The 72,089-nt window shown below is 42.0% G+C and overlaps 1 protein-coding gene across 1 annotated transcript; it reads left to right on the top strand.

Moving 5' to 3' along the window:
• The first annotated feature begins 20,917 nt into the window (after nucleotides 1–20,917).
• On the top strand, nucleotides 20,918–62,531 carry LOC139158849 (perilipin-3-like). The gene is made up of 6 exons (XM_070736190.1): nucleotides 20,918–21,094; nucleotides 23,085–23,167; nucleotides 25,214–25,466; nucleotides 57,516–57,703; nucleotides 60,567–60,695; nucleotides 61,824–62,531. Exons 1-6 carry the CDS (start codon nucleotides 21,025–21,027, stop codon nucleotides 62,175–62,177), a joined length of 1,077 nt encoding a protein of 358 aa, XP_070592291.1. The 5' UTR covers nucleotides 20,918–21,024; the 3' UTR covers nucleotides 62,178–62,531.
• Nucleotides 62,532–72,089: the final 9,558 nt, after the last annotated feature.

Here is a 72,089-nt window from a genome sequence, read left to right as displayed (position 1 = left end):
CCCAACTGATATGATGAGCCAGTATTTGTGGCTTATTCAACAAACCATATTCAATCATCCATGACTTAACCTAAGCCCATTTCTTCCAAATCCCTCTATCGATCCTCTTTCCAGCTGATCCTCCTTGCTACAGCTGATTTTAAGACCTATGCAAAGGTTAGGTTGAAGACTTAAGTGAAAAGAGTATCTGTTTTTTCTCCTCTGTTATGGAGACTTTGGAAAACTTATTGTCACCTAACCTAAATGAAAGGCATGGGCATTTCTAACCCCCAGTCTAAAAAGTTCAAGGCCATAACAAGTCATCACTATCACTCATTGCCCATTCAATTTTGGTGTAAGGTCACCAAAAATGAAATGCTTTACTTTTTAAAAAATTGGGTCACATTTTAGCAAACAAAAGTACACGCTTATCGGGCTTATGAAATTAATTCTCTGACTTTACGAAAAACATTCTAAAGCAGTGTTTCTTAATCTCAGCAATTTTTCCGATTGTGGACTACATTTCCCAGAATTCCCTAGCCAGCATCCCACAGAATTCTGGGAGTTAGAGACCACACATCTTAAAAATTCTGAGGTTGAGCAACACTGTCCTAAAGTGTGGCAGATGATTGATAGGGAGCCTGGTACAGATCAGTTTATTGATCAAATGTACATACCTGCCCATCTCCACCAAAAGGGTTGTATTTTACCATCTTGCCCTCTTTCACAAAATCTAACTGAACAGTTTCACAAAGCCTATGGATCTTATTTTTACACGGCAGGAAGGTTAAGTTCACTACACTAAAATGTAATAATAGTGTAGTGCTGGGGAAGGGAGGGCTGTGAAAAGGAGTCTGGGCCAAAGCTGATCTCTTTTTGTGGTTCCTCACCAAATTGTAGCACATGTGCTAAAATAATCCCCTCACTTCCTCAATTAAATATTATTAACAATGAGGGAGAGGAATTGAAATGTGGTTTTTTTTAGTTATTCGAAGTACAGTATAGCTCAGATTTCCCCAAAGCTTAATCAAGGGGGATTTATTTGAGGACTAAAGTGACTACTAGCTAAAATTTCTCGGAAACCTAGTTGTGGGGAATGTTATTTGTGAAATGAACGGACTGATAATATTAGCTCAGGGATTGTGAATGGGGATCTCTTTTGATCTAATTGTTGTTTGTTTAGTTGCCATTGCATTTTCGGACCGCTCTGGAGCAGCCTCTCTTGAAAATCAGGAAGGAGAGCCAAGTTACTACAGGCGCCTCCTGGTCTGTTTTTTTGCCATCTCCAGGCTTCAGGAGGCTTTTCTGAACCCTGGGCAAGGGCAAAAAAAGGCCCTAAAAGCCTATTGGAAATCCGGAGGCTTCAGTGAGGCCTGTCCGCATATGTGGAAGGGCAGCGCAGGGGGGGTTGTGTGCATGCGGGGGGGTGAGAGAGCATTGCATTACAGGTGTGGGTACACATACGCGCCCTATCACCCGCAAGCGCATCCTTTTGGCACCCGGATCAAAAAAGTTTCGCCAACACTGGACTAAATCTTTACCCCCATTAGGTTTTAACTCTAGGTGTCAGCCTTCCAGAACCCAATTTCCATTAAAAACCAAGAGCAGCTGTGAGCCACTCTGATCATTGCATGATGCATTTTCTATCTGCTTACAAAGATTTAAAGCCACAAAACCAACAATTAAATCAGTAAAGACTGGAATTGAACAGGCAAAGTTAAAGCTACAGGCTTGCTTTGACTGCACAGACTAGAATATTTTTCACCTGCCCAGAAGAGCCGGGTAGCTGTCGGCCGGTCAAGAGGCGCAAACGGAGGTGGGAAATCCCAATAGGGGATTCCAGGGGCAGAGCTTTGACGTCACGGAGACGTCCTTTCTGGCCGGCCGAAACGGGGACTCCAGGAAGGATGTCTCCGTGACGTCAAACCTCCACCCCTGGAATCCCCTATTGGGATTCCCCACCTCCGTTTGCACCTCCTGACTGGCCGACAGCTCCCCGGCTCTTCTGGGAAGGTGACAGCTGGCTAGTAGAGCTTCTTGGCATTCTCCTGAACCTGAACCCGAACTTTTGCCGAACTTCCGGGCTTGGCATTCGGGAGAATGGCGAGAAGCGCCCCTGCTGTTTTGGAAGGTGACAGCCAGGCGGCGGCGTTTCTCGGCATGCTCCTGAACCCAAACTTTTGCCGAACCTTTGGAAAAGTTCGGGTTTGGGTTCAGCATACCGAATTTCACAAAGTTTGGTACGAACCCAAACTTTGCGATTTCGGTTCGCCCAACACTAATTATGGCCCTTAACTCACAGAGCTTGTTGCTCAAGCTTCGAGCATTCGTGCACATTACCCTAAGAACATTATTATCATTATTAGTTTTCCCCTTATCATCAACAACTACATCTATTTTATTTACAGCTCTCTTTTCATAAACTTCAAGCAACTGATTTATCATCATTGATCGGGGACAGAAATCATCCACGTCAGTTACATCTCTGTCCCCTTTACCTAGTTTAAATGCCTGTCCAAAAAAGTTCTGAACTCCTCACTGAGCACCTGGGTCCCTCTGTATGAACCTAGAACTTTCAATTAGTAAGAATAAGATGGAGCAGCCAAATCTACGTTAAACCCCTAATGAAATGTATGGTCTTTAAATGTATGGTCTTTTAAGCCCATCAAATTTTCACAGAAACTGGTTTTGAAAAGATTTTGACTACTAAGCCCATATAATATGAAAAATCAAAATTAAGTTAAGAAAGCCCATAACTTTGTATTGAGAATCTAGATTTGCATGTCCAGCTGGTCTAACTCTAATCTAGTATCGTGTGATGCTACAGGTGAAACTTAAAAAATTAGAATGTCCATGTATATGCCATGTATATGATATAGACCAGTCTAAATAAATAAATAAATAAACGTATATGACACAGAGCAGGCTAAATAAATAACATTTGCTCCCAAATAGAAATATCCGGTGTAACCATTTCTTCCTGTTGCCTTGCCTTGTTTTGCCTTGGTATTTTATCGCCAACTGGGTTTCTCCCACTTCGGACTAGTTCACAAGAACCGGTAGCCACTCGCTGGTGCCATTACAATAATGTCACAAAACCGGATTGGTCAGTGCTGGTCCGTGGGCTATAAAGATGGTTCTCGACTTATGACCAGGATTGATCCCAAACTTTCAGCTGTTAAGTGAGACATTTGTTAAGTGAGTTTTGACACATTTTACTACCTTTTTTTGGCCATTGTTGTTAACTGTATGTGATAAGTTATTAACATGGTCGTTAAATGAATTTGGCTTCAGCATTGATTTTGCTTTTCAAACGGTTGCAGTAGATGATCAGATTTATTTATTTATTTATTTAATTGGATTTGTATGCCGCCCCTCTCCGAGGACTCGAGGCAGCTCACAGCATTTACAAAAACCAGAACAATCATATAAATCCAATTAATACTACATTAAAAACAACCATTAAATTCTATTAAAAGAAAGTAAAACCTATCAAACCAATTATTCAACACTCATACTTGAAACATTCATTGATCAGGGGGAAGATGTAAATGTCCCAAGCCTGGCGGCAAAGATGAGTTTTTAAGCTCTTTTGGAAGGCAAGGAGGGTGGAGGCAGTGAGAATCTCTGGGGGGAGCTGATTCTAGAGGGTCGGGGCTCCCACAGAGAAGACTCTTCCCCTAGGTCCCACCAGCCGACATGGTTTGGTTAACGGGATCCTAAGGAGGCCAACTCTGTGGGATCTCACCGGTCGCTGGGATTCGTGCGGCAGAAGGCGGTCTCGGAGATAATCTGGTCCTATGCCATGAAGGGCTTTATATGAACTTGGGAGACAGCAGTGGTCATAAATATGAACCAATTGCCAAACATCTCAATTTGATTACATGATCAAGGGATTGATACAAAGGTCATAAGTTTGAAAAGTGGTCATAAGTTCCTATTTTCAGTGCCATTGTAACTTTCAACAGTCACTAAATGAACTCTAAATGAAGCCTAATGACTACTTGTCCTATGTCTACCTAATCCTGTTTCCAATATTTTGAATTCTCCCATTACAGGAAGAATAAAAACTATAGCGATATGATACAATGGATATTTTAGAACCAAAAATGCAAAATTGGATTTAAAAGAAAGTCAGAAATTGTTCAGTTTCCGTGAAGCGTGTGCTTTCATATTTCATTGTATCTGATTTTGTACAAGTTGGGAAACTGGTTACTTTAAACTGGGTGTCTATTTTTATTTTTATTTTGTTCCTAGTGTATATTTGGAAATTTAAAATAGAATATATTTGCTACTACCAAGTCCATTCCTGAGGAAAGAAGAACTGTCTCTCTCTATATATTAGGGCAGTGAATGTATTTCAGTACAGAATCTCTCTAATGTGAAGTCCCATTATCAATAACAGTAATCCTCAACTTAAGACTGCAATTGAACATTTGTAAGTTGTTGCAGTCCTAAATCGAGGCATCACATGGATTCCAGAAGGATGCAAACAGTGACAAATGTAAGGCAATTGCCGAGCATCTAATTGCAATTATGTAACCATAGATGTAGGGATACGCAGCCCCCATAACTCATAATATAAGTGGAGAGAGAGAGTTGGACTAAAAGTCGATTCCGCCCTAGGATGCCATGATGCCCTCTGTGCTTTGTGCCACAATGATGGTACTTCCCTGTTGTTCACGAACAGACAACTACCCACAGGAAATGCAGAGGCCAAAGGTCACCAAAAGAGTCAGCCACTGGCCTCCCCTAGACCCAGGTGAGCTGCCCTACTTGTGTAGACATAGACAATGGCTATTGTTTACCTGTTGCCAAGGGAACCAGATTGTCAGGGGGGTCACAATTTTAGAGATGCTTAGGTGGGGTATGGTCAAAGACAGGTTGGGAACCACTGTCCTAAGGACATTGCGTGAGGATGGTCAGGATGAAGCCAGAGTCAGCACCCAGTTAAGGGTTTTTCAGTTGTTAGGAATCTTTGAATTATACTTTTTTCCATCTGTTTGCCAATCAGATATTTAAGAATTGCTACTAATCCATTTGAACACTTTTAATTATTCAATTTTTTCTAGTTTTTTTCTTACAATGCTTATAAACTCTTAGTTCTCATTATAAACCGTAGAACTATTTCTTTTTTTAATGGTAATTTCATTTAAGATTACAATTTGCAACAAAGTAACAATTTACAAAGTAGTGTATCTGTAGAGGAAGAAACTCTTAAAGTTAATTTCTAGGTTCATTGTTCAAAATATTTTTAGTATGTGCAATGTTAAAATATTTTGCTTCATTCTATATTTATAATTTGAGGGTGAGTGATTTTTTTATAATTGTAATATTTCATCTATTTTCCTTTAATGCCCAAATTTTAGACTTTTTTATTTTTTTATTTTTTAAATAATTCAAAATTATATTTTCCTATGAGAATGGGTCTTTATAATTAACTCCAAAATGTTATTTCAAATTTATCTGAACCCATAGCCATTTGAAACTTTTTAAAATCAAAAATTCAATACTCTTTCGCTATTTATTCCTTAAAGTTTGTCCTTAGTAACTTCTTTCAGTAAGGATTGAAGGAAACTTCTTCAGTTCTGTAAAACATATTGATTTGTTACTTTGTTGTAAAATTGTAATCTTAAATGAAATTACCATTAAAAAAAGAAATAGTTCTATGGATTATAACGAGAACTAAGAGTTTATAAGCATTGTAACAAAAAACTAGAAAAAATTGAATAATTAAAAGTGTTCAAATGGATTAGTAGCAGCGGGAGAAGAATCCTCCTCCCAGCACCCTGAGAAGCGAAATGTTTTATTCACTCTGGGCAGTCGAGAGAAAGGAAAATCAGGATTTTATTTACTTTATTTAAAAGGTGCCACCAAATCCCTGGTGTTTCCAAATCCCCAGCGGATCGCCGAGCGCAGTTGTCCATGAGCGGCTGTAGGAGAGCGGCGGTGGCAGGCGAGGGTCAGGAGGGAAATAAACTTGGACAATGGCAGCATCTCCGTTTGGATGGGCCTGTGAGGGGGATGGCTGTTGCTTTGCAATTCTCTGCCTCTCATGGATAACTGTGGAAAAAAAGCAATCACCTCCAGCGCTCCCACTCCAGCCTGTACTTTATTTATAAGGCAGTAAACCTGGACAATGAGGGAGTTTTCCAGCTGAAAGTGGTTGCTGCCCATCCCTAGGCACCGCTGAAGGTCTGCAGAGTCTGTAAGATCCTCTCCCCAAAATGACTTTCTGTGCAGAGGGGCCATCAGGGGCAAAAAGATGGGCAGGCTGACAGGCCAGGATGAGAAAGGAGAGGCTCAGCTAGAGATGGATGTTTTTGACATGCCACCTTCTTCTTTTGGGCATGACTGAAGGAGGAGGAAGAGGAGGAGAAGAGACACCTCCTGGGGTAAGTACGCTTCTGTAACGTGGCCAGTGGGTGGCCACTCCTCAAATCTGGGTGGGGGAAGGGTGCAAATCCCACTGGGGGGAACTTGGCCAGCCTAGAAAACTGAAGAAGAGCTCTTTGGATTTTTTTTTACTTGCAGGTATCGATGGCTGGGGCTGCCAGGACCCCAAATACATCGAAGTCTGGCAGGGACCTGGCCTTCGTGGGGTGAGTGTCCTCTCATCCGAGGGACTCTGAAGCCCCCAAGAAGGTGGCTAGGACTAAGGTTTACAAGAGGGGAGGCATCTCTACCCTCTGCCTCTACTTTGGCTAACAGAAGAATGACTCAGGCCCTTCGTTCTCTCCCCAGGATGGAGATCCCCAGAAGGTGGACTCCAGGGCTCTCCTCTATTAAGGAACTGGTAAGGCCACTGGTAAGACCCCCTCCCAGACATCCTGCCAAGAAATTATGCCAATAGATATAATATTTGCCTTCTTATTTCAGGAGCCACAAGATGGACAAAACAGCCAGGGTTCAGGGTAGGTAAAAAAACGTGCAGAGGGGAGGCGTCTCTGCTTCTGCTGCTGCTGCTTGTGTCAAAGGACAGATGACACAGGGCAGTCCCACTGGCAGGCCAAACCCCTTGGCAGGCCAGCTGGAAGGGCTCTGGGAGCCTCCACATGGTCACTTTTGCAAAATGGGCCATGGCTGCTTTTGATCTTTGTCCCCTTTGTTTTCTTCCCCCGGAGAGACGACCTGTACCATCTGGCGTCGAGAGCCCTTGGAGGTAAGAAACCTTTGGTAGGGGGGCAGAGGGTTAGCGTTAGGGTTTCAGCGATGCCTTGACTCCTGATGGGAGGGGGAGTAATTATGGTAGATATCCTTCTAAGCTTAAGGCTTGCAAAAGCTTTCTCCCCCTCCCATCAGGACTGAAGGCATCGCCCTAACCTTAAGGCTTGCTGTTGGCCCATAGGGCCTGATGCACCCTGTCCTTTCTCAATCTTACTGGGACGCAGAAAGCTTAGGATTTAGCCTCCGTATCTTCATTTGCTGGATTCGATGACAGCTCAAATGGGGTCAGGGAGCAGCCTGGACCTGGCCTCATTTTTGGGATCCTCCAGCCCTTGGGTAAGTAAGACAAAGTCTTCTCAGTTGGGGAGGGGTGGAGTCCCCCTAGTTAGTTCTCCTAACCTGACCGAGCTGTGCTGGAGCGCTCTGGACAGCGGAGCAGAGGGACACCCGGCCCTTGGGAGAAGGGACTTAGGTTAGACACATGCCCCCAAGCTCTGGTGCCAATGGCTCCTTTGCCACAAATCAGCAGGGACTGGTGTCCTTAATGGAGAATGGGATTATTGTCGTCCACAGGATTCTCAGGACAGTTTGGCCGATTTGGGCAGCCTGGAGGAAGACACCCCGGACAGCTTGGAGCGCCTCATCCAGGAATTAGAGGTATGTATTCGTTTTTTTATTTTTTAAAATAATTTTGATTTACATACAGTGGTACCTCGGTACTCGAACGCTTTGGTTCTCGTACATATCGGATAACAAACAAAATTTTCGGCAAAAATTTGCTTCAGTATCTGAACAAAAATTCGGATACCAAACAGCCAGAGAAAATTTTGTTCATTGGGATTGCAGCAGCCCCCACCCTTCCTGCAGCTTGGAGTACCGAATTTATTTATCCCATTGGAAATAAAGAAAATAGATTTAATTGGTTCTCAGAGAGTTAACAGGGGCTGGGAACCAATTAAATCCATTTCCATTATTTCCTATGGGATAAATAAATTCGGTACTCGACCAAATCGGTTCTCGACCACACTTTTGGAATGAATTGTGGTCGAGTACTGAGGTACCACTGTATATATAATAAGACAATAACGACAAACAGTGCATTTACATAAAATACAGAGAACAGAAAAAACAAGCAAGAGATATATTTCTTCTCTTCTCCTGTAGTAGAGACTGTTGACAGCGTCCTCTCTTTTTAAAAAAAAAAAATTCTTGGCGGTGTTAAGACCAGTGGTTTGAGTTGTATGTTGTTATAGTTGAATTCTTATGTCGTAAGTTCTTATCAAATAAACCAATCAAAAAACTATATTGACTTTTAAAAAAAAGATTGTTCTTTAAGTTGTTACTTTATCTCGCAGCAATATAAAGGGGTGTTCTTTTATTTAACCAAATGTAAAATTCTTCCCATATTTGGTAGTATTTTGTTTTTTCTTTTTCTTTTAGTTCCATTGTTAGTTTATCTGCTTCAGCACAATCTAACATTTTTTTTTATTAAATTCCTTTCATTTGACATGTTTTCATTCTTCCAAAATTGTGCGATAGCTATTCTCGTTGATGTTATTAGATGTTGTATTAGGTAATAATGTTATTTATTCATCTGATTTTCAATAATGCCAAGCAAAAATATGTCAGGTTTCATTTCTAGTTCAATCTTAGTTATTTCCTTTATCCATTTCTGAAGTTTGTGCCAGATTCCTTTAACTTGTCTGCAGGTCCACCACATATGAAAATATGAACCTTGTTTCTCACCACACTTCCAACAGTTAGGCTTGAGGTTGGTGTACATTTTTGCTAGCCTTTCAGGGGGCATATGCCACCTATAAAACATTTTTATTGCATTTTCTTTGTATGCGGTGGATTTTGTGATTTTGTAATTGGTATGCCATATTTTTTCCCATTGGTCCAATTGTATTGTGTGACCTATATTCTTTGCCCAAGCAATCATATTCCCTTTTACTATTTCTTCCACGTTTTGGTGTTCTTGGAGTATTTTGTAAATGTTTGCAATTGATTTCTTGTGGGGCCCTAATAAGATTTTATCTAATGGAGTGTAGTTTTTCTGTATTCCATATTTCTTTATGTCTACATGGAATCTGGATGATATTTGGTGATAACACCACCAATCCACTTTTATTCCTTCTTCATTTAGCTGTGTTCGTGTTTTTAATTTTTAGTCTTTATCTAATAAGTGTGAATAGTTTAATAGTTTTTGTCGACTTATAGTGTTTGGGTAAATTATTGCTTCTATGCTTGAGAACCATAGTGGTATTTTAAAATAATGTTGCTTCCTAATTAAGTTCCAGTTGTCTATTAATGACTTCCTTATCAGATGGTGTTTAAAATATGAGTGTGTAATAGATTTGCTGTCCCAAATGAAACTGTGCCATCCGGACTGGATATCATGTCCTTCCAAAGCTAGTAGTCTCGTATTTTGAAGTTGCATCCACTCTTTAACCCATGTTAGGGCTGCTGCTCGGTAATAGAGTTTGAAGTCGGGTAAGCCAAGTCCGCCTTGCATAGGGCTATCTTGTGTCCATTTAAGTCTAATTCTGGTCTCTTTTTTTGCCATATAAATTTGGATATTAATTTGTCTAATTTTTTTTAAAAAGGTTCCTTCTAATTTAATTGGGATTGTTTGGAAGTAATATATAAATTTGGGTAATATGGTCATTTTTATTGTGGCAATTCTTCCTAGTAATGAGATTGGTAAATTAGAATGCGATCATTGTCGTCCACAGGATTCTCCAGAGAACAGTCCGGCGAATTTGGGCAGCCTGGAGGGAAACACCCCGGACAGCTTGGAGCGCCTCCTCCAGGAATTAGAGATATGTATTCTACCCTCTTCAGGGATCAATGCCTTGCCTTGCGAAGCTCAATGAAGCAATGAGGTATGCTGTGCGGGGCCACCCAATCAGACAGGTCCTAGTGGGGGATGCTGGCACAATGTGGTCTACTGGAGAAGGAAATGGCAGCCTCCTCCAGTATCCTTAGTAAGAAAACCCCAAGAAAAGCATCAAAACAATGCCAGAAGACGAGCCCCTCAGATAGGAAGGACTCCAATATGCTACGTGGGAAGAGCAGAGGGCAAGTACAGAAAGAGCAAACTGGTACTAATAACAGCCTTTCCTTCCTTCCCCAGGAGCTGCAACAGAAGGAGGAAGAACCAGCTCCAGGCACCTCCAGAGGTGAGTTGGTAGTTGGCTGTGAAAAGCCTGCAGGGAATGCAGAACTCCAGGAGACTGCGCTACGTAGTGATGGGCAGGACCCAGAATGGTTGGAAACTCTATTCCGGCAGCGGCAAAGGAGTGCGTAGTCTCGCTTCACTGCCGCCGGTCTTGCAGGCGCAATGCACGCACAACCTAAGCAATTCTGGCAGCTAAAATCACTGGGGTTTTGATTCCATGCGTGCACAGAATTTTTGCTGCTGGAAGAACGTCTGCGCACGAGATTACGGTTGCTCCACATGCGCAGCATCCGGAATCTCACAGCAAGAAGATACAGCAATGATAAATAGCTAAGCTGCATAACACTAAAGAAAGATACAGCAATGATAAAGAGCTAAGCTGCATAACACTAAAGAAACAAAGGCACAAAGAAATCTAATAGGATAATGAAATACAGTGTTCCCAGTGTTCAAAGATTGCCCTTTTTAATAAAGGACAGATATGGTTACTATAAATTTATAGCTACCTTTTCTAGCATCGGCTCCTCTGGATGTTTTTAATTCTAGTTAACATAATTCTTAATCAACCTGATTGTGGGTTGTTAAAACCATTGTCTTTCCTAACACAATTTTCCTTATCTCCCATTCAGCAGTGGAAGAAGCTTTTGATTGCTTTTCGGAACTGTCAGTCAATGATAGCCCGCCTCTGCCTTTTCATGCTTTTATAGGTATATAAAGACCACTGAGGCCAGAAGTGGCTTTATCGTTGGCTTTGAGGTATGTATGACTAACCTGAGTTGCTTTCCACCCCCCACCCCCCCGAAATGTGGTTTAAAGTTGGTCTTTCTGTTTTCTTTTTAAGTGACTCTGCAAAGCAAAACGAATAATTTAAGGGCAATCCGGAAGGGACCTCCGCATTGCGGCAATTGGAGCGAACACCCGCCCACCCTCCGCTATCAACAGTGTGTCATAAGGAGGTCGCCTTTGGGGCCGAATAGGAATTTTTTGCGGCCTCCCCTTTAGAGGCGGCCGTTTTTTCGCCTATTCCACACTGACGGTACGGACTGGATTGGTTAGGGGGTGTGGCGCATTTAGTTATTTAGGAATTTCCGCCCCGTTAGTTTGGCTCTGCAGGTCCTTAGTTTGTTTTGAATTAAATATTCAAAGTTACGTATTGAAATTTATTTAAAGTTATTTAAATTTATGCTAATTAATAAATGACCCTTAATTAATCCACAATATATGTCTCAGCGTCTTTACTCCGCCTGCGGGGGGCAATTATATATAAGACAGCCCTAAACATGTCTTTTTCAAAGCCTGCAGTGAAGAAAAAAGGTTGGTGATGAGCACGTGTCTTATTTGCACAAAGAATACAATTTGAAATGTCATTACACAACTAAACATGCTGAGGAGTATCAGATCCAGGGGCTTAAAGCACAGGTTTCAGGCTTCTTTAGAGGAAATGGAATCAGAATATGGGGATGTGCTCTACTTCACCGAGGTACGTTGGCTCAGCAGGGGAAACATATTGAAGAGATTTTTTGAGTTGAGAGCGGAAGTGGAGAAAGATGGGATTGCTATTCCTGCGCTAATTGATACAAAATGGCTTATGGACATAGCTTTTTTTGCTGATATCAATACATGAGCTTACTGTACTGAACAAAAAGTTACAAGGCCAGGGGCAACTTGTCAGTGCTGCCTATGACAATGTGAGAGCATTCTCTACAAAACGTATGTTATGGAAAGCCCAGCTTTCTCAGACAAACATTTGCCATTTCCCAGCATGCAAGGCACTCATAGATGCAGGCACACCATTCAGTGGTGAGGAGTATGTGGATGTCATTTTGAAGCTACAGGAGGAATTTGATCACAGATTTGCAGACTTCACGACGCACAGAGCAACATTTCAAATTTTTGGGAACCCCTTCTCCTTTGATGTGCAGGATACCCCTCCTGTGCTTCAAATGGTGCTCATTGACCTGCAGTGCAACTCTGAACTCAAAGCCAAGTTCAGGGAGGTGAGTGGAAAAGCAGACAAGCTTGGGCAATTTTTGACAGAATTGCCCCCCCAGCTTCCCTGAGCTTTCCCGAATGTTCAAGTGGACCATGTGTCTTTTTGGGAGCACATACTTGTGCGAAAAGCTCTTCTCTACCTTGAACTTCAATAAATCCTGTTATGTTTGTACTTTTAAATAAAGGTAACCGCTGATTGGCTTAAGCCGCGGCCAAGGGAAACCTTGTTGCGAAAGTTTAAAAAAGAGGAACTCGCGGCTGTTTTCCCCGCGCAGATGCCCCATTTGCGTTTTATTCTAAAACCCTTTCACCTGCAGAAAGGAATTACTCTCAATTAGATAAGGAGGCATTAGCTTTAGTTGCAGGCGTTAAACGCTTCCATGGATATTTGTTTGGCCACCCTTTTACATTGATTACGGACCACAAGCCATTGTTAGGCATTTTAGCAGGAGATAAGCAGACCCCCACATTTCCATCTCCGAGAATAACCCGTTGGACGATCTTTTTAGCTGCTTATAATTATGTACTTAAGCACAGGGAGGGGGAAGGAAATTGGGCACGCAGACGTGTTAAGTAGGTGTCCTCAGGCAGAATTAGTACACGACCCAGCCCCAGCGTCCAATGTGTTGCTGATAGAAATGCAAGAAAACCCATTAATAACGGCAGCGGAAATAGCCAGAGAGACAGAAATAGACCCCTTGTTATCCCGAGTAAAACAATGGGTACTTAAAGAGTGGCCGGGGAAAATTCCAAAAGAGACATGTCAGGTATTCAAGAACAGACAAACTGAATTAAGTGTATTAAGAGATTGCATATTGTGGGGTGACAGGGTGGTAATTCCTAAACAGCTGCAGAAGAAAGCATTGAAATTGTTACACCAGGGTCACCCAGGCATGGTAAGGATGAAAGCCTGGCCAGGAGCCACCGTTGGTGGCCAGGTTTAGACCAGGACATAGAAACCTGGGTAGCCACATGTCACCCATGCCAACAAACTCGCCCAGACCCACCAAAGACCAAACCAACGGAGTGGGAGACACTAAAGGGACCACGGTCCCGCATACACATAGACTTCGCAGGACCTCTAGCGGGACAATCATTCCTTATTGTGGTCGATGCATACTCCAAGCGTCTGGAGATTGTCTTAATGACCTCAACTACAACAGCAGCTAAAATAAAGGGGCTGCGGAGACTTTTCTTAACACATGGACTGCCGGATGTGCTCGTCTCAGACAACGGTCCACAACTAACCTCCAGGCAAATGGAGGTCTTCCTGGCCGAAAGAGGGATCCGACATGCATTAATATTTCCCCATTTCCCGGCCGCTAGTGGCCGGTTTGAACGCATGGTGAGGTTCACAAAAGAAGCCCTGCCCCGGTCAGCACCTGGAGAATGGCAACAGCAGCTGGACGAATTCCTATTAGTCCAGGACATCACCCCACAATTAACCTCCAGGCAAATGGAGGTCTTTCTGGCCAAAAGAGGGATCCGACATGGATTAATATCTCCCCATTTCCCGGCCGCTAGTGGCCGGTTTGAACGCATGTTGAGGTTCACAAAAGAAGCCCTGTATCGGTCAGCACCTGGAGAATGGCAACAGGAGCTGGGCGAATTCCTATTAGTCCAGGACATCACCCCGTCGGCTAGCACAAACAAAAGTCCAGTTCTCATGGGGAGGAAACTCCGTTCCCAGCTGGACAGAATTCACCCAGAGTATTCCGAAAGGAAAGATAAGCATACAACGGAACCAGAACGGACTTTTAAAATGGGCGACCCAGTCTATGCAAAAGACTTTGACTCAAATCTCCACTGGAGAGAGGGGACAATTGAATCCAAAACCGGCCCCAAATCATACACGATCCAACCAGCCAATGGGAAAATCTGGCGCAGACACATAGACCAAATCAGAAAACGACATCCAAGTGAGTTAACGCAAAGTAACAATGACATTTTTCCCGTAGATCAAACGCATGGGAATTAGCAAAACCAACCAGACTACTCAGCGCATCCTCTTCTGGCATCCAGCGGCGGCTGCCCTGGAACCCTGGCGGCTGGCGTTGGAAAGGCCACTTCTACGTCCATAGGGCAAGACAATCTTTACCAGGACGGAGCAGCACAGGAGCCAGCCGACCAGGAGGACAACCCCCTGCAAACTGAACTGCGCAGGTCTGGGCGAGTCGGCAAGCCACCAATCAGGCTACCAGACTACGTCACATATCTAAATGATTGACAGTTTGTTCAAGCTATGGGGGGAAGGGTGTTATGTTTGTACTTTTAAATAAAGGTAACCGCTGATTGGCTTAAGTCGCGGCTAAGGGAAACCTTGGCGCGAAAGTTTAAAAAAGAGGAACTCACGGCTGTTTTCCCCGTGCCAGCAAGGTATATAAGGCGCAGCTTTAGCCGGTAGCCAGCAGTCACTTCCTACCTGCGAGCTGGTCACTTCAACTGTTCCTGATTGCCAATAAAGAGCTGTTAACCTTCCTCGGCCTCCAGCTTCTGATTTAACAAATCCAAGTACAGGTCCAGACTTACTGATGAGCATCTCCAAGCCCTATGGAGGATCTCAACTGCTTCCTCCCTTAAACCAAATGTGGCTTGGCTATGCAAGAGTAAGAGCTGCCAGATCTCTAGCAGCAAGAAGTAGGGAGAAGAAGCCACGTTCAAAACAGTTCATGTTCAATGTTCCATTCATGTTCAGAAAGTTAAATGTTAAAGAACTATTAATACAGACATTTGAATCTCAATAATACTAATTACATTTCTCTAGTCAGCAACTACAGTATATGTGGTTTCTTCAGTCTTCTATATCTGCTGTATTATTATTATTGTTGTTGTTGTTATTATTATCATTTTCATTTTTTTTATTTATTACTGATTTATTTTTATTTTTCTTATGAATTTGTTAATTTATTTTTATTTTTAAACATAAAATAAGATGAAAAAATAAAGACATTTGATAACATTGGAATGTTTTTGTAAGAGCTTTTTGGGGGGAAAACCTGATGTGACCCAGCCTCACCCAGACTCTACCTCCAGCGGCCCCCAGGTAAATTGAGTTTGAGACCCCTGGTTTAAAACAATGCCTTGAGGTAGGACCAAATGTCTATACATCTATAATAATTTAAAACAAATATTAACCTAGAACTTTCAGATAAATAAGAATAAGATGGAGCAGCCACATCTATGTTAAACCCCTAATGAAATGTATGGTCTTTTAAGCCCATCAAATTTTCAGACAAACTGATTTTTAAAAGATTTTGACTTCTAAGCCCATATAATACGAAAAATCAAAATTAAGTTAAGAAAGTCCATAACTTTGTATTGAGAATCTGGATTTGCATGTCCAGCTGGTCTAACTAATCTAGCATCATGTGATGCTGCAGGTGAAACTTGAAAAATTAGAATATCCATGTATATGCCACGTATATGATATAGAGCAGTCTAAATAAATAAAATTTGCTCCCAAATGGAAATATCCGGTGTAATAATTCCTTCCTGTTGCCTTGCTTTGTTTTGCCTTGGTATTTTATCGCCATCATAAACCTACTCATAGTTAATTATGGGCTTTTGTGTTTGTGTGTCTCTCTTCACTGCAAAAAGTGTACAAACCAGAGGTGGGTTTCTCCCAGTTCGTACTGGTTCACAAGAACTGGTAGCCACCCGCTGGTGCCGTCATGATAATGTCACAAAACCGGATTGGTCCATGGGCACCACCATCTTTAAAAATAAAAAAAAATTCCCACCACATTTTAAAAATGTTTTTCCTCCTGAGCATGTGCAGAAGCCAAGTTCCTGTACTGTGCATATGGAGGCCACATTTTTGTTTTTTTGGCTTTGGGGTTTTTGGGGGGGAGGGGATTTTTTTCTTACTGTGCATGTGTGGCCACGAAGAACTGGCCCTCCCACGAAGCGCACCCATGCGAACCAGCAGCGAGGGAAGTTGGAACCTACCCCTGATGCAAACCATTGAAAACACTGGCTGTCTCATCCTGGGGGGAATTACAGGAGGACAAACAGCATGGACCACATCTCAACATCTCTCATCTCAGGCCTGATTTGGAGGCCTTGTGTTGGGAAAGGCCATTTCCTATTACCCACAAATTCAGTGAATGCTGATTGGCTCTTATAACCATCAATCAATAACACAGGGGTCCTCCTTCCTGTTTATATTCTTGGAGGGAAGAGAAGTTGGAAATTTGGGAGCTGGGAGTGGATGGACAGATGGGAGGGAAAGCCTGGAATCTTAGCCCTAGGAAAGCTACTATGAGTTATAGAGGTGGTTCTCAACCTATGACCAGAATTGAACCCAAACTTTCAGCTGTTAAGTGAGACATTTGTTAAGTGAGTTTTGCCCCATTTTACTATCTTTTTTTTTGCCATTGTTGTTAACTGTAGGTGATAAGTTAGGGGCTTGAGCAAGTTTGCTAGCTCAAGAGCTACATTGAAATGCTTCTTGTCAAAAGTTGGAGGTATTGAGTCTGCCACAGGAACAGTGAACTGCTTCTGAATGTTATCAATGAACAGCTGAGGAGCTGGAATAAGGGCCACTGCCTGGACTTGTTCAGCAATATATGGAATGGAAGTAGAAGCTTTGTTTCCAGTTCCTGTGATAGGAGGCGTGGCCAGGCCAGAAGCAGTCGTAGCCTTCTGGAGAAGTGATTTAAATAAGGCTGGTGGAAAAAGGCCTGCAGGAGTAGGCTGCTCTATTGGTAAAGCTTCATCAGCAGAGAGGGCCTCATCCTGACACTCTGCCTCTTCCATTGCTGAGGCTTGGCTCTCATTACCTGAGGTATCTGAATAATTATGATCCTCTAATCCTCCAAAGATTTGTGTTGCAAAGAAGGCTGGTTCAGCAGAGGCTGGGCCTGGTTTTGTGGGTGACTAGAGCAAGCTCAGGTAATCACCATGTAGAGTGGAAAAACAGCCATTTGCTGAAAAGCAGCCATACACTGTTATATAGTATTGGGCAATAATATTTTGAATGTTGTTAGGATCCAATATTGGTGGCTGGGCTGTTTGGACAGTCCTTGGTTGTTGCCCTACCTGAATGCCAGGCCCTTCGTTCTCTCCCCAGGATGGTGATCCCAACCAAATGGACTCCAGGGCTCTCCCCTATTGTGGAGTCCATTAAGGAAATGGTAAGGCCACTGGTAAGACCCCCTCCCTACTATAATGGCAGACATCCTGCCAAGAAATCATGGCAATAGATATAATATTTGCATTCTCATTTCAGGAGCCACAAGATGGAGAAAGCAGCCAGTGTTCAGGGTAGGTAAAAAAACGTGCAGAGGGGAGGCGTCTCTCCTTCTGCTGCTGCTGCTTGTGTCATAGGACAGGTGACACAGGGCAGTCCCACTGGCAGGCCAAACCCCTTGGCAGGCCAGCTGGAAGGGCTCTTGGAGCCTCCACATGGCCACTTTTGCAAAATGGGCCATGGCTGCTTTTGATCTTTGTCCCCTTTGTTTTCTTCCCCCAGAGAGACGACCTATACCATCTGGCAGCGAGAGCCCTCTAAGGTAAGAAACCTTTGGCCAGGGGGGCAGAGGGTGAGCGTTAGGGTCTCGGCGATGCCTTGACTCTTGCTCGGAGGGGGAGAAATTATGGTAGATATCCTTCTAAGCTTAAGGCTTGCAAAAGCTTTCTCCCCCTCCCATCAGGAATGAAGGCATCGCCCTAACCTTAAGGGTTGCTGTTGGCCCATAGGGCCTGATGCACCCTGTCCTTTCTCAATCTTACTGGGATGCAGAAAGCTTAGGATTTAGCATACGTATCTTCATTTGCAGGATTAGATGTCAGCTCAAATGGGGTCAGGGAGCAGCAGCAGCCGCAAGTCAGCAGGGACTGGTGTCCTTAATGGAGAATGGGATCATTGTTGTTCACAGGATTCTCCAGAGGACAGTTTGGCCTTTCCTTCCTTCCCCAGGAGCTGCAACGGAATGACGAAGAATCAGTTCCAGACACCTCCAGAGGTGAGTTGGTAGGTGGCTGTGAAAAGCCTGCAGGGAATGCGGAACTCCAGGAGACTGCGCTACGTAGGGATGGGCAGGACCCAGAATGGGTGGAAGCACTATTCCGGCAGCAGCAATGGAGCGCGTAGTCTCGCTCCATTGCCACCGGTCTTGCACGCTCCCCCCCTTGGAAAAAAATAAAGTATAATCCCCAAAAGGGATAAATCTGAAAGAGGTTCATAAGAATACAAACATTAATTAATACAAGGATTAATTTTTTAAAAAATCTAAAGGACAGGTTTTTTTTAAAAAAGTAAAAGATTGCCCTTTTTAATAAAGGACAGATATGGTCACTGTAAATTTATAGCTACTTTTTCTAGCATGGGCTCCTCTGGATGGTTTTAATTCTAGTTAACATAATTCTTAGTCAACCTGATTGTGGGTTTTTAAAGGAATACAGTATAGAATTGCAGCCATTGTCTTTCCCAACACAATTTACCTTATCTCCCATTCAGCAGTGGAAGAAGCTTTTGATTGCTTTTTGGAACTGTCAGTCAATGATAGCCCAACTCTTCCTTTTCATGTTTTATAAGTATATAAAGACCACTGAGGCCGGAAATGGCTTTATCGTTGGCTTTGAGGTATGTATGACCAACCTGAGTTGCTTTCCTCCCCACCTGAAATGTGGTTTAAAGTTGGTCTTTCTGTTTTCTTTTTAAATGACTCTGCAAAGCAAAACTAATAAATTTTTTGCAAAGTGTTGGTCTCCCAGGCTTGATAGTTGAATGGAAATTGCTCATTCAGAGATAAGTCGATTGCATTGTGTCCTTTTGAATAACACATGTTGGGCATCGGTGGAAGAGATGATTTATCCTTATAATTTGGGTTTAGGTTTTAGTAAAATATTTGACTTTTGTCAGATATAGCATCTTGGCCTTCTGCAGTGTGGATGTTACATTGTGCAACAATGCCACCAAAATGCTCCGGAGCCAACATAACTTTGCTATATTTTAAGAGAGGAGGTATTTCCCAGAAACTTAGTTTCATTGAGTTTTTTAAAGGGGGCCATATTTGGCTGTATCCTGGTGGGGTTTTTTCCCCCTTTAGCTTGTTTTGCAGAATTATTTGGTTTCTCTTTAAAATCCTGTGTCTGAAATTCTGTGGCTATATTGCTTTAGTTGCAAGAAATTAGCAGTCTTTGCCTTACAACAGTTTGCGATCTGAAAAACAAAGTCAGCTGGGAAACCAGGTTCACTTAACTGTGTTGCTAATTTAAGAAATGAAGTGATTTGCTTAACAAAATGGGTGAGGAAAGTAATACAATGAGGCAAAACTCATGTAACAAATTTCTCATTTAACAACATAAAGTTTGGGTTCAATTGTGGTAAGTTGAGACCTACCTGTAATGCTCAGAAATGCCAACAATTTCTGATTACTTTGAAAGAAAGTTATGCTGATAACTGTAGAATCAGGGTTAAAACATTTGCTTTGTTGAGGGTGTAAGTCTTTGGTCGAAAACACCCGAGCTATTGACTTGTAAATAATAAGAATCAAAACCTGAATAATTTGTACAAACACAGCTAGTTGGCAAAAGTGCAAGAATAAAGATCAGCCCAAAGCAAACAAATCACATTACAGTAAGCAAACAAATCACATACAGTAAGTATGGAATCAAATATTAGTGGTGAGGAATCTTTTGACCTCACCGCTAAAGCTGAAGCTAAATCTGAGATCTCCAGATGTTCTTGTGGTGAAAATAGATCAGGTTTGGAATAAATACTGCTTAATTAGAGGTATAGAGATAGAGTAGGGTTTATTTGTTTGCTTATTTAATTGGCCTTCCTCCTCCTGCAAAAGCTGCTAAAATTGTGTGTAATGTAATTTGATATATTACTGTGGTGACTGCATGGGATCTTGTCTCTCTATAGTGCTGCCCGCTTGTTCTCATTATTATCATCATCATGTCTTCTCCTGGAGCAGAGTTAATCCCTACAAGAATTGTAGATGATCACCAGGTAAGTGACCAATACTGGAAGAAGCCAGGATACCATTTAAGGATCAAACTGTAACAAGGATAGAACCCAGCATGGATTTTCTAATCTATTTCATAGATTTATAAAGATCTGCAGGCCCATAGGCTCCTAGTTTTATCACAGTAAAACTATCAAAGGACTTAACATGCTGAGGAAAACTTTTGTACTCCTTAAATACACTGCTCAAAAAAAATAAAGGGAACGCTTAAATAACACAATATAACTCCAAGTAAAGCAAACTTCTGTGAAATCAAACTGTCCACTTAGGAAGCAACACTGATTGACAATCCATTTCACATGCTGTTGTGCACATTCAACTTTGTACACAGCAAAGTGTTCAGTGAGAATTTTTCATTCATTCAGATCTCGGGTGTTTTGTTTGAGTGTTCCCTTTATTTTTTTGAGCAGTGTACATTCTTACACTGTACTGTTTTTAAGCTCACAATAATGTGCTGAGAAACTAAAGTTCAACAGTATCGGTTTACTATTTATTCAGTTTTACATACCAGCATGAATTGTAACTTCATTGAAAATATGATCTAACTGCAGTTCAGCAAGGTAGAGCTGTTCTGCAATCCAGCAAGATGGTGACTCTATGGTATCTTATTTCTTAGTGTCCATCCAAAGGTTTGGTGATGTGCCATTAATCGGTTCTACTTATGAGTGGGTTTTGTCTCCCTATACTTTTGCCAAGCAGTCTCATCCAGCTATCCAAGCAGTCTTTGAGATGGCAGAGACGGATATGAAGAGTATTGCAAGAAGCACAGAGCCTCTTCTCCACATATTTGAACCTCAACGTAAGTAATTGGTCATAGCTGGTAGGCTCACTCCAAACTATTCTTTGCCATGTCATTCTTCATCTTTTTGGCTTGGTTTTCCAATGTATGGTTTTTGAGATTGTCAGTAGGGATGCGGTGGCTCAGTGGCTAAGACACTGAGCTTGTCGATCGAAAGGTCAGCAGTTAAGCGGTTCGAATCCCTAGTACCGCATAATAGGATGAGCTCCTGTTACTTGTCCCAGCTTCTGCCAACCTAGCACTTTGAAAGCATATAAAAAATGCAAGTAGAAAAATAGGGACCACTTTTCGTGGGAAGGTAACAGTGTGCCTCTGGTGTTTAGTCATGCCAGCCACATGACCACGGAGACATCTTTGAATAGTGCCTGGTCTTTGTTTGCAATATACCGTATACAGTATACTCGAGTATACTCAGGTCATTGACAAAGTCACCACACGAGGGCGCCATTGCTTGAGCCAGAGCGAGGAGGCACCAGCTTTTGTCCACTCTCGCACGCCGTAGTTCCTCTCCCTGGCTCAAGCAAACGAGGCAGCCATTTGCTCCAACCGAGAGAGGGGAAAAGCAATGGGAAGCCGGTGAGGTCGTGTGTGTGTGTGTGTGTGTGTGTGTGTGTTTGTGTGTGTGTGTGTATCTGTATCTATCTGTAACTATTTCTATCTATCTATCTATCTATCTATCTATTTTTCTATCTGTCTGTCTGTCTGTCTGTCTGTCTGTCTGTCTTTCTGTCTGTCTGTCTATCTATCTTTCTATCTATCTATCTATCTATCTATCTATCTATCTATCTATCTATTTGGTTTTCTATGCTGATAACCTCACAGCAGCTAATGCTGAAGCTCTTCTTTGGATACACTTATTAATTTGTTTGTTTGTTTGTTTATTTATTTAATTGGATTTGTATGCAATCCCTCTCCAAGGACTCAGGGTGGCTCACAGCATATATAAAAACAGAACAATAATGTAAATCCAATTAATGATGAGAAGGAATCCAGTTTTGAAGGATTTTAACTCTTAGGTTTTAGCTTTGTTGCTGATCGAGCTACTTTTTTTACTTTTTAATTTATTGTTAATATTGTTAATTTGTTTACCCTCTTTTAAATTTACAGAGCTAGTTTACTGGTTTTCTTTAAAATAAATATTCTAAAACATGTCTCAATTAATGTAATTTTATTGTTTTCCATTTTTATAAGTTACCAGTAGCCACTGCATTTTCTAACTTCGGCTTATACTCGGGTCAATACGTTTTCCCAGTTTTTGTGGCAAAAATTGGTGCCTCGGCTTATACTCGGGTCGGCTTATACTCGAGTATATACGGTAGTTTCTGATCTTTATTAATTGAGAGTGGGCGGGAGAGGGGAGAGAATCTTCTATTACTGATTAACAAAATTCTCCCCTTTCATGTGTATCTTGCAATTTACGGTATCTCAAAATCCAAGAGGAACCAGAACTTTTCCGAGACTGAGTTCCCTACTTTCTACTCCCTGGGATTAAAGTTCCGGGGTGGGTGGGTGGGTGTGAAGAACAATACAGACCTATTACAAGACCATGGACAAAACAGATGAATTACTGTAGCTTAGTACAATTTTTAAAAATTAAAACGTTCCAGAGATTGTGATGTCTATTGCTTTCCGCAGAAGCCAAGTTTCCGGCACTGCGCATGAGCCGCCATCTTGTTTTTGGTTTTTTATAAAAAATATTTTGCAAATTTTGGGCCCCTGCGCTTTGCGCGCACACGCCCACATGGCGCAGGAGGAAGCGAATGGCAACGAGGTAAGTTAGAACCCACCCTTTACCTAAATGAGTGCATAGCATTGCAATCCCACCTTTATGTGATTACTTTCCTTTATCATTACACTGCAGCATAAAACAATATCGCATTTTGTAAATTCTAAGTAGCATAAAAACCAAATGCAACTAGAATCCAGTTGTTGAACATAACTGGGAATCTTTTAAGTAATCAAATCTTTTTTTCATCTTTACTGTTTACAGTTTCTTTTGCAAATATGTTTGCCTGTAGGAATCTTTACAGGCTACAACACAAATATCCTATTATGCAACAGACGGTGGACCAGGTAATCACTTGACCTTCCATAATATTAGATTGACTGCAGTGTATGCATGGTTCTTTTAGGATATTGTTTTATTAAATTATTGATTTTAATCTGATTGTTCTATTTCCCTATTTTACTATTGTTGTATTTATCTTACGTGTTAGCAGCTTTGACTCCGTTTTGGAATAAGTAAGTAAGTAAATAAATATAAATATCATAAATATAAATATCATATCTATCTGTGTAGATTCATGTAACCAAAATGTGACATTTTACATTTCATTGAATTTCAAACTCCCAACGTCCTTAGGACAGGGAATGTGAAGGATGCAGGGCACTGTAATTCAGCAAGACTTAGAAGACCACAAATTCTCTTTCTCTCTCTACTATAGTCAGTACAAGAGATAAGTGATCAACTTCATGAGAATGGATTTCAGACATAGCTGTTATCAGCAGGTGCTGAACCAACCAGGTCATGCTGAAATGCCAACCAGCCTTTTCTTCCTATGGGTGGGAAAAAAAGACATTTTATTTTCTCCTTTAAATATTTCACCTTCCAAATTTTTGGACTAGTAGGATTCCTCCAGCAAACATTTTAAAATGCTTTTTTTGCCTTTTTTATAAAAAATGTAAAACAGCCCCTTATGTTTAGTAGGGTCTATGTGAGGGTAAAACGTTTGGGCTTGGCATGTCAAAATTTTGGGAAACAGTTAACGTTTTTATTTTATTTATTCACATTTCTGAATTGCCTATCTCCCTCAGAGGGGGACTCTTACGTGTGTGTGTCACACAAAAACACACGAGAAAGAATTTTTTACATATTTTGAAAAGTATCAAACAATTGTGCGATTCCTCAGAATCTGCCATGTCATTTACCTTCAGGTGGTGTTTTTTCTGCAGCCTATCTGAGGCAGCTCCAGATCACACGAGGCCTCACATTCTTTTTTTGTGTAGGTTCTGTGGCTTCTGAAAACTATCTGATACTTGCCTGATTTTTAGAGCCTCCAGAGGTTGTGCAAGAGCGTGGCCCCCTCGCACAACCTCCAGAGGCTACATGGCAACGCACACATACCCCCATTCTCATGCAGCTCCCAAGATGTCAGATAATTGCATGAGAACAGCATGTGCTTTTGAGAATAATTGTTAGGTGTTGGTAAACACTGGTGTGTTACCCAAAACATGCCATATTTGACATGCGCTCCCTAGGTTCAGCATCATCATTATTCCTATTAGCAGGGTAATTGAGTTCCAGATTTATAAACCATTTGACTGGCTTTGCGGGTATTTTCATAAATAAAAGTTTTTTCTTGGGAATCTTTGTTTCATTTCTTACCCTGACCCATTGCTCAGTATTCCTAGAACATACTAATCAATTTGGTTTGTGCACATATAGTCCTCTACTTAACAACCATTCATTTAGTGCCCATTCCAAGTTAATAACGGCACTGAAAAAGTAGCTTAAGAGGTTTTCACAATTAATGACCATTACAACATCCCCATGGTTGCATGATCAAAATTTGGGTGCTTGGCAATTGGCATGTATAGATGACAGTTGCACTGTCTGTGTCTTGTGTGATCACAATTTCTAATCTTACCAGCTGACATATGACAATGTCATTGTCAGTTTCACTTAACAACTACATAATTTGCTTAACTTTTATGGCAAAAGATGTAAAATGGGATAAAACTCGCTTAACTGCCTTGCTTAGATGATGGAAATTTGGGCTCAATTGTGGTTGTAGGTTGAGGACTATCTGTATATTTGTTGTTGTTGTTTTTTAAACGTAATTGCTGCACTAAAAGCAAACTGAAATAAAATTCAAATTGGATGCAAAAATGACACATACCCTGTTTCCCCCAAAATAAGACATCCCCTGATAGTCGGGCTTTTAAGCCATTGGCAATAAGGCCAAACGCTTATTTCAGGGTTCAAAACAATATAAGACAGGGTCTTACTTTGGGGGAACACAGTAACCCAAATTTAGAGAGGAAGATACAGTATATATGCGCTGGTGCTTAATTCTGTCAATTTTCTTCATTCTTCTCTTTTTGGATTCTCACTGCCAGATCATGACAAATGCCATTGAATCTATTTATACCAAATTAACTGAAGTAAAGGACATTATGGATACCATGCTAGATATAAGCATCGAAGCTGCCGCGGAGAGCGTGGAAGTAACGTTGTGTTCAGCGAGGAGTGCTGTGGACACCATTATGGATATCGACATGGCACAGATGATGGCCAGTAGTGTTGACAAGATTATCTTCAAATCGGATGACTTATTAGAGCACTTTCTGCCAATCACGGATGAGGAATTTTGTAAGACTATGCGGTTCCCTCTCTTGATTATCCACATTTTTAATAAGTTTAACCTGTAAATTTATTTACTTCTTTTATTTCTACAGCTATCTATCTCTGCCAAGTGACTCTGGATGGCATATAATTCTAAAATTATAAAACAGTTAATTTTTTAATCCAAATGTATACAATAGCTGAGATAGTTAACCAACTAACAGTATTTCTTCTTTCATTCATTCAGTTTTAAAAACTTATTCATTTGAGTAAAGTTTAAAACATCTGAAAGTCATTAGCTAGAAAAAGTAGACCAAGAATGCATTTGCTGGCCTAGTAAAGATATACAATATTGAAAATATGTCAGAAGTAAGCATTGGGAGGTATTATTATTGTTATTGTTATGATTATTTATTAGACTTGTATGCCGCCCTTCTCCAAGGACTTAGGTATGCTAAACAGATTAGATTAGTTATTTTTAAAAACCACGGAATCTAATATTTTATAGTTCATTTTTGTTAAAATTGAGTGCTGTTAATTCTGAAAATCTCTTGCCTAGAGAGCTCTTGCTGGTCAGTGAGTGATGTGAAATCTGAAAGACCCAACTGATATGATGAGCCAGTATTTGTGGCTTATTCAACAAACCATATTCAATCATCCATGACTTAACCTAAGCCCATTTCTTCCAAATCCCTCTATCGATCCTCTTTCCAGCTGATCCTCCTTGCTACAGCTGATTTTAAGACCTATGCAAAGGTTAGGTTGAAGACTTAAGTGAAAAGAGTATCTGTTTTTTCTCCTCTGTTATGGAGACTTTGGAAAACTTATTGTCACCTAACCTAAATGAAAGGCATGGGCATTTCTAACCCCCAGTCTAAAAAGTTCAAGGCCATAACAAGTCATCACTATCACTCATTGCCCATTCAATTTTGGTGTAAGGTCACCAAAAATGAAATGCTTTACTTTTTAAAAAATTGGGTCACATTTTAGCAAACAAAAGTACACGCTTATCGGGCTTATGAAATTAATTCTCTGACTTTACGAAAAACATTCTAAAGCAGTGTTTCTTAATCTCAGCAATTTTTCCGATTGTGGACTACATTTCCCAGAATTCCCTAGCCAGCATCCCACAGAATTCTGGGAGTTAGAGACCACACATCTTAAAAATTCTGAGGTTGAGCAACACTGTCCTAAAGTGTGGCAGATGATTGATAGGGAGCCTGGTACAGATCAGTTTATTGATCAAATGTACATACCTGCCCATCTCCACCAAAAGGGTTGTATTTTACCATCTTGCCCTCTTTCACAAAATCTAACTGAACAGTTTCACAAAGCCTATGGATCTTATTTTTACACGGCAGGAAGGTTAAGTTCACTACACTAAAATGTAATAATAGTGTAGTGCTGGGGAAGGGAGGGCTGTGAAAAGGAGTCTGGGCCAAAGCTGATCTCTTTTTGTGGTTCCTCACCAAATTGTAGCACATGTGCTAAAATAATCCCCTCACTTCCTCAATTAAATATTATTAACAATGAGGGAGAGGAATTGAAATGTGGTTTTTTTTAGTTATTCGAAGTACAGTATAGCTCAGATTTCCCCAAAGCTTAATCAAGGGGGATTTATTTGAGGACTAAAGTGACTACTAGCTAAAATTTCTCGGAAACCTAGTTGTGGGGAATGTTATTTGTGAAATGAACGGACTGATAATATTAGCTCAGGGATTGTGAATGGGGATCTCTTTTGATCTAATTGTTGTTTGTTTAGTTGCCATTGCATTTTCGGACCGCTCTGGAGCAGCCTCTCTTGAAAATCAGGAAGGAGAGCCAAGTTACTACAGGCGCCTCCTGGTCTGTTTTTTTGCCATCTCCAGGCTTCAGGAGGCTTTTCTGAACCCTGGGCAAGGGCAAAAAAAGGCCCTAAAAGCCTATTGGAAATCCGGAGGCTTCAGTGAGGCCTGTCCGCATATGTGGAAGGGCAGCGCAGGGGGGGTTGTGTGCATGCGGGGGGGTGAGAGAGCATTGCATTACAGGTGTGGGTACACATACGCGCCCTATCACCCGCAAGCGCATCCTTTTGGCACCCGGATCAAAAAAGTTTCGCCAACACTGGACTAAATCTTTACCCCCATTAGGTTTTAACTCTAGGTGTCAGCCTTCCAGAACCCAATTTCCATTAAAAACCAAGAGCAGCTGTGAGCCACTCTGATCATTGCATGATGCATTTTCTATCTGCTTACAAAGATTTAAAGCCACAAAACCAACAATTAAATCAGTAAAGACTGGAATTGAACAGGCAAAGTTAAAGCTACAGGCTTGCTTTGACTGCACAGACTAGAATATTTTTCACCTGCCCAGAAGAGCCGGGTAGCTGTCGGCCGGTCAAGAGGCGCAAACGGAGGTGGGAAATCCCAATAGGGGATTCCAGGGGCAGAGCTTTGACGTCACGGAGACGTCCTTTCTGGCCGGCCGAAACGGGGACTCCAGGAAGGATGTCTCCGTGACGTCAAACCTCCACCCCTGGAATCCCCTATTGGGATTCCCCACCTCCGTTTGCACCTCCTGACTGGCCGACAGCTCCCCGGCTCTTCTGGGAAGGTGACAGCTGGCTAGTAGAGCTTCTTGGCATTCTCCTGAACCTGAACCCGAACTTTTGCCGAACTTCCGGGCTTGGCATTCGGGAGAATGGCGAGAAGCGCCCCTGCTGTTTTGGAAGGTGACAGCCAGGCGGCGGCGTTTCTCGGCATGCTCCTGAACCCAAACTTTTGCCGAACCTTTGGAAAAGTTCGGGTTTGGGTTCAGCATACCGAATTTCACAAAGTTTGGTACGAACCCAAACTTTGCGATTTCGGTTCGCCCAACACTAATTATGGCCCTTAACTCACAGAGCTTGTTGCTCAAGCTTCGAGCATTCGTGCACATTACCCTAAGAACATTATTATCATTATTAGTTTTCCCCTTATCATCAACAACTACATCTATTTTATTTACAGCTCTCTTTTCATAAACTTCAAGCAACTGATTTATCATCATTGATCGGGGACAGAAATCATCCACGTCAGTTACATCTCTGTCCCCTTTACCTAGTTTAAATGCCTGTCCAAAAAAGTTCTGAACTCCTCACTGAGCACCTGGGTCCCTCTGTATGAACCTAGAACTTTCAATTAGTAAGAATAAGATGGAGCAGCCAAATCTACGTTAAACCCCTAATGAAATGTATGGTCTTTAAATGTATGGTCTTTTAAGCCCATCAAATTTTCACAGAAACTGGTTTTGAAAAGATTTTGACTACTAAGCCCATATAATATGAAAAATCAAAATTAAGTTAAGAAAGCCCATAACTTTGTATTGAGAATCTAGATTTGCATGTCCAGCTGGTCTAACTCTAATCTAGTATCGTGTGATGCTACAGGTGAAACTTAAAAAATTAGAATGTCCATGTATATGCCATGTATATGATATAGACCAGTCTAAATAAATAAATAAATAAACGTATATGACACAGAGCAGGCTAAATAAATAACATTTGCTCCCAAATAGAAATATCCGGTGTAACCATTTCTTCCTGTTGCCTTGCCTTGTTTTGCCTTGGTATTTTATCGCCAACTGGGTTTCTCCCACTTCGGACTAGTTCACAAGAACCGGTAGCCACTCGCTGGTGCCATTACAATAATGTCACAAAACCGGATTGGTCAGTGCTGGTCCGTGGGCTATAAAGATGGTTCTCGACTTATGACCAGGATTGATCCCAAACTTTCAGCTGTTAAGTGAGACATTTGTTAAGTGAGTTTTGACACATTTTACTACCTTTTTTTGGCCATTGTTGTTAACTGTATGTGATAAGTTATTAACATGGTCGTTAAATGAATTTGGCTTCAGCATTGATTTTGCTTTTCAAACGGTTGCAGTAGATGATCAGATTTATTTATTTATTTATTTAATTGGATTTGTATGCCGCCCCTCTCCGAGGACTCGAGGCAGCTCACAGCATTTACAAAAACCAGAACAATCATATAAATCCAATTAATACTACATTAAAAACAACCATTAAATTCTATTAAAAGAAAGTAAAACCTATCAAACCAATTATTCAACACTCATACTTGAAACATTCATTGATCAGGGGGAAGATGTAAATGTCCCAAGCCTGGCGGCAAAGATGAGTTTTTAAGCTCTTTTGGAAGGCAAGGAGGGTGGAGGCAGTGAGAATCTCTGGGGGGAGCTGATTCTAGAGGGTCGGGGCTCCCACAGAGAAGACTCTTCCCCTAGGTCCCACCAGCCGACATGGTTTGGTTAACGGGATCCTAAGGAGGCCAACTCTGTGGGATCTCACCGGTCGCTGGGATTCGTGCGGCAGAAGGCGGTCTCGGAGATAATCTGGTCCTATGCCATGAAGGGCTTTATATGAACTTGGGAGACAGCAGTGGTCATAAATATGAACCAATTGCCAAACATCTCAATTTGATTACATGATCAAGGGATTGATACAAAGGTCATAAGTTTGAAAAGTGGTCATAAGTTCCTATTTTCAGTGCCATTGTAACTTTCAACAGTCACTAAATGAACTCTAAATGAAGCCTAATGACTACTTGTCCTATGTCTACCTAATCCTGTTTCCAATATTTTGAATTCTCCCATTACAGGAAGAATAAAAACTATAGCGATATGATACAATGGATATTTTAGAACCAAAAATGCAAAATTGGATTTAAAAGAAAGTCAGAAATTGTTCAGTTTCCGTGAAGCGTGTGCTTTCATATTTCATTGTATCTGATTTTGTACAAGTTGGGAAACTGGTTACTTTAAACTGGGTGTCTATTTTTATTTTTATTTTGTTCCTAGTGTATATTTGGAAATTTAAAATAGAATATATTTGCTACTACCAAGTCCATTCCTGAGGAAAGAAGAACTGTCTCTCTCTATATATTAGGGCAGTGAATGTATTTCAGTACAGAATCTCTCTAATGTGAAGTCCCATTATCAATAACAGTAATCCTCAACTTAAGACTGCAATTGAACATTTGTAAGTTGTTGCAGTCCTAAATCGAGGCATCACATGGATTCCAGAAGGATGCAAACAGTGACAAATGTAAGGCAATTGCCGAGCATCTAATTGCAATTATGTAACCATAGATGTAGGGATACGCAGCCCCCATAACTCATAATATAAGTGGAGAGAGAGAGTTGGACTAAAAGTCGATTCCGCCCTAGGATGCCATGATGCCCTCTGTGCTTTGTGCCACAATGATGGTACTTCCCTGTTGTTCACGAACAGACAACTACCCACAGGAAATGCAGAGGCCAAAGGTCACCAAAAGAGTCAGCCACTGGCCTCCCCTAGACCCAGGTGAGCTGCCCTACTTGTGTAGACATAGACAATGGCTATTGTTTACCTGTTGCCAAGGGAACCAGATTGTCAGGGGGGTCACAATTTTAGAGATGCTTAGGTGGGGTATGGTCAAAGACAGGTTGGGAACCACTGTCCTAAGGACATTGCGTGAGGGTGCAGTTGGTCAGGATGAAGCCAGAGTCAGCACCCAGTTAAGGGTTTTTCAGTTGTTAGGAATCTTTGAATTATACTTTTTTCCATCTGTTTGCCAATCAGATATTTAAGAATTGCTACTAATCCATTTGAACACTTTTAATTATTCAATTTTTTCTAGTTTTTTTCTTACAATGCTTATAAACTCTTAGTTCTCATTATAAACCGTAGAACTATTTCTTTTTTTAATGGTAATTTCATTTAAGATTATAATTTGCAACAAAGTAACAATTTACAAAGTAGTGTATCTGTAGAGGAAGAAACTCTTAAAGTTAATTTCTAGGTTCATTGTTCAAAATATTTTTAGTATGTGCAATGTTAAAATATTTTGCTTCATTCTATATTTATAATTTGAGGGTGAGTGATTTTTTATAATTGTAATATTTCATCTATTTTCCTTTAATGCCCAAAGTTTAGACTTTTTTATTTTTTTATTTTTTAAATAATTCAAAATTATATTTTCCTATGAGAATGGGTCTTTATAATTAACTCCAAAATGTTATTTCAAATTTATCTGAACCCATAGCCATTTGAAACTTTTTAAAATCAAAAATTCAATACTCTTTCGCTATTTATTCCTTAAAGTTTGTCCTTAGTAACTTCTTTCAGTAAGGATTGAAGGAAACTTCTTCAGTTCTGTAAAACATATTGATTTGTTACTTTGTTGTAAAATTGTAACCTTAAATGAAATTACCATTAAAAAAAGAAATAGTTCTATGGATTATAACGAGAACTAAGAGTTTATAAGCATTGTAACAAAAAACTAGAAAAAATTGAATAATTAAAAGTGTTCAAATGGATTAGTAGCAGCGGGAGAAGAATCCTCGTCCCAGCACCCTGAGAAGCGAAATGTTTTATTCACTCTGGGCAGTCGAGAGAAAGGAAAATCAGGATTTTATTTACTTTATTTAAAAGGTGCCACCAAATCCCTGGTGTTTCCAAATCCCCAGCGGCTCGCCGAGCGCAGTTGTCCATGAGCGGCTGTAGGAGAGCGGCGGTGGCAGGCGAGGGTCAGGAGGGAAATAAACTTGGACAATGGCAGCATCTCCGTTTGGATGGGCCTGTGAGGGGGATGGCTGTTGCTTTGCAATTCTCTGCCTCTCATGGACAACTGCGGAAAAAAAGCAATCACCTCCAGCGCTCCCACTCCAGCCTGTACTTTATTTATAAGGCAGTAAACCTGGACAATGAGGGAGTTTTCCAGCTGAAAGTGGTTGCTGCCCATCCCTAGGCACCGCTGAAGGTCTGCAGAGTCTGTAAGATCCTCTCCCCAAAATGACTTTCTGTGCAGAGGGGCTATCAGGGGCAAAAAGATGGGCAGGCTGACAGGCCAGGCTGAGAAAGGAGAGGCTCAGCTAGAGATGGATGTTTTTGACATGCCACCTTCTTCTTTTGGGCGGGACTGAAGGGGGAGGAAGAGGAGGAGAAGAGACACCTCCTGGGGTAAGTACGCTTCTGTAACGTGGCCAGTGGGTGGCCACTCCTCAAATCTGGGTGGGGGAAGGGTGCAAATCCCACTGGGGGGAACTTGGCCAGCCTAGAAAACTGAAGAAGAGCTCTTTGGATTTTTTTTTACTTGCAGGTATCGATGGCTGGGGCTGCCAAGACCCCAAATACATTGAAGTCTGGCAGGGACCTGGCCTTCGTGGGGTGAGTGTCCTCTCATCCGAGGGACTCTGAAGCCCCCAAGAAGGTGGCTAGGAGTAAGGTTTACAAGAGGGGAGGCATCTCTACCCTCTGCCTCTACTTTGGCTAACAGAAGAATGACTCAGGCCCTTTGTTCTCTCCCCAGGATGGAGATCCCCAGAAGGTGGACTCCAGGGCTCTCCTCTATTAAGGAACTGGTAAGGCCACTGGTAAGACCCCCTCCCCACTGTAATGGCAGACATCCTGCCAAGAAATTATGGCAATAGATATAATATTTGCCTTCTTATTTCAGGAGCCACAAGGTGGACAAAAGAGCCAGGGTTCAGGGTAGGTAAAAAAAACGTGCAGAGGGGAGGTGTCTCTGCTTCTGCTGCTGCTGCTTGTGTCAAAGGACAGATGACACAGGGCAGTCCCACTGGCAGGCCAAATCCCTTGGCAGGCCAGCTGGAAGGGCTCTGGGAGCCTCCACATGGTCACTTTTGCAAAATGGGCCATGGCTGCTTTTGATCTTTCTCCCGTTTGTTTTCTTCCCCCAGAGAGACGACCTGTACCATCTGGCGTCGAGAGCCCTCGGAGATAAGAAACCTTTGGCAGGGGGGCAGAGGGTTAGCGTTAGGGTTTCAGCGATGCCTTGACTCCTGATGGGAGGGGGAGTAATTATGGTAGATATCCTTCTAAGCTTAAGGCTTGCAAAAGCTTTCTCCCCCTCCCATCAGGACTGAAGGCATCGCCCTAACCTTAAGGCTTGCTGTTGGCCCATAGGGCCTGATGCACCCTGTCCTTTCTCAATCTTACTGGGACGCAGAAAGCTTAGGATTTAGCCTCCGTATCTTCATTTGCAGGATTCGATGACAGCTCAAATGGGGTCAGGGAGCAGCCTGGACCTGGCCTCATTTTTGGGATCCTCCAGCCCTTGGGTAAGTAAGACAAAGTCTTCTCAGTTGGGGAGCGGTGGAGTCCCCCTAGTTAGTTCTCCTAACCTGACCGAGCTGTGCTGGAGCGCTCTGGGCAGCGGAGCAGGGGGACACCCGGCCCTTGGGAGAAGGGACTTAGGTTAGACACATGCCCCCAAGCTCTGGTGCCAATGGCTCCTTTGCCACAAATCAGCAGGGACTGGTGTCCTTAATGGGGAATGGGATTATTGTCGTCCACAGGATTCTCAGGACAGTTTGGCCAATTTGGGCAGCCTGGAGGAAGACACCCCGGACAGCTTGGAGCGCCTCATCCAGGAATTAGAGGTATGTATTCGTTTTTTTCTTTTTAAAAATAATTTTGATTTACATACAGTGGTACCTCGGTACTCGAACGCTTTGGTTCTCGTACATATCGGATAACAAACAAAATTTTCGGCAAAAATTTGCTTCAGTATCTGAACAAAAATTCGGATACCAAACAGCCAGAGAAAATTTTGTTCATTGGGATTGCAGCAGCCCCCACCCTTCCTGCAGCTTGGAGTACCGAATTTATTTATCCCATTGGAAATAAAGAAAATAGATTTAATTGGTTCTCAGAGAGTTAACAGGGGCTGGGAACCAATTAAATCCATTTCCATTATTTCCTATGGGATAAATAAATTCGGTACTCGACCAAATCGGTTCTCGACCACACTTTTGGAATGAATTGTGGTCGAGTACTGAGGTACCACTGTATATATAATAAGACAATAACGACAAACAGTGCATTTACATAAAATACAGAGAACAGAAAAAACAAGCAAGAGATATATTTCTTCTCTTCTCCTGTAGTAGAGACTGTTGACAGCGTCCTCTCTTTTTTTAAAAAAAAAAATTCTTGGCGGTGTTAAGACCAGTGGTTTGAGTTGTATGTTGTTATAGTTGAATTCTTATGTCGTAAGTTCTTATCAAATAAACCAAGCAAAAAACTATATTGACTTTTTAAAAAAAGATTGTTCTTTAAGTTGTTACTTTATCTCGCAGCACTATAAAGGGGTGTTCTTTTATTTAACCAAATGTAAAATTCTTCCCATATTTGGTAGTATTTTGTTTTTTCTTTTTCTTTTAGTTCCATTGTTAGTTTATCTGCTTCAGCACAATCTAACATTTTTTTTTATTAAATTCCTTTCATTTGGCATGTTTTCATTCTTCCAAAATTGTGCGATAGCTATTCTCCTTGATGTTATTAGATGTTGTATTAGGTAATAATGTTCTTTATTCATCTGATTTTCAATAATGCCAAGCAAAAATATGTCAGGTTTCATTTCTAGTTCAATCTTAGTTATTTCCTTTATCCATTTCTGAAGTTTGTGCCAGATTCCTTTAACTTGTCTGCAGGTCCACCACATATGAAAATATGAACCTTGTTTCTCACCACACTTCCAACAGTTAGGCTTGAGGTTGGTGTACATTTTTGCTAGCCTTTCAGGGGGCATATGCCACCTATAAAACATTTTTATTGCATTTTCTTTGTATGCGGTGGATTTTGTGATTTTGTAATTGGTATGCCATATTTTTTCCCATTGGTCCAATTGTATTGTGTGACCTATATTCTTTGCCCAAGCAATCATATTCCCTTTTACTATTTCTTCCACGTTTTGGTGTTCTTGGAGTATTTTGTAAATGTTTGCAATTGATTTCTTGTGGGGCCCTAATAAGATTTTATCTAATGGAGTGTAGTTTTTCTGTATTCCATATTTCTTTATGTCTACATGGAATCTAGATGATATTTGGTGATAACACCACCAATCCACTTTTATTCCTTCTTCATTTAGCTGTGTTCGTGTTTTTAATTTTGAGTCTTTATCTAATAAGTGTGAATAGTTTAATAGTTTTTGTCGACTTATAGTGTTTGGGTAAATTATTGCTTCTATGCTTGAGAACCATAGTGGTATTTTAAAATAATGTTGCTTCCTAATTAAGTTCCAGTTGTCTATTAATGACTTCCTTATCAGATGGTGTTTAAAATTTGAGTGTGTAGTAGATTTGCTGTCCCAAATGAAACTGTGCCATCCGGACTGGATATCATGTCCTTCCAAAGCTAGTAGTCTCGTATTTTGAAGTTGTATCCACTCTTTAACCCATGTTAGGGCTGCTGCTCGGTAATAGAGTTTGAAGTCGGGTAAGCCAAGTCCGCCTTGCATAGGGCTATCTTGTGTCCATTTAAGTCTAATTCTGGTCTCTTTTTTTGCCATATAAATTTGGATATTAATTTGTCTAATTTTTTTTTAAAAAGGTTCCTTCTAATTTAATTGGGATTGTTTGGAAGTAATATAGAAATTTGGGTAATATGGTCATTTTTATTGTGGCAATTCTTCCTAGTAATGAGATTGGTAATTTAGAATGCGATCATTGTCGTCCACAGGATTCTCCAGAGAACAGTCCGGCGAATTTGGGCAGCCTGGAGGGAAACACCCCGGACAGCTTGGAGCGCCTCTTCCAGGAATTAGAGATATGTATTCTACCCTCTTCAGGGATCAATGCCTTGAGTTGCTTTCCTACCCCCCCCCCCCCCCGAAATGTGGTTTAAAGTTGGTCTTTCTGTTTTGTTTTTAAGTGACTCTGCAAAGCAAAACTAATAAGTTAAGGGCGATCCGGAAGGGACCTCCGCATTGCGGCAATCGGAGCGAACACCCGCCCACCCTCCGCTATCAACAGTGTGTCATAAGGAGGTCGCCTTTGGGGCCGAATAGGAATTTTTTGCGGCCTCCCCTTTAGAGGCGGCCGTTTTTTCGCCTATTCCACACTGACGGTGCGGACTGGATTGGTTAGGGGGTGCGGCACATTTAGTTATTTAGGAATTTCCGCCCCGTTAGTTTGGCTCTGCAGGTCCTTAGTTTGTTTTGAATTAAATATTCAAAGTTACGTATTTACATTTATTTAAAGTTATTTAAATTTATGCTAATTAATAAATGACCCTTAATTAATCCACAATATTTGTCTCAGCGTCTTTACTCCGCCTGCGGGGGGCAATTATATATAAGACAGCCCTAAACATGTCTTTTTCAAAGCCTGCAGTGAAGAAAAAAGGTTGGTGATGAGCACGTGTCTTATTTGCACAAAGAATACAATTTGAAATGTCATTACACAACTAAACATGCTGAGGAGTATCAGATCCAGGGGCTTAAAGCACAGGTTTCAGGCTTCTTTAGAGGAAATGGAGTCAGAATATGGGGATGTGCTCTACTTCACCGAGGTACGTTGGCTCAGCAGGGGAAACATATTGAAGAGATTTTTTGAGTTGAGAGCGGAAGTGGAGAAAGATGGGATTGCTATTCCTGCGCCAAGTGATACAAAATGGCTTATGGACTTAGCTTTTTTTGTTGATATCAATACATGAGCTTACTGTACTGAACAAAAAGTTACAAGGCCAGGGGCAACTGGTCAGTGCTGCCTATGACAATGTGAGAGCATTCTCTACAAAACGTATGTTATGGAAAGCCCAGCTTTCTCAGACAAACATTTGCCATTTCCCAGCATGCAAGGCACTCATAGATGCAGGCACACCATTCAGTGGTGAGGAGTATGTGGATGTCATTTTGAAGCTACAGGAGGAATTTGATCACAGATTTGCAGACTTCACGACGCACAGAGCAACATTTCAAATTTTGGGGAACCCCTTCTCCTTTGATGTGCAGGATACCCCTCCTGTGCTTCAAATGGTGCTCATTGACCTGCAGTGCAACTCTGAACTCAAAGCCAAGTTCAGGGAGGTGAGTGGAAAAGCAGACAAGCTTGGGCAATTTTTGACAGAATTGCCCCCCCAGCTTCCCTGAGCTTTCCCGAATGTTCAAGTGGACCATGTGTCTTTTTGGGAGCACATACTTGTGCGAAAAGCTCTTCTCTACCTTGAACTTCAATAAATCCTGTTATGTTTGTACTTTTAAATAAAGGTAACCGCTGATTGGCTTAAGCCGCGGCCAAGGGAAACCTTGTTGCGAAAGTTTAAAAAAGAGGAACTCGCGGCTGTTTTCCCCGCGCAGATGCCCCATTTGCGTTTTATTCTAAAACCCTTTCACCTGCAGAAAGGAATTACTCTCATTTAGATAAGGAGGCATTAGCTTTAGTTGCAGGCGTTAAACGCTTCCATGGATATTTGTTTGGCCACCTTTTTACATTGATTACGGACCACAAGCCATTGTTAGGCATTTTAGCAGGAGATAAGCAGACCCCCACATTTCTGTCTCCGAGAATGACCCGTTGGACGATCTTTTTAGCTGCTTATAATTATGTACTTAAGCACAGGGAGGGGGAAGGAAATTGGGCACGCAGACGTGTTAAGTAGGTGTCCTCAGGCAGAATTAGTACACGACCCAGCCCCAGCGTCCAATGTATTGCTGATAGAAATGCAAGAAAACCCATTAATAACGGCAGCGGAAATAGCCAGAGAGACAGAAATAGACCCCTTGTTATCCCGAGTAAAACAATGGGTACTTAAAGGGTGGCCGGGGAAAATTCCAAAAGAGACATGTCAGGTATTCAAGAACAGACAAACTGAATTAAGCGTATTAAGAGATTGCATATTGTGGGGTGACAGGGTGGTAATTCCTAAACAGCTGCAGAAGAAAGCATTGAAATTGTTACACCAGGATCACCCAGGCATGGTAAAGATGAAAGCCTGGCCAGGAGCCACCTTTGGTGGCCAGGTTTAGACCAGGACATAGAAACCTGGGTAGCCACATGTCACCCATGCCAACAAACTCACCCAGACCCACCAAAGACCAAACCAACGGAGTGGGAGACACCAAAGGGACCATGGTCCCGCATACACATAGACTTCGCAGGACCTCTAGCGGGACAATCATTCCTCATTGTGGTCGATGCATACTCCAAGCGGCTGGAGATTGTCTTAATGACCTCAACTACAACAGCAGCTACAATAAAGGGGCTGCGGAGACTTTTCTTAACACATGGACTGCCGGATGTGCTCGTCTCAGACAACGGTCCACAACTAACCTCCAGGCAAATGGAGGTCTTCCTGGCCGAAAGGGGGATCCGACATGCATTAATATCTCCCCATTTCCCGGCCGCTAGTGGCCGGTTTGAACGCATGGTGAGGTTCACAAAAGAAGCCCTGCACCGGTCAGCACCTGGAGAATGGCAACAGCAGCTGGACGAATTCCTATTAGTCCAGGACATCACCCCACAACTAACCTCCAGGCAAATGGAGGTCTTCCTGGCCGAAAGAGGGATCCGACATGCATTAATATCTCCCCATTTCCCGGCCGCTAGTGGCCGGTTTGAACGCATGTTGAGGTTCACAAAAGAAGCCCTGCATCGGTCAGCACCTGAAGAATGGCAACAGCAGCTGGGCGAATTCCTATTAGTCCAGGACATCACCCCGTCGGCCAGCACAAACAAAAGTCCAGTTCTCATGGGGAGGAAACTCCGTTCCCAGCTGGACAGAATTCACCCAGAGTATTCCGAAAGGAAAGATAAGCATACAACGGAACCAGAACGGACTTTTAAAATGGGCGACCCAGTCTATGCAAAAGACTTTGACTCAAATCTCCACTGGAGAGAGGGGACAATTGAATCCAAAACCGGCCCCAAATCATACACGATCCAACCAGCCAATGGGAAAATCTGGCGCAGACACATAGACCAAATCAGAAAACGACATCCAAGTGTGTTAACACAAAGTAACAATGACATTTTTCCCGTAGATCAAACGCATGGGAATTACCAAAACCAACCAGACTACTCAGCGCATCCTCTTCTGGCATCCAGCGGCGGCTGCCCTGGAAGCCTGGCGGCTGGCGTTGGAAAGGCCACTTCTACGTCCATAGGGCAAGACAATCTTTACCAGGACGGAGCAGCACAGCAGCCAGCCGACCAGGAGGACAACTCCCTGCAAACTGAACTGCGCAGGTCTGGGCGAGTCGGCAAGCCACCAATCAGGCTACAAGACTACGTCACATATCTAAATGATTGACAGTTTGTTCAAGCTATGGGGGGAAGGGTGTTATGTTTGTACTTTTAAATAAAGGTAACCGCTGATTGGCTTAAGTCGCGGCCAAGGGAAACCTTGGCGCGAAAGTTTAAAAAAGAGTAACTCACGGCTGTTTTCCCCGCGCCAGCAAGGTATATAAGGCGCAGCTTTAGCCGGTAGCCAGCAGTCACTTCCTACCTGCGAGCTGGTCACTTCAACTGTTCCTGATTGCCAATAAAGAGCTGTTAACCTTCCTCGGCCTCCAGCTTCTGATTTAACAAATCCAAGTACAGGTCCAGACTTACTGATGAGCATCTTCAAGCCCTATGGAGGATCTCAACTGCTTCCTCCCTTAAACCAAATGTGGCTTGGCTATGCAAGAGTAAGAGCTGCCAGATCTCTAGCAGTAAGAAGTAGGGAGAAGAAGCCACGTTCAAAACAGTTCATGTTCAATGTTCCATTCATGTTCAGAAAGTTAAATGTTAAAGAACTATTAATACAGACATTTGAATCTCAATAATACTAATTACATTTCTCTAGTCAGCAACTACAGTATATGTGGTTTCTTCAGTCTTCTATATCTGCTGTATTATTATTGTTGTTGTTGTTGTTATTATTATTATTATCATTTTCATTTTTTTTTTATTACTGATTTATTTTTATTTTTCTTATGAATTTGTTAATTTATTTTTATTTTTAAACATAAAATAAGATGAAAAAATAAAGACATTTGATAACATTGGAATGTTTTTGTAAGAGCTTTTTTGGGGGGAAACCTGATGTGGCCCAGCCTCACCCAGACTCTACCTCCAGCGGCCCCCAGGTAAATTGAGTTTGAGACCCCTGGTTTAAAACAATGCCTTGAGGTAGGACCAAATGTCTATACATCTATAATAATTTAAAACAAATGTTAACCTAGAACTTTCAGATAAATAAGAATAAGATGGAGCAGCCACATGTATGTTAAACCCCTAATGAAATGTATGGTCTTTTAAGCCCATCAAATTTTCAGAGAAACTGATTTTTAAAAGATTTTGACTTCTAAGCCCATATAATATGAAAAATCAAAATTAAGTTAAGAAAGTCCATAACTTTGTATTGAGAATCTGGATTTGCATGTCCAGCTGGTCTAACTAATCTAGCATCATGTGATGCTGCAGGTGAAACTTGAAAAATTAGAATATCCATGTATATGCCACGTATATGATATAGACCAGTCTAAATAAATAAAATTTGCTCCCAAATGGAAATATCCGGTGTAATAATTCCTTCCTTTTGCCTTGCTTTGTTTTGCCTTGGTATTTTATCGCCATCATAAACCTACTCATAGTTAATTATGGGCTTTTGTGTTTGTGTGTCTCTCTTCACTGCAAAAAGTGTACAAACCAGAGGTGGGTTTCTCCCAGTTCGTACTGGTTCACAAGAACCGGTAGCCACCCGCTGGTGCCGTCATGATAATGTCACAAAACCGGATTGGTCAGTGCCGTTCCATGGGCACCACCATCTTTAAAAATAAAAAAAAATTCCCACCACATTTTAAAAATGTTTTTCCTCCTGATCAGGTGCAGAAGCCAAGTTCCTGTACTGTGCATATGGAGGCCACATATTTTTTTTTTGGCTTTGGGGTTTTTTGGGGGGGGGGATTTTTTTTCTTAATGTGCATGTGTGGCCACGAAGAACTGGCCCTCCCACGAAGCGCACCCATGCGAACCAGCAGCGAGGGAAGTTGGAACCTACCCCTGATGCAAACCATTGAAAACACTGGCTGTCTCATCCTGGGGGGAATTACAGGAGGACAAACAGCATGGACCACATCTCAACATCTCTCATCTCAGGCCTGATTTGGAGGCCTTGTGTTGGGAAAGGCCATTTCCTATTACCCACAAATTCAGTGAATGCTGATTGGCTCTTATAACCATCAATCAATAACACAGGGGTCCTCCTTCCTGCTTATATTCTTGGAGGGAAGAGAAGTTGGAAATTTGGGAGCTGGGAGTGGAAGGACAGATGGGAGGGAAAGCCTGGAATCTTAGCCCTAGGAAAGCTACTATGAGTTATAGAGGTGGTTCTCAACCTATGACCAGAATTGAACCCAAACTTTCAGCTGTTAAGTGAGACATTTGTTAAGTGAGTTTTGCCCCATTTTAATATCTTTTTTTTTGGCCATTGTTGTTAACTGTAGGTGATAAGTTAGGGGCTTGAGCAAGTTTGCTAGCTCAAGAGCTACATTGAAATGCTTCTTGTCAAAAGTTGGAGGTATTGAGTCTGCCACAGGAACAGTGAACTGCTTCTGAATGTTATCAATGAACAGCTGAGGAGCTGGAATAAGGGCCACTGCCTGGACTTGTTCAGCAATATATGGAATGGAAGTAGAAGCTTTGTTTCCAGTTCCTGTGATAGGAGGCCTGGTCAGGCCAGAAGCAGTCGTAGCCTTCTGGAGAAGTGATTTAAATAAGGCTGGTGGAAAAAGGCCTGCAGGAGTAGGCTGCTCTATTGGTAAAGCTTCATCAGCAGAGAGGGCCTCATCCTGACACTCTGCCTCTTCCATTGCTGAGGCTTGGCTCTCATTATCTGAGGTATCTGAATAATTATGATCCTCTAATCCTCCAAAGATTTGTGTTGCAAAGAAGGCTGGTTCAGCAGAGGCTGGGCCTGGTTTTGTGGGTGACTAGAGCAAGCTCAGGTAATCACCATGTAGAGTGGAAAAACAGCCATTTGCTGAAAAGCATCCATACACTGTTATATAGTACTGGGCAATAATATTTTGAATGTTGTTAGGATCCAATATTGGTGGCTGGGCTGTTTGGACAGTCCTTGGTTGTTGCCCTACCTGAATGCCAGGCCCTTCGTTCTCTCCCCAGGATGGTGATCCCAACCAAATGGACTCCAGGGCTCTCCCCTATTGTGGAGTCCATTAAGGAAATGGTAAGGCCACTGGTAAGACCCCCTCCCTACTATAATGGCAGACATCCTGCCAAGAAATTATGGCAATAGATATAATATTTGCATTCTCATTTCAGGAGCCACAAGATGGAGAAAGCAGCCAGTGTTCAGAGTAGGTAAAAAAACGTGCAGAGGGGAGGCGTCTCTGCTTCTGCTGCTTGTGTCAAAGGACAGGTGACACAGGGCAGTCCCACTGGCAGGCCAAACCCCTTGGCAGGCCAGCTGGAAGGGCCCTTGGAGCCTCCACATGGCCACTTTTGCAAAATGGGCCATGGCTGCTTTTGATCTTTGTCCCCTTTGTTTTCTTCCCCCAGAGAGACGACCTATACCATCTGGCGGCGAGAGCCCTCGGAGGTAAGAAACCTTTGGCCAGGGGGGCAGAGGGTGAGCGTTAGGGTCTCGGCGATGCCTTGACTCCTGATCGGAGGGGGAGAAATTATGGTAGATATCCTTCTAAGCTTAAGGCTTGCAAAAGCTTTCTCCCCCTCCCATCAGGAATGAAGGCATCGCCCTAACCTTAAGGGTTGCTGTTGGCCCATAGGGCCTGATGCACACTGTCCTTTCTCAATCTTACTGGGACACAGAAAGCTTAGGATTTAGCCTCCGTATCTTCATTTGCAGGATTCGATGTCAGCTCAAATGGGGTCAGGGAGCAGCAGCAGCCGCAAGTCAGCAGGGACTGGTGTCCTTAACCCTGCTGTTCTGTTTAAGAAAAATAACAAATCTTATGTTCCCGGGTCACCCTGACCCGGACCGAAAACTCTTCATTTGCAGTGCTTATGTTTGGTCTTTTTGAAAGCTTTTTTCACTTGGAAAGTAGTCTGAACATTTCTGCACACAATGATATGAAAATTGAAATGAAAAAAGTAAATCTTATTGGTTTATTTTGCGGATATAATGCACGCCCCCCCTGTTTTTGTGAAATTTTTTTCAATTTATGGATAGTTTTGCTTGCAAAATGCATTCTATTTTACTAAAGTTGCTATGGGATTGGTAGCTTGAACATTTCTGAACATAATGATATGAAAATTGAACTGGAAAAATTGATGCATATTGGTTTATTTTGTTGATGAAATGCACGCCCCCCCCCGTTTTTTTTAAATAGTCTTCACTTTATGGATAGTTTTGCTAGCAAAATACATTCTATTTTACTAAAGTTGGTGTGGGATTGGTAGCTTGAACATTTCTGAACATAATGATATGAAAATTGAACTGGAAAAATTGATGCATATTGGTTTATTTTGCACATAAAGTATGCCTCAATTATTTCAATTTATATAAAAATTATGCTGTTAATTTCAAACTTACATACTTTTTTTTAGTAAAATGGATTTCTTTCATAAAATTAGTTCTCTGGCTACAATGTGGTTGATTTTCAAAAGGATATTCCAAATATTTCTAGACAAATATGTATAAACAGTGACAATAATGGCACACAGCTAGGCCGAGGGGGGTGGTGGCCCTTTTGTGGCAAAAATAAACCAATAAGAACCATTTTTTTCAGTTCATTTATATTTTTCTTATATTCAGAAATGTTCAATTTAGTATATCAAACCTTTTGGGGGAAAATTCCTTAGGGATTTGTAGCCTTAAAAAATAGAAATTGACACGAAATTAAAAAAGGATGGGGGGAGGGGCTTTTTGATCAAAATAAAAATATAAGTCTCAATTTTTCCAGTTCAATTTTCATATCATTATGTTCATAAATGTTCAAACTAGTTTTCCAGTTGAAAAAGTTTTCAAAAAGATCAAATTCAAGTACCTAAAAAAATTATTTTTGGTCCGGTCACATACGAACAGAAACAGATTCAAAGTTATGATTTTTTTTTTGCCCAGAAAACAATTAGCCACCACCCCAAAAATATTTTTTGATGATCAGCATTGTTAAATTGAGTAAATGAATGCCTAAGATTTTAAAGAATATTTCGGATTTGGAGCATAAAAAAATAAAAAGTGAAAATGGTTGCAAGCAGCCAAGGGGGGGGGGGAGGCCTTATTTCTGATGTTAAAAAACCAATAAGAATCATTTTTTTCAGTTCCTTTATATTTTTCTTATATTCAGAAATGTTCAAGCTACCAATCTCACACCAACTTTAGTAAAATAGAATGCATTTTGCAAGCAAAACTATCCATAAATTGAAAAAAATTTCACAAAAACGGGGGGGGCGTGCATTATATCCGCAAAATAAACCAATAAGATTTACTTTTTTCATTTCAATTTTCATATCATTGTGTGCAGAAATGTTCAGACTACTTTCCAAGTGAAAAAAGCTTTCAAAAAGACCAAACATAAGCACTGCAAATGAAGAGTTTTCGGTCCGGGTCAGGGTGACCCGGGAACATAAGATTTGTAACTTTTTTTGCCCAGCAAAAACTAAGCCCCCCACCCCCCCAAAAAAATTCTCATAGAGAGAACCCCTGAAATGATAAATAGTCATGAAATTTCAAGTTTCAGATATGCAGGGAAAATTTTTTACAGGGACTCAAACTTGGCTTCGGGTCACATACGACCCGAACAGAACAGCATGGGATCATTGTCGTCCACAGGATTCTCCAGAGGACAGTTTGGCCTTTCCTTCCTTCCCCAGGAGCTGCAACGGAATGACGAAGAACCAGTTCCAGACACCTCCAGAGGTGAGTTGGTAGGTGGCTGTGAAAAGCCTGCAGGGAATGCGGAACTCCAGGAGATTGCGCTACGTAGGGATGGGCAGGACCCAGAATGGGTGGAAGCACTATTCCGGCAGCAGCAATGGAGCGCGTAGTCTCGCTCCATTGCCGCCGGCCTTGCACGCTCCCCCCCCTTGGAAAAAAATAAAGTATAATCCCCAAAAGGGATAAATCTGAAAGAGGTTCATAAGAATACAAACATTTAATTCTTTGTGTTTATAACTCTGTAGTATAAAGAAAAATGAAATAGCAAGACCCAAAATAAGGATTAATTTTTTAAAAAATCTAAAGGACAGGTTTTTTTAAAAAAAGTAAAAGATTGCCCTTTTTAATAAAGGACAGATATGGTCACTGTAAATTTATAGCTACCTTTTCTAGCATGGGCTCCTCTGGATGGTTTTAATTCTAGTTAACATAATTCTTAGTCAACCTGATTGTGGGTTTTTAAAGGAATACAGTATAGAATTGCAGCCATTGCCTTTCCCAACACAATTTACCTTATCTCCCATTCAGCAGTGGAAGAAGCTTTTGATTGCTTTTCGGAACTGTCAGTCAATGATAGCCCGACTCTTCCTTTTCATGTTTTTATAAGTATATAAAGACCACTGAGGCCGGAAATTGCTTTATCGTTGGCTTTGAGGCATGTATGACCAACCTGAGTTGCTTTCCTGCCCACCTGAAATGTGGTTTAAAGTTGGTATTTCTGTTTTCTTTTTAAATGACTCTGCAAAGCAAAACTAATAACTTTTTTGCAAAGTGTTGGTCTCCCAGGCTTGATAGTTGAATGGAAATTGCTCATTCAGAGATAAGTCGATTGCATTGTGTCCTTTTGAATAACACATGTCGGGCATCGGTGGAAGAGATGATTTATCCTTATAATTTGGGTTTAGGTTTTAGTAAAATATTTGACTTTTGTCAGATATAGCATCTTGGCCTTCTGCAGTGTGGATGTTACATTGTGCAACAATGCCACCAAAATGCTCCGGAGCCAACATAACTTTGCTATATTTTAAGAGAGGAGGTATTTCCCAGAAACTTAGTTTCATTGAGTTTTTTAAAGGGGGCCATATTTGGCTGTATCCTGGTGGGGGGTTTTCCCCCTTTAGCTTGTTTTGCAGAATTATTTGGTTTCTCTTTAAAATCCTGTGTCTGAAATTCTGTGGCTATATTGCTTTAGTTGCAAGAAATTAGCAGTCTTTGCCTTACAACAGTTTGCGACCTGAAAAACAAAGTCAGCTGGGAAACCAGGTTCACTTAACAACTGTGTTGCTAATTTAAGAAATGAAGTGATTTGCTTAACAAAATGGGTGAGGAAAGTAATACAATGAGGCAAAACTCATGTAACAAAATTCTCATTTAACAACATAAATTTTGGGTTCAATTGTGGTAAGTTGAGACCTACCTGTAATGCTCAGAAATGCCAACAATTTCTGATTACTTTGAAAGAAAGTTATGCTGATAACTGTAGAATCAGGGTTAAAACATTTGCTTTGTTGAGGGTGTAAGTCTTTGGTCGAAAACCACAGAGCTATTGACTTGTAAATAATAAGAATCAAAATCTGAATAATTTGTACAAACACAGCTAGTTGGCAAAAGTGCAAGAATAAAGATCAGCCCAAAGCAAACAAATCACATTACAGTAAGCTAAATGTATGGAATCAAATATTAGTGGTGAGGAATCTTTTGACCTCACCACTAAAGCTGAAGCTAAATCTGAGATCTCCAGATGTTCTTGTGGTGAAAATAGATCAGGTTTGGAATAAATACTGCTTAATTAGAGGTATAGAGTAGGGTTTATTTGTTTGCTTATTTAATTGGCCTTCCTCCTCCTGCAAAAGCTGCTAAAATTGTGTGTAATGTAGTTTGATATATTACTGTGGTGACTGCATGGGATCTTGTCTCTCTATAGTGCTGCCCGCTTGTTCTCATTATTATCATCATCATGTCTTCTCCTGGAGCAGAGTAGATGATCACCAGGTAAGTGAACAATACTGGAAGAAGCCAGGATACCATTTAAGGATCAAACTGTGTGTAACAAGGATAGAACCCAGAATGGATTTTCTAATCTATTTCATAGATTTATAAAGATCTGCAGGCCCATAGGCTCCTAGTTTTATCACAGTAAAACTATCAAAGAACTTAAGAACATGCTGAGGAAAACTTTTGTACTCCTTAAATACAATGCTCAAAAAAATAAAGGGAACGCTTAAACAACACAATATAACTCTAAGTAAATCAAATTTCTGTGAAATCAAACTGTCCACTTAGGAAGCAACACTGACAATTTCACATGCTGTTGTGCACATTCAACTTTGTACAGAGCAAAGTATTCAGTGAGAATTTTTCATTCATTCAGATCTAGGGTGTGTTGTTTGAGTGTTCCCTTCATTTTTTTGAGCAGTATGCATTCTTACATTGTACTGTTTTTAAGCTCACAGTAATGTGCTGAGAAACTAAAGTTCAGCAGTATCGGTTTACTATTTATTCAGTTTTACATACCAGCATGAATCGTAACTTCATTGAAAATATGATCTAACTGCAGTTCAGCAAGGTAGAGCTGTTCTGCGATCCAGCAAGATGGTGACTCTATGGTATCTTATTTCTTAGTGTCCATCCAAAGGTTTGGTGATGTGCCATTAATCGGTTCTACTTATGAGTGGGTTTTGTCTCCCTATACTTTTGCCAAGCAGTCTCATCCAGCTATCCAAGCAGTCTTTGAGATGGCAGAGACGGATATGAAGAGTATTGCAAGAAGCACAGAGCCTCTTCTCCACATATTTGAACCTCAACGTAAGTAATTGGTCATAGCTGGTAGGCTCACTCCAAACTATTCTTTGCCATGTCATTCTTCATCTTTTTGGCTTGGTTTTCCAATGTATGGCTTTTGAGATTGTCAGTAGGGATGCGGTGGCTCAGTGGCTAAGACACTGAGCTTGTCGATCGAAAGGTCAGCAGTTCAGCGGTTCGAATCCCTAGTACCGTATAATAGGATGAGCTCCTGTTACTTGTCCCAGCTTCTGCCAACCTAGCACTTTGAAAGCATATAAAAAATGCAAGTAGAAAAATAGGGACCACTTTTCGTGGGAAGGTAACAGTGTGCCTCTGGTGTTTCATCATGCCGGCCACATGACCACGGAGACATCTTTGAATAGTGCCTGGTCTTTGTTTGCAACATAGTTTCTGATCTTTATTAATTGAGAGTGGGCGGGAGAGGGGAGAGAATCTTCTATTACTGATTAACAAAATTCTCCCCTTTCATGTGTATCTTGCAATTTACGGTATCTCAAAATCCAAGAGGAACCAGAACTTTTCCGAGACTGAGTTCCCTACTTTCTACTCTCTGGGATTAAAGTTCCGGGGTGGGTGGGTGGGTGTGAAGAACAATACAGACCTATTACAAGACCATGGACAAAACAGATGAATTACTGTAGCTTAGTACAATTTTTAAAAATTAAAACGTTCCAGAGATTGTGATGTCTATTGCTTTCCGCAGAAGCCAAGTTTCCGGCACTGCGCATGAGCCGCCATCTTGTTTTTGGTTTTTTATAAAAAATATTTTGCAAATTTTGGGCCCCTGCGCTTTGCGCGCACACGCCCACATGGCGCAGGAGGAAGCGAATGGCAACGAGGTAAGTTAGAACCCACCCTTTACCTAAATGAGTGCATAGCATTGCAATCCCACCTTTATGTGATTACTTTCCTTTATCATTACACTGCAGCATAAAACAATATCGCATTTTGTAAATTCTAAGTAGCATAAAAACCAAATGCAACTAGAATCCAGTTGTTGAACATAACTGGGAATCTTTTAAGTAATCAAATCTTTTTTTCATCTTTACTGTTTACAGTTTCTTTTGCAAATATGTTTGCCTGTAGGAATCTTTACAGGCTACAACACAAATATCCTATTATGCAACAGACGGTGGACCAGGTAATCACTTGACCTTCCATAATATTAGATTGACTGCAGTGTATGCATGGTTCTTTTAGGATATTGTTTTATTATATTATTGATTTTAATCTGATTGTTCTATTTCCCTATTTTACTATTGTTGTATTTATCTTACGTGTTAGCAGCTCTGACTCCGTTTTGGAATAAATAAGTAAGTAAGTAAGTGAGTGAGTAAGTAAGTAAGTAAGTAAGTAAGTAAATAAATAAATAAATAAATAAAAATATCATAAATATAAATATCATATCTATCTGTGTAGATTCATGTAACCAACATGTGACATTTTACATTTCATTGAATTTCAAACTCCCAACGTCCTTAGGACAGGGAATGTGAAGGATGCAGGGCATTGTAATTCAGCAAGACTTAGAAGACCACAAATTCTCTTTCTCTCTCTACTATAGTCAGTACAAGAGATAAGTGATCAACTTCATGAGAATGGATTTCAGACATAGCTGTTATCAGCAGGTGCTGAACCAACCAGGTCATGCTGAAATGCCAACCAGCCTTTTCTTCCTATGGGTGGGAAAAAAAGACATTTTATTTTCTCCTTTAAATATTTCACCTTCCAAATTTTTGGACTAGTAGGATTCCTCCAGCAAACACTTTAAAATGCTTTTTTGCCTTTTTTATAAAAAATGTAAAACAGCCCCTTATGTTTAGTAGGGTCCATGTGAGGGTAAAACGTTTGGGCTTGGCATGTCAAAATTTTGGAAAACAGTTAACGTTTTTATTTTATTTATTCACATTTCTGAATTGCCTATCTCCCTCAGAGGGGGACTCTTACGTGTGTGTGTCACACAAGAACACATGAGAAATAATTTTTTACATATTTTGAAAAGTATCAAACAATTGTACGATTCCTCAGAATCTGCCATGTCATTTACCTTCAGGTGGTGTTTTTTCTGTTGACATGTCTCTGAGGCAGCTCCGGATCACACGAGGCCTCACATTCTTTTTTTGTGTAGGTTCTGTGGCTTCTGAAAACTATCTGATACTTGCCTGATTTTTAGAGCCTCCAGAGGTTGTGCAAGAGCGTGGCCCCCTCGCACAACCTCCAGAGGCTGCATGGCAACGCACACATACCCCCATTCTCATGCAGCTCCCAAGATGTCAGATAATTGCATGAGAACAGCATGTGCTTTTGAGAATAGTTGTTAGGTGTTGGTAAACACTAGTGTGTTACCCAAAACATGCCATATTTGACATGCGCTCCCTAGGTTCAGCAGCATCATTACTCCTATTAGCAGGGTAATTGAGTTCCAGATTTATAAACCATTTGACTGGCTTTGCGGGTATTTTCATATATAAAAGTTTTTTCTTGGGAATCTTTGTTTCATTTCTTACCCTGACCCATTGCTCAGTATTCCTAGAACATGCTAATCAATTTGGTTTGTGCACAGATAGTCCTCTACAGTGTTCCCCCGAGTATCGCGAGGGTTACGTTCCAAGACCCCTCGCGATACTCGATTTTTCGCAATGTAGTGGTGCGGAAGTAAAAACACCATCTGCGCATGCGCGCCCCTTTTTCCATGGCCGGACATGCGCAGATGGTGTTTTTACTTCCGCACCTGGGAAGACCCAGCAGCTGAGGAGCCGCCTGCCTGCCCGCTTGTCCGCCGCTTGTCCGCTTGTCCGCCGCTTGTCCACTTGTCCGGCCGCTGCTTTTCCGCCCGCCTCTTGTCCGCCGCTTGTCCGCTTGTCCGGCCGCCGCTTTTCCTCTTGTCCGCCGCTTTTCCGCTTTTCCGGCCGCCGCTTTTCCGCCGCTTGTCCGCTTTTCCGCCGCTTGTCCGCCGCTAGTCCGCTTGTCCGCCGCTTGTCCGCTTGTCCGGCCGCCGCTTGTCCGCCGCTTGTCCGCTTGTCCGGCTGCCACTTTTCTTCTCCGGCCGCCGCTTGTCCGGCCGCCGCTCGTCCGCCGCTCTGGGACTTGAAGACCCAGGGAAGGTTCCTTCGGCCGCCCAGCAGCTCATCTGCTCGGCAGCGCAGTAGCAGCGAGGAGCCGAAGATGGGGTTTCCCCGTTGCCCACGCAACGGGGAAACCCTATCTTTGGCTCCTCGCTGCGACTGCGCTGCCGAGCAGATCAGCTGCTAGGCGGCCGAAGGAACCTTCCCTGGGTGCCGCCCGCCGCTCGAGAGCAAGAGGGGGAGAGATAGAGAAAGAGAGAGAAGGAAAGAAAGAGATGAGAGAGGGAGGAAGAGAGTGTGAGAGAGGAAGAAGCAAGATAGAGAAAGAGAGAGAGAAAGAAAGATGAGAAAGGAAGGGAGTGACGTCATCGGGTGAAAAAATCGCAATATAGCATTTCGCAAAGATCGAGATCGCGAAACTCGGGGGATCACTGTACTTAACAACCATTCATTTAGTGACCATTCCAAGTTAATAACGGCACTGAAAAAAGTAGCTTGAGGGGTTTTCACAATTAATGACCATTACAACATCCCCATGGTTGCATGATCAAAATTTGGGTGCTTGGCAATTGGCATGTATAGATGACAGTTGCACTGTCTGTGGTTAGGTTAGGTTAAGTTTATTGGATTTATATGCCGCCCCTCTCTGCAAACTCGGGGCGGCTCACAACAATAATAAAAAAACAAAAACAAAAACAAACAAACAAAAAAAACAGCACAGTACATAATACCAAATCCAATGCCCACCCATCTAGTTACAATTTAAAATTAATAATCTCATAAAAACAGTATATATAAAAAAACAGGCACACTGTCAATCAATCAACAAAACAACATGGGCAAGGGGGAGGTGTTTTAGTTCCCCCATGCCTGACGGCAAAGGTGGGTCTTAAGGAGTTTACGAAAGGCAGGGAGGGTGGGGGCAATCCTAATCTCAGGGGGGAGCTGGTTCCAGAGGGTCGGGGCCCCCACAGAGAAGGCTCTTCCCCTGGGTCCCGCCAGACGACATTGTTTAGTCGATGGGACCCGGAGAAGGCCAACTCTGTGGGACCTAACCGGTCGCTGGGATTCGTGCGGCAGGAGGCGGTCCCGAAGATATTCTGGTCCGGTGCCATGAAGGGCTTTATAGGTCATAACCAACACTTTGAATTGTGACCGGAAACTGATCGGCAACCAATGCAGACTGCGGAGTGTTGGAGTGATATGGGCATACTTGGAGAAGCCCATAATTGCTCTCGCAGCTGCATTCTGCACGATCTGAAGTTTCCGAACACTTTTCAAAGGTAGCCCCATGTAGAGAGCATTACAGTAGTCGAGCCTCGAGGTGATGAGGGCATGAGTGACTGTGAGCAATGACTCCCGGTCCAAATAGGGCCGCAAGTGGCGCACCAGGCGAACCTGGGCAAACGCCCCCCTCGCCACAGCTGAAAGGTGTTTTTCTAATGTGATCTGTGGATCGAGGAGGACGCCCAAGTTGCGGACCCTCTCTGAGGGGGTCAATAATTCCCCCCCCCAGGGTAATGGACGGACAGATAGAATTGTCCTTGGGAGGCAAAACCCACAGCCACTCCGTCTTGTCTGGGTTGAGTTTGAGTTTGTTGACACCCATCCAGGCCCCAACAGCCTCCAGGCACCGTCACATCACTTCCACTGCTTTGTTGACTGGACATGGGGTGGAGATGTACAACTGGGTATCATCGGCATATTGATGATACCTCACCCCATGCCCTTGGATGATCTCACCCAGCGGTTTCATGTACATATTAAATAGCAGGGGGGAGAGGACCGACCCCTGAGGCACCCCACAAGGAAGAAACCTCGGGGTCGACCTCTGACCCCCCACTAACACCGACTGCGACCGCCCGGAGAGGTAGGAGGAGAACCACTGAAGAACAGTGCCTCCCACTCCCAACCCCTCCAGCCGGCGCAGAAGGATACCATGGTCGATGGTATCGAAAGCCGCTGAGAGGTCAAGGAGCACCAGGACAGAGGACAAGCCCCTGTCCCGGGCCCGCCAGAGATCATCCATCAACGCGACCAAAGCAGTTTCCGTGCTGTAGCCCGGCCTGAATCCAGACTGCTGAGGACCTAGATAATCGGCTTCATCCAAGGACCGCTGGAGTTGAAGTGCCACCACCTTCTCGACAACCTTCCCCATGAAGGGAAGGTTGGAGACTGGACGGTAGTTATTAAGCACGACTGGGTCCAGGGAAGGCTTCTTGAGGAGGGGGCGCACAACCGCCTCCTTATAAAGGGGCGGAAAAGGCCCCCTCCCCAAGGAGGCATTGACAATCTCCTTGACCCAGTTCCGTGTCACCCCTTGACTGGCCAAAACCAGCCAAGAGGGACACAGATCCAGTAAACAGGTGGCGGAACTCACAGCTCCAATGGCCTTGTCCACTTCATCAGGTGTCACCAAGTCAAACTCCCCCCAGACAGATGGACAAAGACGTTTAGCCGCAGTCACCTCAACTGACTCATTGTCAGTCGACTCTGCTTCACAATTGGAGTCGAGGTCCGCTCGGATCCGGGCGATTTTATCAGCGAAAAACGTGTTAAAATCCTCGGCACTACTCTGCAAGGGCTCCCCAATTCCCCTCTGATTAAGAAGGGAGCGGGTTACCCTAAACAGAGCGGCCAGGCGGGATTCCGCTGATGCAATCAAGGCGGCATGATACGCGCATCTTGCCGCCTTGAGCGCCACTTTGTAAGTCTTAATATGAGCTCTTACAAGTGTTCGATCGGATTTGGACTTACTCTTCCTCCATCGCTTCTCCAGATGTCTCTTCTGGCGCTTCAACACCCGGAGCTCCTCGTTGAACCATGGAGCTCTACGGGGTCTAGTGCTGCGGAGAGGTCGCAACGGCGCAATCCAGTCAAGAGCCTCCCCTGCAGCCTTGTTCCAGGCCTCAGCAAGAGACTCTGCCGAACTGTGGACAAGTGTATCTGGAATAACCCCAAGCGCCGTCTGGAAACCTTCTGGATCCATCAGGCGTCTGGGGCGGAACCTCCTAATTGGATCCGCCTCCCTGCGGGGAAGGATTGGAGCCAGGAAGTTAAGCCGCAGTAGGAAATGATCTGACCACGACAAAGGCAACACTTCTAAGCCCCTTAATCTCAGATCATTACTCAATTGCTCAGAGAGGAATATCATATCGGGTGCGTGCCCACCCTCATGAGTCGGACCCTGAACTACTTGAGTCAGGTCCATGGCTGTCATGGTGGCCATGAACTCCTGTGCCAGTCCAGAGGAACCGCCGAGCGACGACAGATTGAAGTCCCCCAGGACGATAAGTCCGGGGAACTCCACCGCCAGCCCGGCCACCTCCTCGAGTAGCACAGGCAGGGCTGTTGACATGCAGCTGGGAGGCAGGTACGTGAGTAACAAGCCCACCTGAACCCCTAAGTCCAACTTCACCAGGAGGGACTCGCAACCCGCAACCTCTGGAGCAATGAGCCTACGCAGGCCAAGACTCTCCCTGGCTATAATAGCCACTCCTCCCCCCCTTCCCTGGGGTCGAAGTTGGTGCCATACCCGAAACCCAGCTGGGCAAATTTCAGAGAGAGGAACTCCTCCCTCCGGGCCCAGCCAGGTTTCGGTCACACAAGCCAGGTTGGCCTCCTCATCCAGGATCAGATCCCGGATGAGGAGAGCTTTATTTACCACCGACCTGGCATTGAGTAGCAACAACTTGAGCCCAGGGCCAGAATTACACTCATCACCAGTGCCTTGAGTTAAGCTCATGGAGCCTGAAGAAGGGATCGCTACTAAGCAGCGATCCCTCCTTCCCCTGGAATGGCTAGCTCCATGGCTTCCGCCATACCTGCCTCTCCCCAGCAAGACCGGGATATTTTGACCCTCTGCCACCCCAGAGATAAGTGTCCCCTCCCCTCCTGCCCTTCCAACGTCAGGTGTGCCAAAAATTCCATTCATGTCATATTCATTCATTCCATACATATTATAATCCCCCCCACCCACTCCATTCCATCTATCGCCCCTTCCCATTCATTTTCATTCACAGTATTCCATTTATTCCAATAATTACTAAAATAGTCCCATTCATTCATGCCATCACTACCATCCTCCCATCCACTTAAAAATCCCCACAATAATTTAATTAAAAAGAGTTAATATAAAACTAGCAGTTCATATTATTAAAAATATTAATTATTAAAAATATAGATAAATATAGGTAATAAAAATAAAAGTATAGGTAGAAGATATTTCAACTGGTCAGCTAATTAATCAATTAAGCCAAGTTCATATAGATATCATCCAGTCTAAAAAGGTGAGTCCAAGGGATGTATGATGTTATTAGTAGGACAAACAGTCCTGAGTATAAACTCTGTCCTCTGTCCTCCCAGGCTTTCTCTTTGCCACTGTCGTTGTTATCAGCTTTCTCACCTCCACGGCACCCCCGGTCTCTCATGGGTCGCCCCAAATATCTACCAGTACCTCTGCTGTTATTTGAGAGGTATCTCTGTATCTCCTGGTCTTCGGTTATAGCATCCAGCAGCCACAAGGTTTTCATACTGTCAATTTCAATCTGGCAGTCTCTCACAATCTCCTTGTTCACTATAATGGCAGGCCCTCCTTCTTCCAGGCACTCCAGCACCGAGTATGTCCACCGCAAAGCCCTCCGACGTCGAGCGTGCCCACCATGTAACCACTCGGCGTCCAGCGTCTATCCGGTAGATCCCGTTGTTTTGGGGAACGTCCTGCTGTTGTGGGGGACGTTTTCCTCCATCTACTTTCCTCCTCGGCCCGTGCACAGTCCGCCCAGCATGCTGGCCCTGAACATTCGCACGCTCGCTCGCTCCTTCTCAATGCCTCTCCACCTCTCCTTTTCCACCTCTGTCCGTGTCGGTATGGGTCAATGCCGGGCGGCAACCCCCACTCTTCTTATCTCTGCCAGCCCCCGGGTTGAGCCTCAATGTGATTGCAACAATACCGCTCCCCCCACTGCAGAATGCTCTTAAAAAGCGTGGATTCAGGGCAGAATCAAGCCAGCTCGGTCACGGTCGCCATTTTCCGAGCCCCAGCTGATCGGGGCTCCCAGCTTTCTCACAGCAGGAAATAAAGAGAAAAGCACTGCCGAGACACAAGGTAACACGATCCTCCGAAACGGGGGAGTCTAATCCTTCTGAACTATCTGTTGTTTTTCAAAATTAACTGAAAAATTTCCCTATATTTGATCTTAATGGCGTAGTCCAGCGTCTTGTGTGTCTTGTGTGATCACAATTTCTAATCTTACCAGCTGACATATGACAATGTCATTGTCAGTTTCACTTAACAACTACATAATTTGCTTAACTTTTATGGCAAAAGATGTAAAATGGGATAAAACTCGCTTAACTGCCTTGCTTAGATAATGGAAATTTGGGCTCAATTGTGGTTGTAGGTTGAGGACTATCTGTATATTTGTTGTTGTTGTTTTTTAAAGGTAATTGCTGCACTAAAAGCAAACTGAAGAAATAAAATTCAAATTGGATGCAAAAATGACACATACCCTGTTTTCCCCAAATAAGACATCCCCTGATAATCGGACCTTTGAGCGATTGGCAATAAGGCCAAACGCTTATTTCAGGGTTCAAAACAATATAAGACAGGGTCTTATTTTGGGGGAACACAGTAACCCAAATTTAGAGAGGAAGATACAGTATATATGCGCTGGTGCTTAATTCTGTCAATTTTCTTCATTCTTCTCTTTTTGGATTTTCACTGCCAGATCATGACAAATGCCATTGAATCTATTTATACCAAATTAACTGAAGTAAAGGACATTATGGATACCATGCTAAATATAAGCATCGAAGCTGCCGCGGAGAGCGTGGAAGTAACGTTGTGTTCAGCGAGGAGTGCTGTGGACACCATTATGGATATCGACATGGCACAGATGATGGCCAGTAGTGTTGACAAGATTATCTTCAAATCGGATGACTTATTAGAGCACTTTCTGCCAATCACGGATGAGGAATTTTGTAAGACTATGCGGTTCCCTCTCTTGATTATCCACATTTTTAATAAGTTTGACCTCTAAATTTATTTACTTCTTTTATTTCTACAGCTATCTATCTCTGCCAAGTGACTCTGGATGGCATATAATTCTAAAACTGTAAAACAGTTACTTTTTTAATCCAAATGTATACAATAGCTGAGATAGTTAACCAACTAACAGTATTTCTTCTTTCATTCATTCAGTTTTAAAAACTTATTCATTTGAGTAAAGTTTAAAACATCTGAAAGTCATTAGCTAGAAAAAGTAGACCAAGAATGCATTTGCTGGCCTAGTAAAGATATACAATATTGAAAATATGTCAGAAGTAAGCATTGGGAGGTATTATTATTATTGTTGTTGTTGTTGTTGTTGTTGTTATTATTATTATTATTTATTAGACTTGTATGCCGCCCTTCTCCAAGGACTTAGGTATGCTAAACAGATTAGATTAGTTATTTTTAAAAACCACGGAATCTAATATTTTGTAGCTTATTTTGGGGATTGTGAATGGGGATCTCTTTTGATCTAATTGTTGTTTGTTTAGTTGCCATTGCATTTTCGGACCGCTCTGGAGCAGCCTCTCTTGAAAATCAGGAAGGAGAGCCAACTTACTACAGGCGCCTGAGTTCCTTGTCGATGAAGCTCTGTAGTCGAGCCTACCAGCATTCTCGGATAAAGATCAAACTGGGTGCAGAGCAGGCATTGCTCCAGCTTGAACAGCTCTTCTACTTGGTAAGAAACTCAGTCATTCTCTGCTATGTTTGGGAAATAAAAGGAAAGGGTGAATAGTCAGACCTTATTGGGCCATGTAAGTTGCTGAATGGTCTCTTTAGCAAATAGCCCAAGCAGCTGAACTCAGGGACATTGATTCAGCCATGGAATGGAGGCAGACTGTTTTCTATAAAGCAGTGATGGCGAACCTTGTTTCCCTCATGTGCCAATAGAGCATGCGTGCGCGCTATTGTGCATCTGCGAGTGCCCACACCCATAACTCAATGCCTGGGGAGGGCGAAACGCCTTCCCCCACCCCCTGGAGTCTGGAACTGGCCTGTTTCTCAACTTCTGGTGGGCCCAGTAGGCTCATGTTTCACCTTCCCCAGGCTCTAAAGGCTTCTCTGGAGCCAGGGGAGGGTAAAAAATGCCCCCCCTCATCCCCCTAGAGGCTCTCCAGAAGCCAGAAATGCCCTCCCAGAGCCTCTGTGCTAGCCAAAAATCATCTGGCCGGCACACACATACACGTTGAAGCTGAGCTAGGGCAAAGGCTCGCGTGCCAGCAGATACTGTTCTGCATGCCACCTACAGCACCCGTGCCATAGATTCACCATCACTGCTATAGAGTCATTTGCAGGTTCACAGAGATGTTATTGAAGAAGCTGACATTTAATATACTGTACATAGCAAAACTCTTAAAAGATATTTGATTTAAAATATATTAAAAGATAAATTGGGCTGATGATGAATGATGGTTACAATAACCTAACTGTAATAGCTACTACTCATTTGGCTGAATCACTTTGGGCCATACCCACACTGAGCCCAATCCACCTCACAGGGTGATGGTTGTAGGGAAATTAGAAGAAAGTATTGGGTATGTTCACTGCCTTGAGTTACTTATGAAAAGGACAAAGGCAGGATATAAATATTCCGGTGTCTAAATCTTGTTCTACCATTAGTATCCAGTAAAAGGTTAATGAGCAGCTGGATTGAGTTATGTAGATTTGGATTTGGTCTAAAAATAAGGGCTTTGCACAATGTATATGTTAACCAGGTAGTCTGCCTGCAGTGCTGTTTTTAGGGACTGTGCATTGTGTCTTCCACTTGGATTCTTGCTTAACAGTCTATCTACAGCAATCTTTCTTAGCATTGAAGATGTTAAGAAATTTAACTTCCAGATAGGATGGCCTTTGCTAAGAATTGTAGAAATTGAAATCCAGAGAATCAAATCAAAGTTTCCAAGGTTGAGAAACACAGACCTTAATGAGATTCAGAATGGGGGGAAAAACATCAACATTTTCTTGTATTATAGCAAATCTGCTCATCTTTTGTGCATAGGTTCTTCCTGCTTGACTTCATGTGGATTCAACCTTTTCATTAATAAAAAAAATTGTGCTATCTTCGCCAATTTGATGCTTTCCAGATGTACTGGATTGTAATTATACAGTATAATCTCCATTTGGCATGGCCATTTTGTCATGCAACAATGTAGTGGAGTGCCTTGTATGCTCTGATCTTAAGTGAGCGCAGAATACTCACCTGGAAGCATTAATGGCAAATTCAAGCTGGTGACTTTTTGATTAGAAAGCAGTGTTGAAAATGAGTTCAATTTTGCTTGTTAATATAACTCCAGAATAATTGCTTGTTTGGAACTCTTCACACAAGCTTAGTACATTTTAATGGTCTGATTTCTATTCGAGGAATAGGCAGGAGCATTGGTAGAAACTTTTGAAGCACTCTTCCAAAAATAGTTTTCCAGCTTTTCTAATCTGGCCGTGTCTGGGAGAGGATGAGAGATGTGGTGTAAGATACTTGCAAGATACCAAGTTGAGACTGCTTTAGGGCAGTTCACTACTGTAAAGAAAAATTCAATTCTAAGGGACTTAAGTAAATCTCTGACCCCAGGACAGATGAAAATCCATGTATCTCTGGAATATGAGTGGACATATGCCAATTTTTTGGGGGGGGGGTGTCATTTATGGGGCTTGAGGAATGGAATATCCAAAGCTGAAAGAGATTTAAGTATTTTCTCTCACTGGAGGAATTTTAAAAGGTGAGGTGGATGCTTTAAACATCTGCAAAGCTTGAAGTTCCAATTTGTTCCTTTAATCCTCTGTCCAATAGTAACCTTCCCCCCCCCACACACACACAAATATTCACTACAACTACTTTGGTCATGTTAGAAGATCACTAGCAATGCCCTCTGAGGTTCCCAGGCCAAAATGAGCCTTGTTTATTAATGCTAATGTGAAAGGCTACAGCAATTATATAATGAAGAAAAAATGCCCAGCTGATTGTGCACTGGTTCTTTTTTATTTTGTCTGTTGGGGGAAAATATTTTCTTTTTTTTTAAAGAAAACTATTACATTTCAATAAGAGATCATATATAAAGAAAGAAAAAGTATTACAGAAGCATAGAATGACTAGGAAAGAATGGTTCAGAAAAAAGTCAAAATAATGCAGAAAAACAAGAAAAAACAGAGTAATTTCTGACTTTCAGTGCTGTTGTAACTTTGAACAGTCACAAAATGAATAGTTATAGGTCAAGGGCTACCTATACTTCCTGAATAAACTTGATGGAAGTTCCTTAAGAGATTTTTCTGAATAATTGAAGATAGCAATAGCTATTACTACCCTCAGAATTTTGCCCCGCAAAAAACTAGGTCCTCATTTTACCAGCTTCACAAGCAGCCGTCAGAAATAGCCTGCAGTTCTAGATTCTAACCACTGCGCCGCTGTGGCTCTTATGATAAGAGTAGGGAATGTGTAGCTCTGGCCTTTGAGCCAAAACTGTAGTTACGATGCCAAACGCAAAACACTAGGCTTGAGTGCATGATTTTTTTCTTTCCCTTTTCCTTTTTTTTTTTTTGCTTTTTTGTAGCTAAAATATACCAAGGAGGAATTGGACTACAAAGTTCACAGAGGTCACGAAAAAATGTACCAAATGTGGAAGGAATGGTACAAAGGAGAACCTAAGCAGGATCAGAGCAATGGAGCCAATCAGACAGAGGTATCTCAGCATGAGAATGATTCATCTTTTGAAGATACTAAAAAAATAGGGAATGGCCATTGCTCAGTGAAGATTCTGCCTTGACAATGGTTTGTGGCTAGGCATACTGGGTAAACCTAGACAATTATGATTTATTTGGTAATTATTATTCATTATTAAATAGATTAAATCAGGGATGGTGAACCTATGGCACATGTGGTGGAATGCGAAGCCATTTCTGACGGCACGTGAGGCATTGCCCTCTGTCAGCCTCCTGAAGCCATTTTGCTCCAGCAAAAACTGGAACAAAGCCTCCTGGCCTGTTTTTTTGCCATCTCCAGGCTTCAGGAGGGTTTTCTGAACCCTGGGCAAGGGCAAAAAAAGGCCCTAAAAGCCTATTGGAAGTCCGGAGGCTTCAGTGAGGCCTGTCCGCATATGTGGAAGGGCAGCGCAGGGGGGGTTGTGTGCATGCGGTGGGGGAGAGCATTGCATTACAGATGTGGGTACACACACGCGCCCTATCACCCGCAAGCGCATCCTTTTGGCACCCGGATCAAAAACGTTTCGCCAACACTGGACTAAATCTTTATCCCCAGTGGCTGACGCAAATTGGATCTTGCAACATTATTAAACAAACTATATATTTATGCAAAAATTATTCCCAGAACCAGAAGAGAGTTGGTGTGTTTCTCAGGATGTATGAAAAGGCTAAGATGAAGAGCTGGGTCTAAGATCCTTTATAGAACATACACAACATACAGAAAATTGTTTGAGGAAGAAAAGAGGGAGGAGATTTGAATTCTGCCACCTGGCATGTACTGCATGGCTGAAATCAAGGGAACGGCAATCAACAATGGTGTCTCCATGCATAAACAAGAATATTCAGTTGCCCTATGTCCGTCTGTCAATCTCTCTCCCCACCCCCTCCCTCCCTTCAGATAATCCCATAGATCAGGGGTAGGCAAAGTTGGCTCTTCTATGACATGTAGACTTCAACTCCCAGAATGCCTGAGCTAGCATGATTGGCTCAGGAATTCTGGGAGTTGAAGTCCATAAGTCATAGAAGAGCCAACTTTGCCTACCCCTGCCATAGATGAACACCTATGATGTTCAATTAACAGATCTTTTTGTTCATTTCTTTCATAACAGATGGAATCCCATTCTCTAGCCACATCCTACACTGTTGCACAGAAGATGCAGGAGGTCTGCCAGAATGTCTTAACCAACCTGCAGAGCCTTCCTGAACATCTTCAACATAAAGTCCAACAGGCTCAGTGTGATTTAACAGAGCTACAAGCTGTCCTCTCTACTGCCACATCCTTCCAGGATCTTCCCAGTGGCTTCATGAAAGAGACCACAGAGAAAATTAACAAGGCCAGGAAGGCTCTGTTTGAAGTCATGGAATATATAGCTAAATATACTTGTCAGCCATGGGTAGAGGGACCCTATTGTCCTGCTGAATATTCAGCAGAGGAATCCATAAAACACAATAACGTATATTAGTTCTTTACTCTTAATAATTTATGAAACAAATAACATATATCAATTCTTCCTATTAATAATATTAAGAACTGGGGTCTTCCGATGCATTCCTTGGACAAGACTTAGGTGGCTGGGCTCTTAGAAAATGAGAGAAATTAGTAAATGGATTGACCTTTTAAAAGTAATTATTAGCCACTTCCATATTATGCATGATTCTTTTAATATTATATAGTTGTAAGTGTACTTTATGTTGACTACTAGCCAAATACTCAACTGTATAACTTAAGAATTTTAATTACTATAGAGATCTAAGTTTTTAATAAGTGAGAGGCAATTGTACATTTGTTTACACAAATAAAATTGCAATTAAACAGCTGTGATGTGGCAATGTGTAAGTGGCTTGAAATAGCGGGTTCTAGTATTTGATCTGGTTCTTGAAGGTTGCAATTTATTATATTCCATTTTAGAGGTTAGATAGGTTGTTTGATTCATTCTTGCAGGCAACTTCAAAAGAAGTCTCTCACTAGGATCAGTTTCTCTGCACGTATGCAGCTCTATCAAAAACCTAACTGCCCAAAAATAGTTTAATTCCTTTTTATAAAGGTTCACTGATGTTAGACTTGCCTCCTGCTGCGCCCAATCTCAGAATTACTAGACATAGCTTATTAAACATACTAATATTTATTTATTCTTTGTCCAATATACAATACATATGAAATAGAATAGACATTAAGTAATATAAATAAAGATAGAAAGTAAGAAAGAAGAGAAGTAGAAGGAATGGAGAGAAAATATATGATATATGAGATAAGGAAAGACAATTGGACAGGGGACGATAGGCACATCAGTGCACTTATGTACGCCCCTTACTGGCCTCTTAGGAACCTGGAGAGATCAATCGTGGAGAGTCTTAGGGAGAAATGTTGGGGGCTGGGAGCTGACACCACTGAGTCCGGCAATGAGTTCCACGCTTCGACAACTCGATTGTTAAAGTCATATTTTTTACAGTCAAGTTTGGAGCGGTTAATATTAAGTTTGAATCTGTCGTTGACCGGAAGGACGTTGCCACATATGATCTTGTGGGCAATACTTAAATCGTGTTTTAGGTGCCGCAGTTCTAAGCTTTCAAGATCCAGGATAGTTAGTCTATTTTCGTAGGGTATTCTGTTTCGAGTGGAGGAGTGAAGGGCTCTTCTGGTGAAATACCTTTGGACGTTTTCGAGAGTGTTGATGTCTGAGATGTGGTGTGGGTTCCAGACAGATGAGCTGTATTCGAGAATGGGTCTGGCATAGGTTTTGTAGGCTCTAGTCAGTAGTGAGAGATTGCCAGAGCAGAAGCTACGTAGGATCAGGTTAACAACTCTGGAAGCCTTTTTGGCGATATTGTTGCAGTGGGCTTTAGCACTTAGGTCATTTGTTATTAGTATTCCAAGGTCTTTTACTGAGTGTGGGTTGGCTGAGAGAATTTGTTTATTCCGTTCATATATGTGGTTTGGATTCTTTTTGCCGATGTGGAGGGTAGAGCATTTGTTGGTTGATATTTGAAGTTGCCAGGTGTTAGACCAATCTGAGACAAAGTCGAGGTCTTTTTGGAGAGTGAGTGTGTTGTCAGTGGTGTTGAAAAGTTTCACATCGTCGGCAAAAAGCACACAGTTGCTTGCGATATTATCGCAGAGGTCATTGATGTACAGGATGAAAAGAGTAATAGAAATAAAAGTTCAGAAAGGACCAAACAGAAGGAGAGAAGAATTGGGTTCTTGCTCAAGTCTTTCATCAAAATAGTGCAGTGATAGAGGTTTTTGTGAAAGAGGTAGGTGAGGAGGATTTAGAGGGGGTTTTCAGGGACAAGGAGGAAATGAATGGCTAAAGAGGTCAGAAAGAACAATTGTTGTTAACTGTATGTGATAAGTTATTAACATGGTCGTTAAATGAATTTGGCTTCAGCATTGATTTTGCTTTTCAAACGATTGCAGTAGATGATCAGATTTATTTATTTATTTATTTAATTGGATTTGTATGCCGCCCCTCTCCGAGGACTCGAGGCAGCTCACAGCATTTACAAAAACCAGAACAATCATATAAATCCAATTAATACTACATTAAAAACAACCATTAAATTCTATTAAAAGAAAGTAAAACCTATGAAACCAATTATTCAACACTCATACTTGAAACATTCATTGATCAGGGGGAAGATGTAAATGTCCCAAGCCTGGCGGCAAAGATGAGTTTTTAAGCTCTTTTGGAAGGCAAGGAGGGTGGAGGCAGTGAGAATCTCTGGGGGGAGCTGATTCTAGAGGGTCGGGGCTCCCACAGAGAAGACTCTTCCCCTAGGTCCCACCAGCCGACATGGTTTGGTTAACGGGATCCTAAGGAGGCCAACTCTGTGGGATCTCACCGGTCGCTGGGATTCGTGCGGCAGAAGGCGGTCTCGGAGATAATCTGGTCCTATGCCATGAAGGGCTTTATATGAACTTCGGACACAGCAGTGGTCATAAGTATGAACCCATTGCCAAACATCTCAATTTGATTACCGTATATACTCGAGTATAAGCCGAGTTTTTCAGCCCCAAAAATGGGCTGAAAAACACAACCTCGGCTTATACTCGGGTCATTGACAGAGTCACCACACGAGGGCGCCATTACTTGAGTCAGAGCGAGGAGGCACCAGCTTTTGTCCCATCTCGCACACCGTAGTTCCTCTCCCTCGCTCAAGCGAAGGAGGCAGCCATTTGCTCCAACCGAGGGGAAAAAAGCAATGGGAAGCCGGTGAGGTCGTGTGTGTGTGTGTGTGTGTGTGTGTGTGTGTATGCCCCCTCTCCCCCCCACCGTGAAAAAAGCCAGCTACCTCTTGCTGAAACCCAGAGGCTTTTTTTTTTTACTCCCTGTGTGTATTTGTCAACAGGTTTACAGTAACTAAAGGCCCCCTGTTGTCAGATTCTCCTCCCCCTCCTTTGAAAGGATTTAAACTGTTTAAAAAATGGTATTTTGTGGTAGTTGCTGTCCTTGCTTGGATAGGATCTAATAATGTGTTATGAGGCAGAGCTAGACAGGAATTCTTTTTCTATCTGTCTATCTTTCTATCTTTCTATCTATCTATTTTTCTATCTATCTATTTTTCTATCTATCTATCTATCTATTTTTCTATCTGTCTGTCTATCTATCTTTCTATCTATATCTATCTTTCTGTCTGTCTGTCTATCTATCTATCTATCTATCTATCTATCTATCTATCTATCTATCTATCTATCTATTTGGTTTTCTATGCTGATAACCTCATAGCAGCTAATGCTGAAGCTCTTCTTTGGATACACTTATTTATTTGTTTGTTTGTTTGTTTGTTTATTTAATTGGATTTGTATGCCATCCCTCTCCAAGGACGCAGGGTGGCTCACAGCATATATAAAAACAGAACAATAATGTAAATCCAATTAATGATGAGAAGGAATCCAGTTTTGAAGGATTTTAACTCTTAGGTTTTAGCTTTGTTGCTGATCGAGCTACTTTTTTTACTTTTTAATTTATTGTTAATATTGTTAATTTGTTTACCCTCTTTTAAATTTACAGAGCTAGTTTACTGGTTTCCTTTAAAATAAATATTCTAAAACATGTCTCAATTAATGTAATTTTATTGTTTTCCATTTTTATAAGTTACCAGTAGCCACTGCATTTTCTAACCTCGGCTTATACTCGGGTCAATACGTTTTCCCCGTTTTGGTGGCAAAAATTGGTGCCTCGGCTTATACTCGGGTCGGCTTATACTCGAGTATATACGGTACATGATCAAGAGATTGATACAAAGGTCATAAGTTTGAAAAGTGGTCATAAGTTCCTATTTTCAGTGCCATTGTAACTTTCAGCAGTCACTAAATGAACTCTAAATGAACCCTAATGACTACTTGTCCTATGTCTACCTAATCCTGTTTCCAATATTTTGAATTCTCCCATTACAGAAAGAATAAAAACTATAGCGATATGATACAATGGATATTTTAGAACCAAAAATGCAAAATTGGATTTAAAAGAAAGTCAGAAATTGTTCAGTTTGCGTGAAGCGTGTGCTTTCATATTTCATTGTATCTGATTTTGTACAAGTTGGGAAACTGGTTACTTTAAACTGGGTGTCTATTTTTATTTTTATTTTGTTCCTAGTGTATATTTGGAAATTTAAAATAGAATATATTTGCTACTACCAAGTCCATTCCTGAGGAAAGAAGAACTGTCTCTCTATATATATTAGGGCAGTGAATGTATTTCAGTACAGAATCTCTCTAGTGTGAAGTCCCATTATCAGTAACAGTAATCCTCAACTTAAGACTGCAATTGAACATTTGTAAGTTGTTGCAGTCCTAAATCGAGGCATCACATGGATTCCAGAAGGATGCAAACAGTGACAAATGTAAGGCAATTGCCGAGCATCTAATTGCAATTATGTAACCATAGATGTAGGGATACGCAGCCACCATAACTCATAATATAAGTGGAGAGAGAGAGTTGGATTAAAAGTTAATTCCGCCCTAGGATGCCATGATGCCCTCTGTGCTTTGTGCCACAATGATGGTACTTCCGTGTTGTTCACGAACAGACAACTACCCACAGGAAATGCAGAGGCCAAAGGTCACCAAAAGAGTCAGCCACTGGCCTCCCCTAGACCCAGGTGAGCTGCCCTACTTGTGTAGACATAGACAATGGCTATTGTTTACCTGTTGCCAAGGGAACCAGATTGTCAGGGGGGGTCACAATTTTAGAGATGCTTAGGTGGGGTATGGTCAAACAAAGGTTGGGAACCACTGTCCTAAGGACATTGCGTGAGGGTGCAGATGGTCAGGATGAAGCCAGAGTCAGCACCCAGTTAAGGGTTTTTCAGTTGTTAGGAATCTTTGAATTATACTTTTTTCCATCTGTTTGCCAATCAGATATTTAAGAATTGCTACTAATCCATTTGAACACTTTTAATTATTCAATTTTTTCTAGTTTTTTTCTTACAATGCTTATAAACTCTTAGTTCTCATTATAAACCGTAGAACTATTTCTTTTTTTAATGGTAATTTCATTTAAGATTATAATTTGCAACAAAGTAACAATTTACAAAGTAGTGTATCTGTAGAGGAAGAAACTCTTAAAGTTAATTTCTAGGTTCATTGTTCAAAATATTTTTAGTATGTGCAATGTTAAAATATTTTGCTTCATTCTATATTTATAATTTGAGGGTGAGTGATTTTTTATAATTGTAATATTTCATCTATTTTCCTTTAATGCCCAAATTGTAGACTTTTTTATTTTTTTATTTTTTAAATAATTCAAAATTATATTTTCCTATGAGAATGGGTCTTTATAATTAACTCCAAAATGTTATTTCAAATTTATCTGAACCCATAGCCATTTGAAACTTTTTAAAATCAAAAATTCAATACTCTTTCGCTATTTATTCCTTAAAGTTTGTCCTTAGTAACTTCTTTCAGTAAGGATTGAAGGAAACTTCTTCAGTTCTGTAAAACATATTGATTTGTTACTTTGTTGTAAAATTGTAATCTTAAATGAAATTACCATTAAAAAAAGAAATAGTTCTATGGATTATAACGAGAACTAAGAGTTTATAAGCATTGTAACAAAAAACTAGAAAAAATTGAATAATTAAAAGTGTTCAAATGGATTAGTAGCAGCGGGAGAAGAATCCTCGTCCCAGCACCCTGAGAAGCGAAATGTTTTATTCACTCTGGGCAGTCGAGAGAAAGGAAAATCAGGATTTTATTTACTTTATTTAAAAGGTGCCACCAAATCCCTGGTGTTTCCAAATCCCCAGCGGCTCGCCGAGCGCAGTTGTCCATGAGCGGCTGTAGGAGAGCGGCGGTGGCAGGTGAGGGTCAGGAGGGAAATAAACTTGGACAATGGCAGCATCTCCGTTTGGTTAGGCCTGTGAGGGGGATGGCTGTTGCTTTGCAATTCTTTGCCTCTCATGGACAACTGTGGAAAAAAAGCAATCACCTCCAGCGCTCCCACTCCAGCCTGTACTTTATTTATAAGGCAGTAAACCTGGACAATGAGGGAGTTTTCCAGCTGAAAGTGGTTGCTGCCCATCCCTAGGCACCGCTGAAGGTCTGCAGAGTCTGTAAGATCCTCTCCCCAAAATGACTTTCTGTGCAGAGGGGCCTTCAGGGGCAAAAAGATGGGCAGGCTGACAGGCCAGGATGAGAAAGGAGAGGCTCAGCTAGAGATGGATGTTTTTGACATGCCACCTTCTTCTTTTGGGCAGGACTGAAGGAGGAGGAAGAGGAGGAGAAGAGACACCTCCTGGGGTAAGTACGCTTCTGTAACGTGGCCAGTGGGTGGCCACTCCTCAAATCTGGATGGGGGAAGGGTGGAAATCCCACTGGGGGGAACTTGGCCAGCCTAGAAAACTGAAGAAGAGCTCTTTGGATTTTTTTTTACTTGCAGGTATCGATGGCTGGGGCTGCCAAGACCCCAAATACATCGAAGTCTGGCAGGGACCTGGCCTTCGTGGGGTGAGTGTCCTCTCATACGAGGGACTCTGAAGCCCCCAAGAAGGTGGCTAGGACTAAGGTTTACAAGAGGGGAGGCATCTCTACCCTCTGCCTCTACTTTGGCTAACAGAAGAATGACTCAGGCCCTTTGTTCTCTCCCCAGGATGGAGATCCCCAGAAGGTGGACTCCAGGGCTCTCCTCTATTAAGGAACTGGTAAGGCCACTGGTAAGACCCCCTCCCCACTGTAATGGCAGACATCCTGCCAAGAAATTATGCCAATAGATATAATATTTGCCTTCTTATTTCAGGAGCCACAAGATGGACAAAGCAGCCAGGGTTCAGGGTAGGTAAAAAAACGTGCAGAGGGGAGGCGTCTCTGCTTCTGCTGCTGCTGCTTGTGTCAAAGGACAGATGACACAGGGCAGTCCCACTGGCAGGCCAAACCCCTTGGCAGGCCAGCTGGAAGGGCTCTGGGAGCCTCCACATGGTCACTTTTGCAAAATGGGCCATGGCTGCTTTTGATCTTTGTCCCCTTTGTTTTCTTCCCCCAGAGAGACGACCTGAACCATCTGGCGTCGAGAGCCCTCGGAGATAAGAAACCTTTGGCAGGGGGGCAGAGGGTTAGCGTTAGGGTTTCAGCGATGCCTTGACTCCTGATGGGAGGGGGAGTAATTATGGTAGATATCCTTCTAAGCTTAAGGCTTGCAAAAGCTTTCTCCCCCTCCCATCAGGACTGAAGGCATCGCCCTAACCTTAAGGCTTGCTGTTGGCCCATAGGGCCTGATGCACCCTGTCCTTTCTCAATCTTACTGGGACGCAGAAAGCTTAGGATTTAGCCTCCGTATCTTCATTTGCAGGATTCGATGACAGCTCAAATGGGGTCAGGGAGCAGCCTGGACCTGGCCTCATTTTTGGGATCCTCCAGCCCTTGGGTAAGTAAGACAAAGTCTTCTCAGTTGGGGAGGGGTGGAGTCCCCCTAGTTAGTTCTCCTAACCTGACCGAGCTGTGCTGGAGCGCTCTGGACAGCGGAGCAAGGGGACACCCGGCCCTTGGGAGAAGGGACTTAGGTTAGACACATGCCCCCAAGCTCTGGTGCCAATGGCTCCTTTGCCACAAATCAGCAGGGACTGGTGTCCTTAATGGAGAATGGGATTATTGTCGTCCACAGGATTCTCAGGACAGTTTGGCCAATTTGGGCAGCCTGGAGGAAGGCACCCCGGACAGCTTGGAGCGCCTCATCCAGGAATTAGAGGTATGTATTCGTTTTTTTCTTTTTTTAAATAATTTTGATTTACATACAGTGGTACCTCGGTGCTCGAACGCTTTGGTTCTCGTACATATCGGATAACGAACAAAATTTTCGGCAAAAATTTGCTTCAGTATCTGAACAAAAATTCGGATACCAAACAGCCAGAGAAAATTTTGTTCATTATCCGAAATGTTACAGCCGGGGGCTGCTGCAATCCCAGCAGCTTCAGGAGGCTGAGGAGCTCTATAAGAGCTCCAAGCTGCAGGAAGGGTGGGGGCTGCTGCAATCCCGGCAGCTTCGCGGGGCTCCTTTCCTCATTGCTTCCTCTTATTACCTGTAAGCAGCTGCAAAAACTTTCTCCTTCCCGGCGGCTGCAACGGCGGCACCGGGAAGGAGAAAGTTTCTGCAGCTGCATACATATAATAAGAGGAAGCAATGAGGAAAGCAGCCCCCCGAAGCTGCCGGGATTGCAGCAGCCCCCACCCTTCCTGCAGCTTGGAGCTCTTCTACAGCTCCTCAGCCCCCTGAAGCTGCTGGGATTGCAGCAGCCCCCACCCTTCCTGCAGCTTGGAGTACCGAATTTATTTATCCCATTGGAAATAAAGAAAATAGATTTAATTGGTTCTCAGAGAGTTAACAGGGGCTGGGAACCAATTAAATCCATTTCCATTATTTCCTATGGGATAAATAAATTCGGTACTCGACCAAATCGGTTCTCGACCACACTTTTGGAATGAATTGTGGTCGAGTACTGAGGTACCACTGTATATATAATAAGACAATAACGACAAACAGTGCATTTACATAAAATACAGAGAACAGAAAAAACAAGCAAGAGATATATTTCTTCTCTTCTCCTGTAGTAGAGACTGTTGACAGCGTCCTCTCTTTTTTTTAAAAAAAAAATTATTGGCGGTGTTAAGACCAGTGGTTTGAGTTGTATGTTGTTATAGTTGAATTCTTATGTCGTAAGTTCTTATCAAATAAACCAAGCAAAAAACTATATTGACTTTTTAAAAAAAGATTGTTCTTTAAGTTGTTACTTTATCTCGCAGCACTATAAAGGGGTGTTCTTTTATTTAACCAAATGTAAAATTCTTCCCATATTTGGTAGTATTTTGTTTTTTTTTTTTCTTTTAGTTCCATTGTTAGTTTATCTGCTTCAGCACAATCTAACATTTTTTTTAATTAAATTCCTTTCATTTGGCATGTTTTCATTCTTCCAAAATTGTGCGATAGCTATTCTCGTTGATGTTATTAGATGTTGTATTAGGTAATAATGTTCTTTATTCATCTGATTTTCAATAATGCCAAGCAAAAATATGTCAGGTTTCATTTCTAGTTCAATCTTAGTTATTTCCTTTATCCATTTCTGAAGTTTGTGCCAGATTCCTTTAACTTGTCTGCAGGTCCACCACATATGAAAATATGAACCTTGTTTCTCACCACACTTCCAACAGTTAGGCTTGAGGTTGGTGTACATTTTTGCTAGCCTTTCAGGGGGCATATGCCACCTATAAAACATTTTTATTGCATTTTCTTTGTATGCGGTGGATTTTGTGATTTTGTAATTGGTATGCCATATTTTTTCCCATTGGTCCAATTGTATTGTGTGACCTATATTCTTTGCCCAAGCAATCATATTCCCTTTTACTATTTCTTCCACGTTTTGGTGTTCTTGGAGTATTTTGTAAATGTTTGCAATTGATTTCTTGTGGGGCCCTAATAAGATTTTATCTAATGGAGTGTAGTTTTTCTGTATTCCATATTTCTTTATGTCTACATGGAATCTAGATGATATTTGGTGATAACACCCCCAATCCACTTTTATTCCTTCTTCATTTAGCTGTGTTCGTGTTTTTAATTTTGAGTCTTTATCTAATAAGTGTGAATAGTTTAATAGTTTTTGTCGACTTATAGTGTTTGGGTAAATTATTGCTTCTATGCTTGAGAACCATAGTGGTATTTTAAGTTCCAGTTGTCTATTAATGACTTCCTTATCAGATGGTGTTTAAAATATGAGTGTGTAGTAGATTTGCTGTCCCAAATGAAACTGTGCCATCCGGACTGGATATCATGTCCTTCCAAAGCTAGTAGTCTCGTATTTTGAAGTTGTATCCACTCTTTAACCCATGTTAGGGCTGCTGCTCGGTAATAGAGTTTGAAGTCGGGTAAGCCAAGTCCGCCTTGCATAGGGCT

The sequence above is a fragment of the Erythrolamprus reginae genome, chromosome 2 (genome assembly GCF_031021105.1).
Source record: "Erythrolamprus reginae isolate rEryReg1 chromosome 2, rEryReg1.hap1, whole genome shotgun sequence".
Lineage (NCBI taxonomy): Eukaryota > Metazoa > Chordata > Lepidosauria > Squamata > Dipsadidae > Erythrolamprus > Erythrolamprus reginae.
This window is presented reverse-complemented; position numbering and strand designations above follow the sequence as displayed.

Coding starts and splice junctions, on each gene's coding strand:
- LOC139158849 (XM_070736190.1), top strand. CDS start 21,025: ATGGCAGAGACGGATATGAAGAGTATTGCAAGAAGCACAGAGCCTCTT. Junction 25,467..57,515: donor AATCACGGATGAGGAATTTT/GTAAGACTATGC, acceptor TTGTTTGTTTAG/TTGCCATTGCATTTTCGGAC. Junction 60,696..61,823: donor ATGGAGCCAATCAGACAGAG/GTATCTCAGCAT, acceptor CTTTCATAACAG/ATGGAATCCCATTCTCTAGC.